This window comes from Hyperoodon ampullatus (assembly GCF_949752795.1).
Source record: "Hyperoodon ampullatus genome assembly, chromosome: 3".
NCBI classification, from domain to species: Eukaryota; Metazoa; Chordata; class Mammalia; order Artiodactyla; family Ziphiidae; genus Hyperoodon; species Hyperoodon ampullatus.
Window position 1 is genome coordinate 167,933,619 of NC_136916.1, and position 56,278 is coordinate 167,989,896.

Consider the following 56,278-nt stretch of genomic DNA (forward strand, 5'->3'; position numbering starts at 1 on the left):
AAGCCTATAAACATAATATAGCAGCAACTATCTATGATTGATATTCCCATTGACTATAATTTATTTAGTTGCCCTAGTAATACTACCCATTTATTTTATTGTCTATTTCGGCCAGTTTTAAAGCATTTCCTTTACTTTGGATATCTGGTAAAATTCATCCCATTTTTTACCAAGTTTGATTTTCTATTAGATCCATTATATACTATAATTATGGCCTCCATAAATAAATTGATAAATGTACTGATCTGTCTCTTCAAATTGGTAGCAAATTGAAATCGTAAGTCTTCTAAAATAATGTCAAGTTTGTCACCAAATTAATGTGCAGGGTCTTCAAGACGGATTTAATTTGTGCCACTTGATAACAACCTTTTCTGGATTTGTAACTGTCTCTTTCCACTGGTTCGCTGCTTCAATGTTATTACTGTCTTCACTTATCCAAATCTGTAAAGGAACAGTACACTCATTTAACTTAACACAATAATGGTAACTGAGTTCAAACCATTAATTACTCTTACTAATGAAAGACAGCTGGACGTTTGGTTTACACATTTTCAACTAAACATCTTTCCATTTTTCCAAAAGTTTGATTTCTCTTTGAAACTTGATGTTAAAACACTTAACCTATTTAGTTATTGAAGACTATTTTATATGACCCAATTCAATTTGAAAATTCAATGTGAGATATTACAAAATCACTTCCTCCAAAACAGTTATTAGTATCCTTTCTTTCTCAATAAATCTAGGAGCTCAACTTAAAATTGATCCCAACCACTCAAAAACATTTTTGTAAAGATTAATTGAGACTAATCATGATTTAAACTGATTGGTAAGGAATGTGCATTTTAAGTATCTTTTACATTAAATAAAACTGTAATTTTAATTGAAATCTAATAGTCATTCTTCATAGCAAACAATTTCATTGAAACTATCACTTACGTAACTTTAGATAACAGATGTGAATGAACTTGGGAAAACTGTAAAGCATTTTGCAAATATAAGATATCACATTGTATGTTATGTATCACGGAGACAAGGTGAACAAGGAAACAAAACAACCTGAATCCTCAACTTAGCTACAGCACTAACAAATGCTGTTACTTTGGAGTTAACTTCTTTGAGACTCAGTTTCTAATTCTTTTAAATAAAGAAACTGGAGCAGGGCACTCCAAAAAGGTTTGGTTTTCAAACTTTTTTCTCTAAATTTCTTGGTCTGAAGAACTTTTCCTTCAAATAAAATCTTACAAAACACCCCAACATATGAAACAGATAACATAAGAGTGCTTTGGCGGATAGAGGAGTGGGAGACCTTGATTCCGCATGTGCATGCCCCACCATGGTGGCTCCTGAGGCTACCAGAGGAGCCAGAGGGAACAGATGGCCAACAGGAACCTTCCAGAATTATTATTCTTAACTAAAATCCCAACCAAGAAAGTGGAATCACCAAAAAAGTTATCCTGAAAATCTCCTGTCAGGTAAATCTATTCCATTCATACATGGTAGTTGAGGCTTGACAATATGCGAAAACCTTAAGTGAATTCATTTCATAGGCCTCACGACTTTGAAAAGTATGCTAGTTATACTAGGTCTTGAGTTCAAACTCTTTTCCAAATAAGAAGAGATGAAGAACAACAAAACTATAGTATTTTTGACAAATATTTTAGGTAAAATATATGAAGTGAGTGAGAGTATCAATCTTTGAAAATTCACATATAATTTGAAGATTTCAGGTAGACTGCTAATAACATCTTGTTGTCAAGTAGAAGCCTTTAGACTAATAATACAGATTTTGGAATTTAAATGTGAGTCAAACAATTGTAATTAAGATAAAAGATACTGGACAGTTACCAGTAACTCATTTAGAATAAAGAAAGAACTACAAAAGGAAACAAGTTCCTATAGGACTGGCAAGTAAGCAAGTGTTATGTTGTCTTATATAAATTACTATGAATTTTTCAGTAGATTAATCCAGATGACAATACTGACTAAATAATATCACAACCACTGTTAAAATCGATGTTTTCTAGGAATTCAAATCTAACACAATTCAGCTAATAGCATACAGAGTTAAACATTAAATTGAACATGACACAGAATAAAGTAAGTTGGATACCTTAAGTAAGCCTTAAGAAATTTGACTGAAATACTTAGTGTTCCCTCCTTCACAAGAAACGAGTCAGGAGTACTGAAAAACTGATCTTTCTTACTGATTTTAAAGTTGAAAAGCTCAGGAGAAAATTTATTTTAAGATAAGAAGCCTGACTGCTCAGAAGTTCCAACTATTTTTGTATTAAAGCAGAAAGTCTGACAAGATTTGATTTTTGTGGTGACACTGAATTTTAATTTATGATGAACAATTTTACTCTATTCAAACTCAAATTTATCCTGTATTCCCTTTGTTAACCAACTGTTTAAATGCATAGAAAAGTGCAAGGAAAGAACATGAGATAAAAACTCCCTACTAACCTGCCCCACAAAGTGTCTTCTTCCTACAGAGCTTCGACTGTAAAGCTTAATGAGAAAAATAATTTCTTTTTCATTTTGTATAAGTGGAAAAATCATAGTCTCTCCCCACTTTACTCTTCCATTGGAGGCCTTCAATAAGCGTGTCTTCTTCTTATAAATCAACTCCCCCGAGCTAAACATTGCCACCTTCACAAAAAAACCTAAAGAATAAGAAATTTTGATAAATAAAAAATTTTAAATGTCATATAAAGAAATATATCCATATATTATCATAAAAATATCAATAAGCTACTTTTAAAGATCTGATGAGCTACTGCCATAACAGAAAATATCTCTAGTAAATTTTATTATTATTCTCGTAAGTTATAAGTAACTACTCTAACCTTAAATGAATTTAATCTTCCTCTAACCTGGATGCCCTTAAAGACTGGAACTGCAGACATAAATAACAATCAGCAGCAAAGGAGTACACATTGAAAAGGATTATACAAAAGAGAGGTGCCAACTCTTTGGAGAGTTGGAGGAATTTATTTCACAAATTTATATAGGTAAAATTCTTTGCTTGAGACTCCAGAAGTTAAACATATGCCCACTAGAGAAAACCTATTCTTTAAATAAATTTGAGATGTAGAGCTTCCAGTAATGGTAGAATAGCTTTTACAGACTAACCTCTCATAGATGACAATTATAAACTCTGGGGAAAATATTAAAAACAACTGTTCAAGATGCTAAACATTGACCAAAGAAACTAGCAGAAAGAAACTAGAGGAGAGTCAACTCTTAAAAGATGAGAACTGCTGCACTAGGTAAAATTCAGGTTTATACAGTTTTTCACCTAAGCCCGCTCCCCAGTCTGACATACAGTGCTTACAACTCGAGCAAAAAGTGCAGTCTGACTAATTTGAGAAGTGATGGTATAGAGCTGGGGCTGCCAGACAGCAAGAGTTTCCAGAAAGGAGGGAGCCACAAAGTAAGAACTGAGGCTGACCATTACTTATAAAATGGAGATCACTGGTAATCCTGATTAGCAGTTTTGATTAAAGGAAGATACCTGTTAATGTAATAAATTGCACTGTTTTGTCCTTGTTTCCTAGAATTAACCCTATATAGTCTTGGTAATTTAACTTATTCTTTTAATGCCAACTTGGACTTTACTTGCTTTTGATTTTATGATTTTTCCATCTATCTACGTAAGTGACGGTAGTCTATAGCTATTTTTTGTGTATGTTGTCCTTTCTGTTTTGATAGCAAGAATATGCTAACCTCATAAAGTTACTTTTTCCATCTTTTTTTCATGCTGTGGAACAGCTTATATAGAATAGGAATTATATGTTCCTTAAAAGTTTGGTAGGATCTGCCAGTAAAATCATCTTGGCCTCTGCTTTTATTAGAGGCAGTTCTTTAACTACTTTTACATGGTTATTGTTCTATTGATTCCTCCCTCTTCTGGAGTGAATTTCAACAGTTTTTTTCCTTGGAAAATCATTTATTTTATATAGTTGTTCAAATGAATTGGCATAGTTATAATTGGTATTGTCTTACGTATTTATTTTTATAAATTTATTTATTTGTTTACTTTTGGCTGTGTTGGGTCTTCATTGCTGTGCGTGGGCTTTCTCTAGATGCGGCAAGCAGGGGCTACTCTTCGTTGCAGTGCGTGGGCTTCTCATTGTGGTGGCTTCTCTTGTTGCAGAGCATGTGCTCTAGGCGTGCAGGCTTCAGTAGTTGTGGCACATGAGCTCAGTAGTTGTGGCTTGCAGGCTCTAGAGAGCAGGCTCAGTAGTTGTGGCGCACGAGCTTAGCTGCTCCACGGCATGTGGGATCTTCCCGTACCAGGGCTCGAACCCGGGTCCCCTGCATTGGCAGGTGGATTCTTAACTACTGCACCACCAGGGAAGCCCTCTTATTTATTTTTGAATATCTTCTGAGATTCAAAATTGAAATTATATCCTCTTCCTTGTCTATGTTTTCTTTATTTTTTGCTTGATCCAGCCTACTATAGGTTTGTCTATTTTAATATTATTTTCAAAGAAAAATCTTTTGGTTTTATTGATTTTGTGGGGGTTTATTTGTTGTCCCCATATTTATCAACTTCAACTTTAGCTTTAATTTCTACTTCTACTTTCCTTTGTGTTTGCTGTTGTTTTTCTAGCTTCTTGGACTGTGCTCAATTGTATTTATTTTCAGTCTTTGTAGTTACAGTGGACATCCATTGCTTCTACCTACCTCCTGATATTTTCTCTTCTTCTAGTAGGAAAGAGGAACACTCTTAGTCCTACTCTTAGCCCTTTAGGTAGGACTGACCTCAAACCTCCCACTCCAGCGGCAGCCATGTGAACCAGCCCTAGACAACCAAAATATCAGAATCCCTGGCTGTGCTCAAAGGCACAGGTGAGAAAGTATTTTGAGGTTTGTGTCTGATATTTTCAGTATTTTAAAAAATTAAGTTTCTAGTTAGCAGAGTATCCAAAAAAGGGTACAGACCTAGAGAGAGGATAAATTATCTAGGCTGGTGAAATATAGCTGACAGTCTTCTGGACACTCAGCCTATATTAACTAATTAGCTAAATAAAGAATAGCATCAAATGCAAGAAGGTCACAATTGGGTAAGAATCAAGAGACCAGTGGATTAAGGCAGACACAGTGGCTAGTAATTTGAAATCCAATAAAGTAATTTTAAGTTAAAAGGTAAGAACGTAAGTTAACTAACAAAAGTAACTAAGAATTTAATCTTCACTGTAAGAAACACAGGAAAAAACTACCTTTTACAAATATTTTCTGAAGATTCCACTTTGAACCACTTTGACATACTTACTCCAAGTCAGGGGTGTTGATGAGCTTGGAAGGTATTGAGCCTCAAGAATTTGTAACTGAATTCTGCTATTTACCGCTTGAAAACAAGTCCCCAGTTCAAGTTCTGCATGGCAAACCTGCATATTAAAAGAGTGTCATTTGCTAATCAAGAAAAAAGTTTTGGCATATTTCAAAAAATTCAATAATAAAGAGCTAAGGTTAGAAATTTTGAAAGCACTGCTTTTTACTGACACACAAAGCTAAGTGTTATAAGAGGTTACGATAAATGTCATGGATTCTGTCAATATGAGGTACTTACTGACTTTCATAAATTCTGAAAATTTAAGTTACACATACATACTGATCCTTCAAAATCAGGGAGACCAAAAGACAATTCAAATTAAAAAAAGAAAAAAAAATTAGGGCTTCCCTGGTGGCGCAGTGGTTAAGAAAGAATCCACCTGCCAATGCAGGGGACACGGATTTGAGCCCTGGTCCAGGAAGACCCCACATGCCGCAGAGCAACTAAACCCATGCACCACAACTACTGAGCCTGCGCTCTAAAGCCCTCGTGCCACAACTACTGAAGCCCGTGTGCCTAGAGCGCATGCTGTGCAGCAAGAGAAGCCACCGCAATGAGAAGCCCACGCACCGCAATGAAGAGTAGTCCCCTCTCACCGCAACTAGAGAAAGCCCACGCGCAGCAACGAAGACCCAACACAGTCAAAAATAAATAAATTTATTAAAAAAATTAAATTCCTAAACAGCTTTACTAGAGAAAATGTCAAACACCAAAAGAGCATATTTTCAAAAGACTTAAATGTAGTCATTTGAATTTTTTCAGAATGTATGAAATCTGATAAAAATGTTATATATGAAACGCATCATTATTTCTTCATTTGTAGAAATCAGAGGTAGTGTTACCAAAATCAGAAGACAAAGGATTACTACAATGAACAGATTTGTGGATTAAGAGCTGAATTACTATGCTAAATGAAAGCAAGCCAAAGATGAAAGTTGGCAAGAAGGAAGCTAGCGAGTGATGAGGCAGTAAATAATAAGGAAAAGGTCAAAGAAAACCTGAGGCAAACAATATAATGAAGGAGATTTAGCAAGGGGGAAAAGCTAAAATGTGCTCTTCAGTATTGCTAAGAACAGAAGAAAGTAATTTGTCTTACACAAGCCAACCTATTTACATGGATTCCAGCGTCCTTGGAGTGAAAAATAAAAGAGAGAAACATAAAGTCGGCCAAATACAAAAACACTATTGTTCACATGATGAAAAGAGTAAGTATGGGATTAAAGAAAGAACATAATGTTAACAGATCTCACTAGGGCGCAGCACAGACTGACACAAAAGTCTTTGCTAGTATTGATTCCAACAAAGCTATAAAACAGCTGACTGATACTTCATCAAGCGGTTTGTATTTGATAATCACGCAGTATTCCCCAGTAATTGACGCATGGATCATAAAAAAGAACCTTTTTTTGTACATACCATTGACTGAATCTTGGATATTTTCTTAATACAATATTCTGTAATGGTCAAAATGGCCAAAATTGGTCATGCCATAAGAAATCAAAAGATACAAAGTGAAAAGTGAATCACTTAAAAGTATAAAATCATCTGTTGAGGTTACACTCCCTCTTGAAAAATCGAAAATGATGATAAAAATTGTCTATTTTAGCAATAAATGCTGAATTCTAATAAATAAGTGAATGTACTGCTTTTGCTTTTAATCAGAATAAGGATGGATTAATAAATGTTTTTACATGAACTAATTTTGGTATCCATATATAACACCTTTGCTGATTAAAAAAACAAATGTTGCAGTCCTTGGCATTTAAAAAAATACATTAAAAAATACATTTATTTATTGTTTACAAAACACAAAGGAAACCATGGATAACATTTTTTCATTAATTATTTTCATTATGGTTTTGTACCCACGATATAATAACACTTATGAAAACATCTAAAGGTGGCAAAACTTCTCTTAGTGTTACACACTTGTAAGAGTTCACTCTCATAAAACAGAGCAGCATTTGGCAGTGGATTTACCATTTCTTACTTGCCAAGGTTATTTCATAAATTCAATTTATATTCCAAGATGTTATATTCCAATAGTTAATGAAAAACTATTCAAAGTGGTTTTCAATCTCATAATAACCAAAAAAATTAAAATTCTAATCAATTAGTAGGTATACATGAAGAGCATTTTTAATGAGCACGAAACTGTGGAAGATAAAACATACGACCTCTGTTCCTGAATAATGTATCATTTTTGAAAGAAAAGAGAACTTTTTGAGCTTCCTGGATGAAATGTTAAGCATAATTAAAGAAATCCCTTATCTGGTGATTTTTGAGAATATCTTCTTAGGGGGACAATACATAGCTGATAAAAGATATTTTCACATATTAAGGTATGGGGAAGTCATTCTGGCTTATACATGAGTTAACTTGAATTTTATGCTAACTAAAACAGCCTGTTTGTGGCCTATCAAGCATACATTGTATATCTGCTTTAATTACTAAAGAAAAGAGCACGCTGACCAGAAGTAAAGAATGTCCATGTTAAAAATAAAGATTAAATGCCTCCCTTCCTGGGATGTCACTGCTGGTCCCCCATCCAGGATAAGACTCCCTTCCTAGGTGCCAAGGCCATACTGACTTGCTGTGCACATGCTGATTTTTTTTTTTTTTTTGGAAACCTTGAAGGAATGTATCCCTGACTTGTTTGATGTTCTTTTTCTGACAAGATATAAAACTGTGCTGAAAACCATGCTTCTCCAGAGCAGTTCCTCAGTTATCCGAGAGGCTGTTTTCCAGGCTATAGTCCTCAGTTTGGCTCAAATAAAACTCTTTTCGATTCCTATTATAAACTGTTAGTTGATCATTTTCTTCGACATGGTAAAGAGAGCTGGCTGTGGAATTAGAATGCCTCGGTTCAAATCCTGATTCCCCAACAACAGGCTGTATCAACTCAGGCAAGTGCTTCAAGTTCTTGGTCTCCACAATAGGGATGACAAGAGCAGCAAGCTCATAAGTTCGGTGTGAGCATTAAATCACTGAGGACCAAGTCAGTCATATGCTAAGTTTCTTCAAATGTCAGCTATTTCTTCAGGGAAACCTTATGTCTTCTACATTATTCAACACAGAAATCTGAGTTGTCAGCTAGTTGTTAAGGTCAAAAACTCTGTACTCAGGAAATTATTAGCTCTATATGAAAATTCTGCTGTTCATGATAAAACAGTTGTCAGTGTGAAGGATGGGTATGTAAGTCTGGCTCTTTCAATGTCACAATTAGAATATCAATTTTCCTCCTCAACACAGGAAACAAAGCATATTATTCTTGCTTTTAGCCAATAATAAGAAACATTCAGTAATATAAATTCACTGGTCCAATATAGCCTGGAAGCCCTTCTTTCAAGCCATCAATCTTTGTATCCCTAGCACGTGGCATACAACAGATAGACAAATGTTTATAAAACATCTGATATGCAAAATATAATTTTGTAGAAACTGTGCCATAATCATTCATTCAGATTCTCCAAGGCAGATTAAGATTATAATGTCTCAATTCCCCAGAAAATACATTTGCTGAGTTATCTTCTACTATACTCTACTAATTTTTTAAGATTTAATCTATTAAAAAAACCAAAAAACCCATGAGGCAGATTACTGCCCTAGAAAATCTCAAGGCTATTGGAGGAGTCAGATATGCAATCATAATAAAATGCTGTGTTATAATAATATTAAAAAAAGATTTAATCTATGAATTATCCATTTATATAGTAATATGTGCCTTTTGTAAAATATGGTTGCAGATTACTGTCTATAAGCTAGTAGTAGATGTAAATGATAAACAAAGATGTAAGTGATAAACTGTCACAGAAAACAAATTCACTATACTTTAACAGAAAATAACAATCTAATTTAGCATGCTTTCATTCATCATTTATTCTTTCATATCAACCTACATACAAATATTCAATGCCAAGAATATGACGGGCCCTTGCTACGGGCACAATAAAATATGAAGAAAAAAGATGGAGGCTCAAGCCTTGCTTTTTTTTTTAAAACAAGTAACTTAAATAATTCTAAGTTATAATAAATGCTATAAAGAAAACACATTTGGTATGGAGACAGAAAATAATAGACAAGAAATAACACGATTTTTCAATTCTTCTTGATTAATCTTTTGTTCTTTATTTTTTTAATCCCTAATTTCCCCTCACTTCAGTGGTTCTCAAGCCAGGCTACACATTAGAATCACCTGAGTAGCTTCTGAAAATTACAGATGCCTCTGGCTCACTCCTCCCCAAATTCTGATTTAATGGTTTAAGTGTGGGCTATTTTTTTTTAAAGCTCCCCAGGTGATTCTAATGCGTAGCCAGGTTAAGAACCACTTCAAACACCTTAAATATCTTTGAAAGCAGGTAAAATATAAATCCTATGTAAATTTAAAATCACATATAAGTTCAACCTTATAAAGCGTTATGACTGATTTCTATATATATTATCCTGACACAGAAACTACATAATTAAATCATTAGGAATTTCTAAACAACTTAAACAGTGCTCAGCTGGCTAGTTGAAAGAAGCAACTACTGGGTCTCAAAAATCAATTAGCACTATAGATAATGAAGCTTTTTACAAAAAAACACCAGCTGGGGCTTCCCTGGTGGCGCAGTGGTTGAGAGTCCGCCTGCCGATGCAGGGGACACAGGTTCGTGCCCCATTCCGCGAAGATCCCACATGCCGCGGAGCAGCTGCACCCGTGAGCCATGGCTGATGAGCCTGCGCATCCGGAGCCTGTGCTCCGCAACAGGAGAGGCCACACACAGTGAGAGGCCCGCGTACAGCAAAAAAAACAAACAAAAAAAACACCAGCTGTAAGATCCTCCATTCTACCCAATTTATGGACATGGTGCTTACTCATGATTAAAACTTTCCTAATCTATTTCAAGGCAATCTCTTATTGAGTTTGGAGTTTATTGATTCTGTCTTGCTTTTCCTAAGTTATCAGCTACTAAAAAAAAAAAAAAAACCTAAAAAATTATTCATACTTAGGGTTATTACATTGAAGTATGAAACATTAATTAAATATGTACTAGGAGAAAGTAACCCTAAGGCTATTTTCCAATGGAGAAAGAAAACGGGCTCTGTTAACATTTTATCAACTTTTTAAAAAATTATTAAATAATGACATAATTACAACTTTTTTACATTACATTTATGTTACTATTGCTTCTTGAGAGCCTTCCTGATCCTTTAATATATTCTAGTTTTCAAATTATACTCCAACAAACAAAAATTCATCCACTAAATAATTCTAAAAGTGTGAAATACTTTACATATTATATCACTTACAGAAATTTTTGAAGGTGCTGATATATCCAAAGAGTAATCCATTTCCTGTGTGCTAAGAGTTCTGAGTGATAGTGAGCATTCTCCAATAGTTTTCTTCCTAGGAGTTTGGGTTTGAATCTTAAATACAAGTCTTACAGTTTGTAGACTGTGGAGTTTAATAGCAAATACAAACGTTTCCATAAATTCAATAGTCTAAAATAAAAATCAAGAAAATATAAAATATGTTAATAGAATGACTGAAAAAAGGGTCATAAACCAATACAAAATAAACAAAAATAACATTTATAATCTAGGAAAGGCAAATTTAATTTTTTTACAATGACAAAAAATATTTTTTAATGAAAATGAAAATGAGAATGGCCATGACTTGCTTTTCCAAAATTTATTCTGGATACTGCCCTTCTTAATTTCACAAATCCTTTTAATTACTTAGTCAGGAATTTAGTCAATATCAACACCAAGTTCACCAGAATACAGCTTTTTCCCTTTTCAAAAATTAGGCTGCTCTCCATCTTTGGTTCTGGAGTATCATTCCTGCTATTCACCACACTTCTTCAACAGTTAATGAGAGTACTTCAAGAATCTCATGCAAGCTCTCACAGTACACAAAATCTAACTTGTTCACATTAACAAGAGACTTGAATTATTTCTTTAAAGGAGCTATTCTTTGTCTAATGTTCTTCCCATCTAATTTGGGGTTCATTTTATCTTTTAGTGATGTTTGTTCCACTCTTTCCTATCTGAAAATCGATCTCCTTGATAAGAGAAGACAAAGGGAAATGTGAGTTCCAAGTTCTACCTTCTCTCATAATCTTCCACTCCAGGCAGCAAGTCAGTGTTTTCCATGCCCAGACTATTTTCAAATGTTCTTTTTATTACTTTTAATATTCTTAAAACCTTGGCTTACTGTGACCTAACATCTTTTTGACACTAGACTGTTTTTTGCTTATAAACTTCCTAACATCAATATTTTAGATACTGTGCCCAAATGTTCACTTTTACAGTAATCACTTATGTCTGTGTAGTCAGAATTGTGTTTCTGAGAGCCTCCCAACCACCTGAGCTTTCTTTTTCTTTCAATCTCAAGCCATAGATCACATCAATAACACAGTATGCATAAAATGCTTAATTTTTAAACTCAGATGCAGTGAGCTTACAAATGAAGTAAGTGTGCTGGTTTACTTTACACTTTGCCATAACAGGGGACTCCTAAACAACTTGATAAATAATAAATTTTAAAAGACTCCAAGCAAGTTTTAATATGAGAATATTTTCCCCTAACTTTTCCTAAGTCAGCTTAGTTTTATTTGAAAATCAAAAAGTGAAAGTGTTTAATTCAGTAAGTATTCATCTGTGAGTATCAGGATTAAGACCAGAGTTAAGATTTATTTCCATCTAGACTTTCTACAATGCATATTTTTGTAAAGTGAGATCCTAATATTTACACATAAATTTTGATTACTGCTTTTTCACTTATTAAGAACATTTTTCCATGTCCTTAAAAACTCTTCCTAAACATTATTTTTCATGGCTGCCCAGTATTCTATCACATGGTGTTATGGTTTGAATTGTGTCTCCCCCCAAAAAAGATGTATTGAAGTCCTAACCCCCACTAACTCAGAATGTGGCCTTATTTGGAAATAGGGTCATTGAAGATGCAATTTGTGAAGTTAAGATAAGGTTATACTGGAGTAGGCAGACCCCTAATCCAATATAACTGGCGTCCTTACAAGAAGATAGCCATGTAAAGACACAGAGACACATGGAGATGAAAGACACGTGGCCATGTGAAGATGAAAGCCAATGATTAGAGTGAAGCCAAGGAATGACAGGGATTGCTGGCCATCACCAGAAGCTAGGACAGAGGCATGGAAGAGATGGAACAGATTCTCCTTCAGAGAAGGAACCAACACTGCTGACACCTTGATTTCAGACTTCCTCTGAAACAGTGAGAGAGAAATATTTGTTGTTCTAAGCTACCCAGTTTGTGTTGCTTTGTTAACAGCACCCATAGGAAACAAATACACAAATACATGGTATACCAAGAGTTTTCTCAACCATTCCCCTATGGGAAACATTTAGATAGTTTCCAACTTTTCCTCTATGAACAAAACTGCCAAGAATACTTTATATATATTTTGTTTGCATCTTAGATTATTGCCATGAAGTAGATTCCAAGTAGAAACACTATGTTAAAAAGTATAAATTTTTTTTTTTTTTGCAGTATGTGGGCCTCTCCCGTTGTGGAGCACAGGCTCCGGATGCGCAGGCTCAGCGGCCATGGCTCACGGGCCTAGCCGCTCCGCGGCATGTGGGATCTTCCCGGACTGGGGCACGAACCCACGTCCCCTGCATCGGCAGGCGGACTCTCAACCACTGCGCCACCAGGGAAGCCCAAAAAGTATAAATATTTTAAGGTTCTTTTTTTAAAAAAATCATTTATTGAAGTATAGTTGATTCACAATGTTGTATTAGTTTCTGATGTACAGCAAAGTGATTCAGTTATACATATATATATTCTTTTTCATATTCTTTTCCATTATGGTTTATTACAGGATATTGAATATAGTTCCCTGTGCTATACAACAGTACGAACTTGTTGTTTATCTATTTTATATATAGTGTTTGTATCTGCTAATCGCAAACTCCTAGTTTATCCCTCCCACAACCCCTTTCCCCTTTGGTAACCATAAGTTTGTTTTCTGTGAGTCCATTTCTGTTTTGTAAATAATTTCATTTGTATCATATTTTAGATTCCACATATAAGTGATATCATATGATATTTGTCTTTCTCCTTCTGACTTACTTCACTTAATATAATCTTGTTTTAAGGTTTTAATGTATATTGTCAAAATAATTTCCAGAAAGTGTTATGGTCTAGAGTGCTTGTAAAATTTTCCTAATTTTAATAAGCAAAAGAAGAAAGAAAAGAGAAAGCAATATGTAATTTAAATTTGTATATCTATGAATACTAGTGAGAGTAAATTTTTTTCATGTTTATTAGTCATTTGAATTACCTTATTTTTAAATGATATGCTCTTGTAGAAGTTTCATTTGTATGGAAAAACACTAACCATTCAACCCATATCAGAAGACAAAAATGAAGATATATTAAAAGTGAAATCTAGAATCTATAAAACAAATTCAGGATCATAAGTCTTCCAGTTACGATCATTGAAAGTATTTAAAGGAAATTAATCACAATCATGCAATTATTTCTCAAAGCAAAAGTGGAGTGGGGGGAGAGAGGATGAAAATATAGACACATTTATTTATACAGGAAAAGTAAATACAAGAAAATTAAATAGTTTCATTAGATATTACTCATCTTCTATATATTTTAGTGATTAAGGTTTTCTTTTTATATACAATGGAATATTACTCAGTCATAAAAAGAAATGAAATTGAGTTATTTGTAGTGAGGTGGATGGACCTAAAGTCTGTCATACAGAGTGAAGTAAGTCAGAAAGAGAAAAACAGATACCGTATGCTAACACATATATATGGAATCTGAGAAAAAAAATGGTCATGAAGAACCTAGGGGCAAGACAGGAATAAACACACAGACCTACTAGAGAATGGACTTGAGGATAAGGGGAGGGGGAAGGGTAAGCTGTGACAAAGTGAGAGAGTGGCATGGACATATATACACTACCAAATGTAAAATAGATAGCTAGTGGGAAGCAGCCGCATAGCACAGGGAGATCAGCTCGGTGCTTTGTGACCACCTAGAGGGGTGGGATAGGGAGGGTGGGAGGGAGGGAGATGCAAGAGGGAGGAGATATGGGAACATATGTATATGTATAACTGATTCACTTTGTTATAAAGCAGAAACTAACACACCATTGTAAAGCAATTATACTCCAATAAAGATGTTAAAAAAATAAATAAAAAATAAATGCATCTTAATATTGGGCAATGAAATATCAAGTATTTCTGAGGCTCAAAACGGTCTTTAAAAAAGCAAGGGGTACATCGATGCTTCTGCGCCTTCTGTGAATATACGTGTGTTGTGTGTGTGTCTTTAGACATTCACAGAGGGGGAATACTGTAGAGTTTCTGAAACTTTGTCTTTGGGTGGGGGGGAACACAATAAAAGCAATGATGCTCAAGGAATTAAAAAAAAAAAAAAAAAAGCAAGGGGTACATAATTTGTAGTTTCCCAAAAATAAAACACTTTCTTATTCCAATTCTTTACATGGGTTAAAGTGACAAATAGGAGAAAAACATAAAAAGATAGTCAAACACAAACACTTACATTACAGCCTTCCTTGACTGAAGATTTGAAATGTACTGGTTTGGGCAATGTTAGTATTCCTTTTATAGAAATAGTAGGATTATCTCCATAACTGGAGGGCCAACTTAAATCTCTGCACTAGAAAGATAAAATAAAAATACAGTTTGAGTTTTACAAAGGACTCTGACAATACAAATATTTGATACATTTCTTGAGTTAATGACTTAAATAAAAACTATAGGGCTTCCCTGGTGGCACAGTGGTTGAGAATACGCCTGCCAATACAGGGGACATGGGTTCAAGCCCTGGTCAGGAAGATCCCACATGCCGCGGAGCAACTAAGCCCGTGAGCCACAACTACTGAGCCCGCGTGCTGCAACTACTGAAGTCAGCATACCTAGAGCCCGTGCTCCGCAACAAGAGAAGCCACCACAACGAGAAGCCCACACACCACAATGAAGAGTGGCCCCCGCTCGCTGCAACTAGAGAAAGCTTGTGTGTAGCAACGAAGACCCAACACAGCCAAAAATAATAAATAAATTTACAAAAAAACTATAAAAGTAAACTTTAGTCTACTGAGATCTTCTGTTTCATCGACATTAAAATAATCTGACAGTGTTTTAGACATCATATCAATTTCCTTCTTGAGGTTAAAAGCAAACAAATTTCCATCATACCTATATTTTTCTTTAGATTCTTTATTAAATACTATTTTCTGTAAAATACTATAGAACCTTAAATTCCAAAGAAGGTACTGACCCATTCCCTAGAAGAGAGCAACAGTAGATGCATATAATTTATAGTCTAAATATTCAATTATGTAAGAAAAGTTTGTATTAACTGTATTAACTTACCTGTAAAACTGTGATCCAGATCTGCTCTACTGAAGAATTATAAAACATTTTCACATTTAATCTCCCCAAATCTCTTTCATCTCCTGATAAAGTAATTGTATCTGCATTGTAAAAGAACAAAGATGGTTGAATTACTACGCAACCCTTCCAATCCAACTGAGCTTTGATACAACCCAATTTTAAGAGCACAACTGAAAACTGCTATAATTACTTTTTAAAGTTGTCAATTTATTAAGACAAAAATCATACTTCAATGCTTTTATTGAAGTGCTGGGGGAAGATATACTATAAAAAGTACCTGGCTTAAAAACTTAACCCAATTATAACCTGAAGAATTTAAGTTAAAACTAAGAAAAACTTTCCCAAATAACACTGATATGGCCTTAATATAGTATGCTTCTGGAAATTCCCTCACTAACATACTTTAAAACAAATGAAAGATATTTAATTTTAAAGATGCCTTTATGCCTGAACACTAAAAAATAGACCATCTGATCTGATGATCTGCATATTCATATGCAGATAACACTGACAACATACATATAATCATCTAGACTTTTTTTAACCTTATCATAACTACATTCAAAATACTACTGGGTAGAAATAATTCCCTTAAGAATATAAAAGTAACTGGGCTTCCCTGGTGGTGCAGTGGTTGACAGTCCGCCTGCTGATGCAGGGGACACGGGTTTGTGCCCCGGTCCGGGAAGATCCCACATGCCGCAGAGCGGCTGGGCCCAGGAGCCATGGCCACTGAGCCTGTGCATCCGGAGCCTGTGCTCCGCAACAGGAGAAGCCACAACAGTGAGAGGCCCGCGTACAGCAAAAAAAAAAAAAAAAAAAAAGAATATAAAAGTAGAATACTTTATTCCTTACCCAGGCTTCTGTTACTCCCCTGAGAATCTTTCCTTGAAGAAGAACTACTGGGCATACTGGACAATGAATCATGTCTCTACAAATAAAATTCTTTTTTAGTCAGATGTTGCATATCAGACTTTAAGGATTCTGAAACTGATGCCCCAATACCCACCCTAGTATCAAACTGAGTGCTAATCATACTGACAGTGTTACTGGTCAGAATTTTTCACTTTTAGATAGTAAAGGGGGAAAAAGTTTTCTGTGTGTGTGTTACCAGGAAAATAGTAAATATCTTACTAGGTAATATATGGGAAAGCCTTTGCTGTTTTTGGTTTGGTTTTGTAATAAGGAGGAAGAGATTACTGTTTATATGTCATACTTGCAAATACTAATGAAAATCAGAATATATTTGGAAGTGCCCTGTTACCTAAAAACCTATAAAACAGCAGTTATCAAAGCATAGTCCCCTGGGCCGGCAGTATCAGCATCACCTGGGAACTTGCTAGAAATACAAACTCAGGCCCTGATGCAGAGCTACTGAATCAAAAGCTCTGGGGGTGAGGCCTGGCAATCTGTATTTTAACAAGCTCTTCAAACAATTCTGATGCACAGTAAAAAAAACTGGTGCTATAAAGAATTAATTCTGCAAAAAATTAACTCAACTGAGGATTATTAAGAATACATTTCCATTTAAATGTATGCATATACATTAACATGGAAAAATGTCCACAGGTACATATAACAATATTTTCATAGCACTTTTATTCTCAGTTATAGGAACATAGGTGATTTGTCTTTTTACCTTGCTTAATTCTGGTTTCTACTTTTTAAGTAATAATCACAGTTTACTTTATTTAAAAAAAAATTTTTAAACATCAAAAAACTCAATTCTATTTCCAAAAAAGGAGAACACTGTGTTAATATTAATGAATAATTAAAGTCCTACATCTCAATAGGAATACTAATTTTTACTAACTATGTAGTTATGTTCAATAAGGAAAGTCAAATAAATAAGCACTTTTAAGTATAACATTTTAAATTCCAACTGCCTCAAGACTGCCTCATTACACACCATGAGAAAAGTAAGATTCATAAAAGAACAAGAGAAAAACTATTGCCTTTTAGTATTCAACTGAGACCTTCCTGAAATAACGCACATGGGAAATGCCAAGCGTTTATTCTTTAGCTATTAGGACAGATACATCTACAAAAGATACATAACATGTTGTTCCTAATGTAATTCACATATTTCTGAATTTTTAGCTTGAAAATAAATTACTGCATATAATTAAATTCAAATAAATAATTTACCTGAATGAACTGCTGAGATGAACTTGTAAGATCAAACATAGACTTGCTTAGTCCAGGGGCACTGAATGGAAGTCTACTGGTCCTTAAGTCACAAACTACAAAGGGACATGAGAAAACTATTTATTTTTATAGTAAAGAAGAAGAGGGACTTCCCTGGAGGCGCAGTGGTTAAGAATCCGCCTGTCAACGCAGGGGACACGGGTTCGAGCCCTGGTCCAGGAGGATCCCACATGCCGCGGAGCAACTAAGCCCATGCACCATAACTACTGAGCCTGCACTCTAGAGCCCACAAGCCACAACTACTGAGCCTGTATGCCACAACTACTGAAGCCCACGTGCCTAGAGCCCACGCTCCACAACAAAAAGAAGACACCATAACGAGAAGCCTGAGCACCGCAATGAAGAGGAGTCCCCACTCGCCGCAACCAGAGAAAGCCCGTGCACAGCAACGAAGACCCAACACAGCCAAAAATAAACAATAAATGAATAAATTAAAAGAAAATCACACACACATTAAAAAAAAAGGAGAAACACTAAATTCTACTTAATTACCATGAACTAAATCTCTATAGGAAATATAGCATGAATATTATATGCAAATCTACTTAAGAGACAAAGCCTTCTAATCAAGTTTAAAAATTGCTTTTGAATTATCTTACTTTTGTTTGAAACAGAAACCAACACAAATCAAACAACACATTTTCACATCCACATCAAATATCAAGCAGGAAAAGTTCATTCTTTTTGCTTACATTATCCAATTCTTCATCTCAGAAGAATAATCTAAGAGGATGTTAAGTCCTCTGTACTAAATGCAATTCAACTATTTAATGAGCACTTATTATGATATTGAATTTCATGTACTGTTTATATTTCTAGTCTGTATGTGTAGTTTCCTTCCTAAACTATAAGATCATTGAAGAATGGAATTCTGTATAATAATTGTATAGTCTAGCACAGTGCTGAAATACATATTTAAATAAGTATTTCTACTTTATTTCTAGTACCTCACCCTGAATTCAGTGGTTGAGATAGCTATATATTTTTCCTGAATATCAGTGAAAATTTTGTGAATCAAATATGTACAGATAGTCTATAATTGATAGTTTCAAATATTAAACTAACGAAGATTGGTAATCATTTAGGCATTTTTTATTTTCTTTGTTTACATTTCTAATCTCATCATTAGTTTCTAAATTCATCATTGTCACTGAATAGAGCAGAAAATAAATACAGCTAGTAAATACTTGTTGTAGAATATGAATGGATAGATGTTATACAAAATATGTGCAAAATCTAAAAATAAAATTTCTTTCAAAAAAGGACAAACAAAATGGAACTTGGAACTACCAATATATATAACTCATTAATCTTTCATTTTTACATTAGATATAAACCACAGAGAAGTTACGATGTTTATCATATCACTTCTGAAGCCTGCTTTTCTCTTTATTTTTAAATTGTTTTTCATAAGATGAATCATTTCTTCCAGAATTTAGATTTAATTTGATTTCTACATTTGTTAAAGAGAAAAGACAAAGAGGAAAATTTTTTTCATACCTGATCCATATCGTTTCGTTGTTTCTGAACGAGGAGGAAAGCGCCGACTCAAATCAGGTGACACGTGCTGATACATATAGAATGGGTTATATACATCATAGCTGTGTCCATGCTGAGATGAACTGGAAAGTTCTACCTTTCTAGCTCCAAAAGATGCTCTGGCAGATCCTGAAAGCAAGTGTTTCTAAAGTTTTACAACACCCTTTTCTTGGAGTTATTAGCCAACAACTGGTGTACCCAAGGCAAAGGGAAAAAAATGTCTCAAGTAATACTAAATCATATGCATTTGATATCTAAAAAAACGAGCAGATGTTTATTCAGGTCTAACTGTGTGGAGTATTCTCCCAGGAATCAGTCATGAACCTTGCTCTCAAGACAGTCTGATAAATGTCTGGCATTCCTCTTTGCCCTACAGACAATTCTACATTTTGTGACCGGAGTTTCCTTTATTTTTCTACTGCAGAAAGAACATCTTTTAAGTAAAAAGATAATCATTTTTTTTGGAGATGCACTCTTTTCACAAAGAACATTTATAAAAACTGACCACATGCTGAGATACACAGAGCAAGTCTCAATAAATTTGAAAGGACTGAAATCAGAGTATGTTCTATAACCACAATGCAATAAAGTTAGAAATCAAATAACAAAAAGAAGAATAAAAAATATTTATGTGGGGGCTTCCCTGGTGGCACAGTGGTTGAGAGTCCACCTGCCGATGCAGGGGACACGGGTTCGTGCCCCGGTCCAGGAAGGTCCCACATGCCGCAGAGCGGCTGGGCCCGTGAGCCATGGCCGCTGAGCCTGCGCGTCTGGAGCCTGTGCTCCACAACGGGAGAGGCCACAACAGTGAGAGGCCCACGTACTGCAAAAAAAAAATATATATATATATATATAAATATATATATATATATGTAAACATAAAGAAACACCAAAAAATAATCTTTAAGAAGAAAAACAAGACTGAAAGATTTGCTCTACTCAGTATTAAGAATAGAATATTTGAACAATAAGATCAATGGAACAGAGTAGAAGGCTCAGAAAGAGAAACCCATCTTATGGACACTTGATTTATAATCAATGTGGCACTGCATAACAGTGGGAAAGAATGGTCTTTTCATTAAAAAGTGATGAGTTCCCTGGGGGCCTAGTGGTTAGGATTATTGGCTTTCACTGCCATGGCACGGGTTCAATCCCTTGTGGGGGAAGTTCCCACAAGCCACACAGTGCAGCCAAAAAAAAAAAAGTAATAAAAGGTGATAAGACAATTGGATACTGATATAGAAAAAAAGAACCCTTCATCCCAACAAAACATATTCACAAAATATAAATTACATGTGGACTGTAGATCTAAATTAAATGTTAAAGGCAAACCAATAAAACTTCTATATTTAATTAAATTTATAAGAAAGTTCTCACGGCCTTAGACCAAGGAAGCACTTCTTAAATGGAACATAGTATTAACCATAAAAACAATTTTAATAAGCCTAACTACATTACAATTGAAAATTCCCATTGGTCAAAAGACTATCTAAAGAGAGTGAAAAGGTAACCCACAGAGTGGGAAAAGATATGTGTAACATATATAACTGACAAAGGGCTCATATCCATAATATATGAGGAACTCCCACAAATCAGTAAGAAAAAGACAGGCAAGCCCAAATATAAACTGGCTACGACTGAGCAGGTACTTCAGAAGAGAGGCTATCCAAATAGCCAATAAACATGACCTGGTGTTCAATCTCATTAATCATGAGGGAAATGCAAGTTAAAACTCCAATGAGACACCACTCATTCATAATGTTGAATGAAAGAACTCATAACAAAAGAATATATACTGAACATGTAATTTCATTTATATAAAGAACCCATAACAGGGCTTCCCTGGTGGCGCAGTGGTTGAGAGTCCGCCTGCCGATGCAGGGGACACGGGTTCGTGCCCCGGTCCGGGAAGATCTTGCCGCAAAGCGGCTGGGCCCGTGAGCCATGGCCGCTGAGCCTGCACGTTCGGAGCCTGTGCTCCGCAACGGGAGAGGCCACAACAGTGAGAGGCCCGCGTATCGAGAGAAGAAAAAAAAAAAAAAAAGAACCCATAACAAAAGAATATTTATTGAATATATAATCTCATTTATAGGTCAGAAAACAGAAAAAAACTAAACCACAACATTTAGGGATATGTGCTTGGTAAAAAGTAAAAATAGCAAGAAAGTGATGATTATTACAACTGGGATTCTGATTACTCTAGAGTGACTGAAAAGGGGGAAGATGGAAGCTTTTGTTTTACTAGTAACACTCTCTTTATTTAGGTGGTGACCATACACACATTTTGCTTTGTAGTAAATCACTAGGCTGTAAATTTCTGTTTTGTTCCTTTTTTCTATGTGTATTATATCTCACAATTTTTAAAGGGTAAAACAATAGATCAAATTCCTTTCAAAGTTAAGACTCACATTAGAAATAACAGACATAAAGTTTTTTAAATGTTTAAATCATCACCATCTTTTAATTCTTTTTATTCCATTTAAAATAGAAACCACAGTATAAACTAATATTTTCTGAAAAAGCTAAACAATAAAACAGGTGGCTTCACACTGAGTTCAGAAAAGAAAAAGAAAATATGTGGTTATGAAGTGAGATCCTATCCTCACACTCTGGTTCAAATAACTATGTGTACAATCCAAGCCCTGTACAAAGGCAGAGGGATGCCAAGAGGGAGGTATGATGCCAGAGAGCCTTATAAGGAGCCTGTACACCTTATAAGCTAACTCTTAAATTTTTCAGCACATAAACACTGCTATAAAAGTCTGTTTATGGTAATAAGAGTAGCACTGTCAAGAGCAGTAGCACCAAAGATGACTCTCTACCTTTATAGGCTAGCCCTAAAAATGAATATTCTTATTCCATTTTTCCTTTATAAGTCAGTCAGTAAAGAATTCCAATTTTCCCCTTAAAAAGATATCATTTTTAAAGTTCAAGAGGCATTTCTCTCAATCTACAGAATCATAGTGCTATAAAACTAAACGTAAAGTAGCACAATTGCTTATACCTCTCAAAAGCCCAATTAAAAATTTCAATATTTATTCAAAATGCATTCTCTTAATGGATAGGTAGATAGATATGGGATGAAGCGAACAGAGTAAAATGTTAATAGTACAATCTGTTATCAAAGCAGTAAGCTGCAGCTATAATCAGATCCATCAGCAAGTAAGCAATGCAACTTAACAAATTTAAAATATCTGAAACATAATTTTAGTCATTATTGATAGTGGTCTGCCCTACCTTCTCAAAATCTCCATATCAGCCCATCACTCACAAATTCATGTAAACATGCAAGATACACATGTTTGACTTCCATAATTAGGCACCAAGAATACTTTCCTGACTCTAATTAAATAATTTTCTCTCCAATATGCTAAAAATCAGATGGCTTTACCAGATCTTTATTGAGCCTATAATTTAAGTGTAAACCCATTTCTCACTCATTCAACTCAAAACATAATCTGTTTTCTAGTGATACAATGAAAAAAAAAAGACAAAAGAAAAACTATAACATATTGCCAAGTAGGTATTTATCTTCTGATAATGAAAATAATACATAAAATACCCTACATGTCTAAAAATAGAGAATTTATTAACTAAATTATAGTACATCCATATGATTTAGTACTATGGAGCCATTAAAAAGCTTCACAATATATGATATGAATAAAACAGATTACAAGACCATTTATATGGTTTAACCCCGATGTTGTTAACAAGTGCGAGAGAAAGAGAAAGATCAATCGATCAGGGCATCCTGTGAGCCAGAACTTTAAAAAACTGTTTTGGAGAGACACTGCTGATATGTGCAAAACAGGGTGGTAGACCAGGCTCAGGGTTCATCCTTCCTTGCTTCTTAAAAAAAAAATTATCACTCCTACCAGACCCAACTCTCCTGTAGATAACTACAATAAACTCTAAACCAAAACCAAACCAAAACAAACAAAATACCCTGAAGGTACTAGAGAGTGAACAAAAGTAGTGAGGATTCTGAACAGCACTTGACTTTGGGACAAAGGGGAATGGCCACCTGTTTTTAATGACTTTTAGCCTGTGGGCAGGCCAAAATTGGCACTGTGCAGGGTGGATAGAATTCCAGTAGAAATCCCAGTCTTTCTGGCCTGAAGAACAGAGCGCAGAGTTCAGAGCAACCACAGCTGCTAGAAAGTAAGGTGGGAATCTTGGAAAGGAGAAAACCTCAAATTCTATGACTAAAAGTCTGCTCAAATATCTGGCTGATCCCTGCACCACACATGTGTGGGACAGACTCCAACTAAGGATAAAAAAACTAAGCTCAGATAGCAGCTGCCACCAAAGACACAGAATCTGCAGCACAGTACAACCAAGTTAATTGCCTGCTGAAGTTAGGGAGGGAGGGAGGAGGGGAGGGAAGGGAGGAGGGAGGGAGGAAAGGAAGGAAGGAGGTAGGGAAGGGAAGGAGGGAGTGAAGGAAGGAAAAAAAAAAAAAACCCATCGGAGTAATGTAACAGGTTCCAGAGTCTCCACAACATAACATCCAACATCCAGAACACAATCCAAAATTACTCCACACAAAGAAACAGGAAAATGTGACTCATTCTCAAAAAAAGACAATCCAGAGAATCCAAACCTAGATGACCCAGATGTTAGAATAGTAGACAAAGATGTTAAAACTCAAAGACCTAAAAGAAAATAGGTTCACAATAATGGGGGTGGTGGGGGGGAAGAAATCACAGAAAAGAAATAGAAACTATAAACAAAGAACCAAATGTAAATATTACAACTAAAAATACATCTAAAATTAAAAACTCACTGGATGGACTTAATAGCTGAATGGAAATAATGGAGGAAAGAGACAGTGAACTTGAAAATAGGTCATTATTATCCAGCCTTAAGAACAGAAAGGAGAGGCATGCAGATGGCATCACCTGGAACTTGAGCAGCTGCATGAGGGTATCAGAGACAATGGCCAAGAACAAACTAAGAGGGCAGAAGTCCAGGAATGTATTCCACATAGCCAGCCAAAAAAGCTTAAAAGGTTGAAACTAAAGCAAAACCAGTTACCACTAATCTTAAGAAGATAAACATTGTGAGTGATGAAAAAGTTAACAGGACTTCCCTGGTGGCGCCGTGGTTAAGAATCCACCTGCCAATGCAGGGGACATGGGTTCGAGCCCTGGTCTGGGAAGATGCCACATGCCACGAAGCAACTAAGCCTGTGAGCCACAACTACTGAGCCTGTGCTCTAGAGCCCACAAGCCACAACTACTGAGCCCGCATGCCACAACTATTGAAGCCCGTGCACCTAGAGCCCGTGCTCCGCAACAAGAGAAGCCACCACAGTGAGAGGCCCGCACACCACAGTGAAGAGTAGCCCCCGCTCGCCACAACTAGAGAAAGCCCACGCATGGCAATGAAGACCCAACGTAGCAAAAATTTAAAAGTATAAAATGAATAAATAAATAAATCTTTAAAAAAAAAAAAGAAAAAGTTAACAGAGTGAATAAAGCTTCTGTAGATATACAAAAGAACTTGCAGCTTCTCAAAAGGCCTTTCCCTTGAACCTCTGCAGAAACAGCTGACTCCTCAGCAGTACCATGAAAATGAACCAGTTAATGTTGATGAACCTACAAGATTAATGGCTCAGTTGTAATACACTGATGATGCATCAAATTTCCCAAAAAGACCAATAAATTAAATGTCTTATACAAAAAAATAAAAATAAGAAGAATAGAGAGGAGCAAAAAAGGTGGAAAAAAAAAGAAGCCTCACAGACACATAAGACAATATCAAAAGGTCCAACATATGTGTAATTGGTATCCCAGAAGGAGAAGAAAGGATGGGGCAGGAAAAATATTTAGAGAAATACTGTAGATCTTGATAGGACTTTGGATTACATTGGTATATCCCTTTGTCAAAGCTCAACAAATACATGCTTAACGTTTGGGCAGTTCATTGTGTTTAAAGTTTATGTCAAAAGAAGAAAACTGTAAACAATTGAAATTTAGTAAATGATATATATGCTTAAGTATTTAGAGGGAAGTGTACTGATGTCTGCAATTTACTGTGAAATGCATTCTCCCCTTACCCCCAAAAGGATTAAAAATGGTTAGAGAAATGGATAGATAGGTATGTGATAAAGTATAATAGTAAAATGTCAATGATAGAATCTATGTGGTGGATATACAGGCATTCACCATTAAGTTCTTTCAACTATCCTGTATGTTTGAAATTTTTCGGGGAATAAACCATTGTGAATGACAGTGTTTCAATGAACTAAAACGAACTATTTCTAAAATACAAGAGTTACATGTTGTTCCCTTTTATCTTCCTTAGTCCATTGGCCTCTACAACATCAGCCAAAATTCAGCCAATGAATACCTCATTCAAGTGGCTGTTTAGGCTGGGAAGTGTATTTAGACTGAGAAGTATAATAATAAAGAAAGAAGGGAAGGAAGAAAGAATAATTCATTGCTTCCTTATTTCTCTTTACAATAAATTTTAGAAAATAATACGACTATTTCCTGTATTTACTGATCTAAAACAGAATAACTCCTCTATTTTTTTCTTTCTAGATGTGTGAAGAATAACTGACATATTACAATTATATTATTCCTTTAAAAAGGCCAAATCTACACACAAATGTATTGACTGTGATCAGATTTCATAATGGACTTCAAAAACACTGTACAGTTAAGTTCCTCTACAGAAAGAGAACATATAAAAAATGAAATGTAAAATTTGTACATAAAAGATATTTTGTATCTTTACACATGTAAAAGAGCAAAATAACAGCAATAACAGCATTTAAATGCTGCATGTTGATTTTTAAATCCTGCCATTTTACTGTTTACCTTCAAGTTCTTCCAAATGTGAAGGCATTCCTTGCATCCTGGGCTGAATATAAGATAACTTAATCCTGGGCACCACAAATGGTACTTCTTTGCCATCAGATGGTAATTTGGAAAGTAAATAATCCTCAGTACAGCCAACCTGAGGCTTTACAGAAACGGAAGTCAATGGAGGTATACAGATAGCAGTATTTTGACTATTTGATACTGCTTCTTTGAAGTCTCTTTCCACAGATACTGCGTAGAAAAGAAAAGAGAAAAAAAATCACAAATATGTATGTAGATTTATATATAATAATCTAAACCTAACATGCTTTGGTACTTATTTAATCATTTTAAAAGAAACTGCTGATACATAAACTACTCTTGGGTCCTATCAAGCACTCTGGAATCTACATTAATTTTATCTAGCCAATATCTGAGAAGTTAACATACTATTGCCAAAGTATATTAACTTATCATAATGGTAAAAGCAGTTTTTAAAGAGTCTCATTTCCACAAAAGAGCTCATAGATGGAAAACAAGTTTATATTGTAGTTAATTCCACAATGCTTTCAAATAAGTAATAATCTAGTCATTTAAATAAAAATACTGTCAACAAAACAATTCTTGTTGTCAATACTAGCAGTTAATTTCAGTCTTAAATACCAAAAGTTACTTTGAAAAGAAGCTAAAGGTCTCGAAGTCTACAAAAATCTTTACCAAACCACAAAATAAAATGTACTTTGACCCTAGAATAATATCGACTTTCCCTGTACTAGCTTCTATGACCTATTTTGTCCATTATCTTGAAAGATACGTGATTCCTAAGCTGTGTGACTTAGGATGGGGAGGTAAGGGACACCTAGAGCTAATCTTCATGTACAGTTAGTACCATCTATAGACTGAATGGAAGTACAATTACTATTGTGTTGGAATTTATGAAATGTTTTATTGCAAAAAAGAAGCCTTCATACTCAAAAACATACTAAGAAGCTATGCTTTAGACAAAGAAATATAAGAAAGAGCCAGAGAAAAATAAAGTTCCAGTCATAACCTTGAAGAGCTGAGGAAACCATGCAATAGAAAGCAAAATCTCCAGGAGTCCTTGATAAATGTGGGTCTTGATAAAGTTACAGGTCTCTTCTCTATTGGTCGTTCATTCATTCATGAAAGGCACTTTTTAATGCATTGTTCGTAAATTGGAAATTCTCTGTATTTAAGTTAAAACATTTGCCAGAGTATGTTATCCCCCAAATACTTCTCTCCCTACTTCTGCCCATACTATTTCATCCACCTGTAATACTCATGTCTAATTCTCACCTTCTCTTACTCCCTTCTTCCCACTCAGCTTGCTAAAATCCTCTTCAGACTTCCATACCATGGATCATCTTCTTTGTGGTGATGTCCTAGAGTGTCTCCTGAGTTGAATTCATCTCTCTCTCCCCTATGCTCCAAGGTACTTTCATACTGAGCTAGTGTGCCTTATATTTATGTTTCTGCCTCCCCCGTGAAGTTAGGAAACATGTCTCATTTACATTTATATCACAAAATGTCACAAATAAAGAAAACATTAAATAAATGTTGAAATCAAAACAAAGCAAAACTCACAGTTGTGCTTGTCTGTTCCACCATAGAAACATCCTCTGCAGCAACTCTTTATAAATTCTGTTGCCATTACGTTCAATCTCCAATATCCAGCAAAAGATACAAATTTCCAATTTTAATATTAATCTGTTGGTAGAATAGAAAACAAGTTAACATGATAATGCTTAATATCATTAGATATTATTAAATAAATCACATTATCTGTCTTTCTAAGACATAATGAGGGCTTCAAAGCAAAAATGTCTAGAGCAAAATAGATTTTTGTTCCTTTATGCAATTTTATATAACCTAGACTCCTTATAAGCTATTAAAATGACATGCTTAAAAACTACTAAATGAACAATCTTAACGTTAAATCTGAAAAAAATTCCACTCTTCATTTTCTCTTTCGACTGATCTATCTAAATCAATGTCCAAATAAAATTTGCAAGAAAATGTGACACTCATAGAATGTGTGAGAAAATGTTCACTTCCTCCAAATTGATTCTTTTGGTAATCCAAAGGCCCTATAATGAATGAGGGCCAATAAACAAACAACTTCATATTTTATGAGTTAGTTTAATACTGAGAATTACACTAACAGAAAAATCTAAAACTCTCTTTCTCTGTCTCTCTCTGTCTCTCTCTCTAAACTCTGTCTCTCTCTCTCTCTCTCTCTCTCTCTCTCTCTCTCTCGCACACACACGCGCGCGCACACACACACATACCAGCTAACTAAACCACAAATAAGATATAGTGGAAATGAAGAGTCTGTTTTAAATTTACCAGGAACATAAAATTGCATAAGAAGCCAATTGCCTACCTTGGCTTCAATGACTTTGTTCCAAATGCACTCTTTTCATTTATGCCTACTACCTGTACATTTCTCATGGGAAATTTCAAATGCATACAAAAGAAGATACAATAGTATAACAAAACCCCTACCACCTAAACAATGATCAACTCAAGGCAAATCTTTTTTTTTTTTTTTTTTGTTGATTTTTTTTTTTATTAGTTTCTGCTTTATAACAAAGTGAATCAGTCATACATATACATCTGTTCCCACATCCCCTCCCTCATGCATCTCCCTCCCTCCCACCCTCCCCATCCCACCCCTCCAGGCGGTCACAAAGCACCGAGCTGATCTCCCTGTGCTCTGCGGCTGCTTCCCACTATCTATCTACCTTACGTTTGGTAGTGTATATATGTCCATGCCTCTCTTTCCCTTTGTCACAGCTTACCCTTCCCCTTCCCCATATCCTCAAGTCCATTCTCAAGTAGGTCTGTGTCTTTATTCCCGTTTTACCCCTAGGTTCTTCATGACTTTTTTTTTTTTTTTAAATTCCATATATACGTGTTAGCATACGGTATTTGTCTTTCTCTTTCTGACTTACTTCACTCTGTATGACAGACTCTAGGTCTATCCACCTCATTACAAATAGCTCAGTTTCGTTTCTTTTTATGGCTGAGTAATATTCCATTGTATATATGTGCCACATCTTCTTTATCCATTCATCCGATGATGGACACTTAGGTTGTTTCCAGCTCCGGGCTATTGTGAATAGAGCTGCAATGAACATTTTGGTACATGTCTCTTTTTGAATTATGGTTTTCTCAGGGTATATGCCTAGTAGTGGGATTGCTGGGTCATATGGTAGTTCTATTTTTAGTTTTTTAAGGAACCTCCATACTGTTCTCCATAGTGGCTGTACCAATTCACATTCCCACCAGCAGTGCAAGAGTGTTCCCTTTTCTCCACACCCTCTCCAGCATTTATTGTTTCTAGATTTCTTGATGATGGCCATTCTGACTGGTGTGAGATGATATCTCATTGTAGTTTTGATTTGCATTTCTCTAATGATTAATGATGTTGAGCATTCTTTCATGTGTTTGTTGGCAGTCCGTATATCTTCTTTGGAGAAATGCCTATTTAAGTCTTCTGCCCATTTTTGGATTGGGTTGTTTGTTTTTTTGCTATTGAGCTGCATGAGCTGTTTATAAATTTTGGAGATTAATCCTTTGTCAGTTGCTTCATTTGCAAATATTTTCTCCCATTCTGAGGGTTGTCTTTTGGTCTTGTTTATGGTTTCCTTTGCTGTGCAAAAGCTTTGAAGTTTCATTAGGTCCCATTTGTTTATCTTTGTTTTTATTTCCATTTCTCTAGGAGGTGGGTCCAAAAGGATCTTGCTGTGATTTATGTCATAGAGTGTTCTACCTATGTTTTCCTCTAAGAGTTTGATAGTTTCTGGCCTTACATTTAGGTCTTTAATCCATTTTGAGCTTATTTTTGTGTATGGTGTTAGGGAATGATCTAATCTCATACTTTTACATGTCCCTGTCCAGTTTTCCCAGCACCACTTATTGAAGAGGCTGTCCTTTCTCCACTGTACATTCCTGCCTCCTTTATCAAAGATAAGTTGGCCATATGTGCGTGGGTTTATCTCTGGGCTTTCTATCCTGATCCACTGATCTATCTTTCTGTTTTTATGCCAGTACCACACTGTCTTAATTACTGTAGCTTTGTAGTATAGTCTGAAGTCAGGCAGCCTGATTCCTCCAGCTCCGTTTTTCGTTCTCAAGATTGCTTTGGCTATTCGGGGTCTTTTGTTTTTCCAAACAAATTTTGAAATTTTTTGTTCTACTTCTGTGAAAAATGCCAGTGGTAGTTTGATAGGGATTGCATTGAATCTGTAGATTGCTTTGGGTAGTAGAGTCATTTTCACAATATTGATTCTTCCAATCCAGGAGCATGGTATATCTCTCCATCTATTTATATCATCTTTAATTTCTTTCATCAGTGTCTTATAATTTTCTGCATACAGGTCTTTTGTCTCCTTAGGTAGGTTTATTCCTAGATATTTTATTCTTTTTGTTGCAATGGTAAATGGGAGTGTTTTCTTGATTTCATTTTCAGATTTTTCATCATTAGTGTACAGGAATGCCAGAGATTTCTGTGCATTAATTTTGTATCCTGCTACTTTACCAAATTCATTCATTAGCTCTAGTAGTTTTTCGGTAGCATCTTTAGGATTCTCTATGTATAGTATCATGTCATCTGCAAACAGTGACAGCTTTACTTCTTCTTTTCCAATTTGGATTCCTTTTATTTCCTTTTCTTCTCTGATTGCTGTGGCTAAAACTTCCAAAACTAGGTTGAATAAGAGTGGTGAGAGTGGGCAGCCTTGTCTTGTTCCTGATCTTAGTGGAAATGGTTTCAGTTTTTCACCACTGAGGACAATGTTGGCTGTGGGTTTGTCATATATGGCCTTTATTATGTTGAGGAAAGTTCCCTCTATGCCTACTTTCTGCAGGGTTTTTATCATAAATGGGTGTTGAATTTTGTCGAAAGCTTTCTCTGCATCTATTGAGATGATCATATGGTTTTTCTCCTTCAACTTGTTAATATGGTGTATCACATTGATTGATTTGCGTATATTGAAGAATCCTTGCATTCCTGGAATAAACCCCACTTGATCATGGTGTATGATCCTTTTAATGTGCTGTTGGATTCTGTTTGCTAGTATTTTGTTGAGGATTTTTGCATCTATGTTCATCAGCGATATTGGCCTGTAGTTTTCTTTCTTTGTGACATCCTTGCCTGGTTTTGGTATCAAGGTGATGGTGGCCTCGTAAAATGAGTTTGGGAGTGTTCCTTCCTCTGAAATTGTTTGGAAGAGCTTGAGAAGGATGGGTGTTAGCTCTTCTCTAAATGTTTGATAGAATTCGCCTGTGAAGCCATCTGGTCCTGGGCTTTTGTTTGATGGAAGATTTTTAATCACAGTTTCAATTTCAGTGCTTGTGATTGGTCTATTCATATTTTCTATTTCTTCCTGAGTCAGTCTTGGTAGGTTGTGCATTTCTAAGAATTTGTCCATTTCTTCCAGGTTGTCCATTTTATTGGAATAGAGTTGCTTATAGTAATCTCTCATGATCTTTTGTATTTCTGCAGTGTCAGTTGTTACTTCTCCTTTTTCATTTCTAATTCTACTGATTTGAGTCTTCTCCCTTCTTTTCTTGATGAGTCTGGCTAATGGTTTGTCAATTTTGTTTATCTTCTCAAAGAACCAGCTTTTAGTTTGGTTGATCTTTGCTATCGTTTCCTTCATTTCTTTTTCATTTATTTCTGATCTGATCTTTATGATTTCTTTCCTTCTGCTAACTTCGGGGGTTTTTTGTTCTTCTTTCTCTAATTGCTTTAGGTGCAGGGTCAGGTTGTTTACTCGAAATGTTTCCTGTTTCTTAAGGTGGGATTGTATTGCTATAAACTTCCCCCTTAGAACTGCTTTTGCTGCGTCCCATAGGTTTTGGGTCGTCGTGTCTCCATTGTCATTTGTTTCTAAGTATTTCTTAATTTCCTCTTTGATTTCTTCAGTGATCACTTCATTATTGAGTAGTGTATTGTTTAGCCTCCATGTGTTTGTATTTTTTACAGATCTTTTCCTGTAATTGATGTCTAGTCTCATAGCATTGTGGTCGGAAAAGATACTTGATACAATTTCAATTTTCTTAAATTTACCAAGGCTTGATTTGTGACCCAAGATATGATCTATCCTGGAGAATGTTCCATGAGCACTTGAGAAAAATGTGTATTCTGTTGTTTTTGGGTGGAATGTCCTATAAATATCAATTAAGTCCATCTTGTTTAATGTATCATTTAAAGCTTGTGTTTCCTTATTTATTTTCATTTTGGATGATCTGTCCATTGGTGAAAGTGGGGTGTTAAAGTCCCCTACTATGATTGTGTTACTGTCGATTTCCCCTTTTATGGCTGTTAGTATTTGCCTTATGTATTGAGGTGCTCCTATGTTGGGTGCATAAATATTTACAATTGTTATATCTTCTTCTTGGATCGATCCCTTTATCGTTATGTAGTGTCCTTCTTTGTCTCTTCTAATAGTCTTTATTTTAGAGTCTATTTTGTCTGATATAAGAATTGCTACTCCAGCTTTCTTTTGATTTCCATTTGCATGGAATATCTTTTTCCATCCCCTTACTTTCAATCTGTATGTGTCTCTAGGTCTGAAGTGGGTCTCTTGTAGACAGCATATATATGGGTCTTGTTTTTGTATCCATTCAGCCACTCTGTGTCTTTTGGTGGGAGCATTTAGTCCATTTACATTTAAGGTAATTATTGATATGTATGTTCCTATTCCCATTTCCTTAATGGCTTTGGGTTCGTTATTGTAGGTATAGTCCTTCTGTTGTGTTTCTTGCCTAGAGAAGTTCCTTTAGCATTTGTTGTAAAGCTGGTTTGGTGGTGCTGAACTCTCTCAGCTTTTGCTTGTCTGTAAACGTTTTAATTTCTCCATCAAATCTGAATGAGATCCTTGCTGGGTAGAGTAATCTTGGCTGCAGGTTTCTCTCCTTCATCACTTTAATTATGTCCTGCCACTCCCTTCTGGCTTGTAGAGTTTCTGCTGAGAGATCAGCTGTTAACCTGATGGGGATTCCCTTGTGTGTTATTTGTTGTTTTTCCCTTGCTGCTTTTAATATGATTTCTTTGTGTTTAATTTTTGACAGTTTGATTAATATGTGTCTTGGCGTATTTCTTCTTGGATTTATTCTGTATGGGACTCTCTGTGCCTCCTGGACTTGATTAACTATTTCCTTTCCCATATTAGGGAAGTTTTCAACTATAATCTCTTCAAATATTTTCTCAGTCCCTTTCTTTTTCTCTTCTTCTTCTGGAACCCCTATAATTCGAATGTTGGTGCGTTTAATGTTGTCCCAGAGGTCTCTGAGACTGTCCTCTGTTCTTTTCATTCTTTTTTCTTTATTTTGCTCTGCATCAGTTATTTCCACTATTTTATCTTCCACCTCACTTATCCGTTCTTCTGCCTCAGTTATTCTGCTATTGATCCCATCTAGAGTATTTTTCATTTCATTTATTGTGTTTTTAATCGATGCTTGATTCATCTTTAGTTCTTCTAGGTCCTTGTTAACTCTTTCTTGCATATTGTCTATTCTATTTCCAAGATTTTGGATCTGGGAAATAGAATCTTGGATCAGCTTTACTATCATTATTCTGAATTCTTTTTCAGGTAGACTGCCTATTACCTCTTCATTTGTTAGGTCTGGTACGTTTTTATCTTGCTCCTTCACCTGCTGTGTGTTTTTCTGCTTTCTCATTTTGCTTATGTTACTGTGTTTGGGGTCTCCTTTTTGCAGGCTGCAGATTCGTAGTTCCCGTTGTTTTTGGTGTCTGTCCCCCGTGGCTAAGGTTGTTTCAGTAGGTTGTGTAGGCTTCCTGGTGGGGGGGACTAATGCCTGTGTTCTGGTGGTTGAAGCTCGATCTTGTCTTTCTGGTGGACAGGTCCACGTCTGGTGGTGTGTTTTGGGGTGCCTGTGGCCTTATTATGTTTTTAGGTATCCTCTCTGCTAATGGGTGGGGTTGTGTTCCTGCCTTGCTAGTTGCTTGGCATAGGGTGACCAGCACTGTAGCTTGCTGGTCGTTGACTGAAGCTGGGTGCTGGTGTTGAGATGGAGATCCCTGGGAGATTTTCGCTGCTTGATATTATGTGGAGCTGGGAGGTCTCTTGTGGACCCGTGTCCTGAAGTTGGCTCTCCCACTTCAGAGGCACAGCACTAACTCCTGGCTGCAGCACCAAGAGCCTTTCATCCACCCGGCTCAGAATAACAGTGAGAAAAAGTAGAAAGAAATAATTAGTAGAAGAAAGAAAGAGAGATTGAAAGAAAGGAAGAAGGGAAGTAAGGAAGGAAGGAAGGAAGAAAGAAAGAAAGGAGGGAGGGAGGAAGGATGGAAAGAAAGGAAAGAAAGGAGGGAGGGAGGGAGGAATGAAAGCAAAAGGAAGAGTGAATGGAAGAAGAGAGGGAGGGAGGGAGGAAGGAAAGAAAGAAAGAAAGACAGGAGGGAGGGAGGGAGGGAGGAAGGAAAGAAAAAGAAAGTGGAAAGAAGAAGGGTGGGAGGGAGGGAGGGATGGAGGAAAGAAAAAGAAAGAAGGAAAGGAGGAGCGGAGGGAGGGAGGGAGGAAGGGAAGGGAGGAAAAAAAGAAAGATCAGGTAAAGTAAAATAGAATAAAGTATGAAATATAGTAGCGTTATTAAAATTAAAAAGTAATTATTGAAAAAAAACACGGACCGAAAGAACCCTGGGACATATGGTGGAAGCAAAGCTATACAGAGAGAATCTTACACAGAAGATTACACATACACATTCACAAAAAGAGAGCAGGGGGAAAAATCAAAAATCTTGCTCTCCAAGTCCACCTCCTCGATTTGGGATAATTCGTTGTAAAAAGAGGAAAAGGGCGAAAAGTCTGAAATCTTGCTAAGTCCACCTCCTTAATTTGAGATAATTCGTTGTAAAAAGAGGGAAAAAAAAGGGGGGAAAGTCTTAAATCTTGTCCTCAAGGTCCACTTCCTCAATTTGGGATGATTCGCTGTCCATTCATGCACTCCACAGACGCAGGGCACATCAAATGGACCGTGGAGCTTTAATCCGCTGCCTCGGAGGCTGCACAGAGAGATTTCCCTGTCTCTGCTCTCACAGCTCCCGGGTCTCAGCCTTGGACCTGGCCCCGCCTCTGCGCGTAGGTCGCCGGAGGGCGTCCGTTCTTCGCTCAGACAGGACGGGTTTAAAGGAGCCGCTGATTCGGGGGCTCTGGCTCACTCAGGCAGAGGGGAGGGAGGGGAATGCCCTCTCCTCGCGCACCAGGCAACAAAAGGGAAAAAAGTCTCTTGCCTCTCCGGTAGCTCCAGACCCTTTCCCCGGACTCCCTCCGGGCTAGCACTAACCCCTTCAGGGTCTCTTCCTGCCGCCAGCCCCAGACCTCTCCCTGCGCTCCGACTGAAAGCCCATACCCGAGCCTCAGCTCCCAGCCCCGCCCGCCCTGGCGGCCGAGCAGACAAGTCTCTCGGGCTGGTGTGTGCCTGAGGGCACCGATCCTCTGTGCCAAAATCTCTCTGCTTTGCCCTCCACACCCCTGTTGCTGTGCTCTCCTCCGCTACTCCGAAGCTTTCCCCCTCCGCCACCTGCAGTCTCCGCCCTCGAAGGGGCTTGTAGTGTGTAGAAACCTTCCCTCCTTCACGGCTCCCTCCCACTGGTGCAGGTCCCGTCCATATCCTATTGTCTCTGTTTATTCTTTTTTTCTTTTGACCTACCCAGGTATGTGGGGAGTTTCTTGCCTTTTGGGGGGTCTGAGGTCTTCTGTCAGCGTTCAGTAGGTGTTCTGTTGGAGTTGTTCCACGTGTAGATGAATTTCTGATGTATCTGTGGGGAGGAAGGTGATCTCCGCGTCTTACTCTTCCGCCATCTTCCTCCGGCTCCCAAGGCAAATCTTAATTCGTCTTTCTCTCTCTACTAACCCTGTCCTTCAGATTATCTTGAAAAATATTCCAATCATATAATCTCGCTCATAAATATTTAAGTAATTATCTCTGAAAAATGTGGCTGAAGGACTCAAGAGTTAACTCCAAGGGGTTCTACTGGCTAAACAATTTGAGCACCAAAATAAACAGTAACTGTAATGGGTTGTAACATGTCAAGTATTTCTAAAAGGTACTCTCTTTAACATAACCATAATAACATCATCACATCTAAAAAGTTTAAGATAATCAACTACCCAATGTTCAAATTTCCCCTATGGTGAAATATTTTTTTATAGTTGTTTTCTTCAAATCAAGATCAACATTTTGACTGTTTCCAGTCTTTTGCTGTTAGAAATAGTGACACAGTAACTTTGTACACACATATTTTCAGATATTTCCCAGTATATATCTGTAAGACAGATTCTTAGAGATAGGACTACTAGGTCAAAAGGTAAATATATGTGTAATTTTGTTTAATACTGCTAAATTTCTCTCTAAAGTTGTACCATTCTGCATTCCCAGTAGCAATGTATGAGAGTACCTGTATCTATCACCAAGAGAATATTTGTCAAATGCTGGACTTTTGCCAGTATGATAGGAAAGGAATTATATCTTGTGCTGTTTTAATTTGCACCTCTTATTATAAATCAGGTTGGGCACCTTTTCATATAAAGGCTAATATGTATTTGTCTCTATGAACTCACTGTTCATTATATCGCTTACCCATCTTTCCATAAAGTTATTGGTACTTTTCTTCCTCAGTTTTAGAGGATTTTCATAAATTTGAGAGATTAATGCAATGTCCATAATGGAAGCGGCAAACATTATTCCAGTTTGTCATCCTCTTTTCACTTTGATTTACTAGTGAAATTGATTTACTCTGATGATGGTGTTTTTTGCTATGCAAAAAAGGAGGGTGAGTGTGTATTGTATATACAAATATGCATATATACACATATACATACATATATAAGTGTGTGAATACTGTACTTCCTGGTACAGTATGAGAAGTGAATCCAATCCTAGCTTTCCTCAATTGACTATCCCAGTATCACAAACACCACTTATTAAAAATTCCTATTTTTTTCATTGATTTTAGGATGCTGCTTTTATTATAGACTAAATTTCTATATGCCACTGGGTTTTTGTTTTTGGTTTTTAATTAATTCATTCATTTATTTTATTTTTGGCTGTGTTGGGTCTTCGTTGCTGTGCTCGGGCTTTCTCTAGTTGCGGCGATTGGGGGCTACTCTTCGTTGTGGTGCGCATACTTCTCATTGCAGTGGCTTCTCTTGTTGTGGGGCACGGGCTCTAGGCGCGTGGGCTACAGTAGTTGTGGTGCACGGGCTCAGTAGCTGTGGCACACAGGATTAGTTGCTCCACGGCATGTGGGATCTTCTGGGACCAGGGATCAAACCCCTGTACCCTGCATTGGCAGGTGGATTCTTAATCACTGCATCACCAGGGAAGTCCCACCATTCGGTTTTGGTTTTATATCTTCTATTCAGTTGATCTGTATTCCTGAACCAATACCACATTTTAAAAGTTATCATGGCTTATAATATGTTTCATTATCTAGCAGGGCTAGCCTCCCATCCTTACTGTTCTTCAATTTCAAAGTTCTGCTAGCTATGCTTGCTTATCTGTTCCTACAAATAAACTTTATAATCTGTCCAGACATAGGAGGAAAAAAATCTGATGACATTTTTATTGGGATCATGTTACATTTATAAATTATTTTAGAAAAACCTGACATCTTTAGGATGTTGAGTCTTCCTATTCAGAATATTTGTTCAAGTCAAGTTTATGTTTGTATCTTTGGGAGTTTTTTTTTACAATTCTCCTCATAAATTTTGAACTTTTCTTGTTTAGTGTATGCCTATGAAATTTGTTTGGCTAAATGGCACCTTTTCTTCCATTATACCTTGTAACTGATTTCTGGGTTTTTTTAAATTTATACATTTTTCAAAGGCCCTTTTCAGTCTGTTTAGAGGATGCATTCCCAGACCACCCAGATCATACTAATTACTCTCATCTTTAAACATCTAGTGAATTTTAAAAAAGTTTTACATTTTTCATGACATTTCATGACACCTGTTCTATCTCCCCTACTAGAATAAAAACTTTTCAGAAACAATGTTATACTCACTTTCTGCTTAAAACTCAGAACCTTGTATGATGCTGGGAATTTAGCAGGAACTCAGCAAATACATAGTTGATAGATAAGGAAACAAAGTATAATAACTAGCTTATATAAAAACTCCTAACATACTCATCAAACAACATTTCTGACCCCAGTAAGCTTGCAAATACTTAACATTAATCATGAGAGGAATGTGAGAGGACTGGTTAAAAATGTTTATTACTTCTGGGGGTAATTTTCAAAGCTGACGGTCTTGAGTCATCTAAAATGAATTGGAGAAGATGGGAGAGGGATGCAGAAAAGGAAACAAGTTTATATAAACAAGAATAAGGGAGCTAGAGTTTGTACAGATTACTGGAGAGTAGAGATGTGTACACAGAGAGAAGCATAGACATCAGTAGAGGGTCCCACTTAAGTATTCAGCAGAGTGTTGATCAGAGAATGCATGCAAGAAAACTACACAAGACTGGGGGAAGACCACCAGAAAAGGTTAAAAGACCATAACAACACTCACCAAGGTCAGTAATAATGCCTGTCCCTACCAACAAAACTGGAAAAACCTCACACAGGATACTGAGGAGAGGACTCAGAGAGTCTTGCCTCAGTGGTGGGGAATAAATGGCCCTAAACTAAAGACTAGTCTGACCTAACAAATCTTAAAATCAAGACTCAAAAGGATCAAACTATTTCTAAGAAACTTAACTATGTCCCAAAGCAAAAAATAATTACAGAAATCTACAAATATATAGCACGCAAGGTAAAATTTACATTGTCTCGTAGCAGCCAATAAAAAATTACCAGACATTCAAAGAAGGGGAAAAAAATTATGAGGAGAAAAATCAATCTACTGAAAACAACACAGCAATGAAATGAACAGTTAAGGACATCAAAATAGTTATAAGTGATTCTATATGTTCAAAAAGTTAAATAGAAACATGGAAGATACAAAAAAAGATGCAAACCCAACTTCTAAAGATGAAAACTATAATGTCTGAGATGGAAAATAAACTGGATGGGATTAATAGCAGATTAGATATTGCAAAAGAAACAATAAAGTACAGTAATAAGAGACCCAAAATGAAATACAGAGAGAAAAAAAGAATAAAAACAAAATGAAAAGAGCATCTGTGACCCATAGGACAATTTCAAGCAGCCTAATATACATGTAATTGAAATTCATGAAGATGGGGGGAGGCAGAAAAAATATTTGAAGAAATAATACTAAAATTTTCCAAATATGATATCTATAAAACTCAGGTCTAAGAAACAACAAACACTAAGCTCAGGAAGTATGAAGTAAACTATGCGAAGGCACATCATATTAACATGGCTCAAAACCGGTGATGAAGAGGAAATCTTAAAAGCAGCTGGAAAAAAAAGACATGTTATATACATAGGAACAGTGATAACAATAGCAGCATAGTTATCATTAGGAACAATACAAGTAAGGAAACAGTGGAGCAAAAATCTTTAAAGTATTGAAAGGAAAAAACAAAAAACTATCAACATCTAATTTGATACCTGAAGAAAATCTTTCAAAAAAGCAAGTGACAAAAAGAGTTTTTTGGACATAAAAAATTGAGTGAATGCACCACCAGCAGATCCATACTACAAGAAGTGTTCAAGGACATCCTTCAGGTAGAAGAATAATACCAGATGAAATATAAACCCACACACAAAGAATTGAGAGTACCACAGATAAATATGTAAGATTTATTATAAAAGATTACTGATGCTTAGACAAAAATAATAACATGGTGATGTGGGGTTTATACCATATGTAAAAGTAAAATGCATGACATCAACAGCACAAAGGCCAGCAGGGAAGAAGAGAGTATTCTATTGTAAGGTCCTTGTAGAAGATGTGATGTGGTATATATAACACCATTTGAAGGTAGACTGTGGGAAGTTAAAAATATGTACTATAAACTCTATAGTAACCACTAAAGTAAGAAAACAGAGGTGCAATTAATAAGCCAACAAAGGAGATCAAATGGAATCATACCCCTAAAATACTCAATTGATATAAAAGCATAAAAAGAAGAAAGGGTAAACAAAGAACAGATGGGATGAACAGAAAAAAAGCAAGATGATTGATTTAAACCTAACCATATCGATAACCATACTAAGTGTGAATGCTCTACGTATGCCAATTAAAAGTTAGAGATTGTTAGATTGGATAAAAAAAAGCATGACCCAAGTATATGTGACTTAAACATACTTTAAATATTAAGACACAAATAAGTTAAAAGTAAAAGGATGAATACTCTTCATGAATATAGACACAAAAATCCTCAACAAAATACTAGCAAACTGAATCCAGCAAATTATAAAAAGAATTATATATCATAAACAAGTGAGATTTATCCCCAGGATTACAACATTGGTTTAACATCTGACAATCAATTCACATAATACATTATATTGTAGAATAAGGGACAAAAACTACATGATCATCTCAGTGGATACCAAAAAAAGATTTGAAAATCCAACACTCATTCACAATTTTAAAAAGCTGAGCAAACTAGGAATAGAAGAGAATATTCTCAACATAATAAAGAGCATCTATGAAAAATCTACTGCTAACATCATAGTAATTGCTAAAAGACTGAATGCTTTCCCTCTCAACCCAGGCAAAAGATAAGGATCCACTCTCACCACTTCTGTTCAACACTGTAATAGATATTCTAGCCAGGGCAACTAGGTTAGAAAGATATAAAAGGCATCCATATTGGAAATGGTGTAAAACTCTATTTACAGACCAACGATGGTCTTGTAAATAAAAAGAGTCAAAGGAATACACTAAAAACCTACTAGAAGTAATACACAAGTTGAGTACAGTAGCAGGATATAAGATTAATACACAAAATCAGTTATGTTTATATACAGTAACAATGAACAGTCTAAAAATGAAATTGAGAAATCCATTCCATTCATAATAACAGGCAAAAAAGGAAAAAGAAAAAAAAAACAACCCTAACATACCTAGGAATACTTTAACAGAAGAAATGTAAGACTTGTACACTGAAAACTACAACATATTACTAAAAGATATTAAAGAAGACATCAATAGGGACCTTCCCGGTGGTCCAGTGGTAAAGAATCCACCTTCCAATGCAGGGGATGCAGGTTCGATCCCCAGTCAAATGCAAGGGATGTGGGTTCAATCCCACATGCCACAGGGCAACTAAGCCCACACGCCACAACTACTGAACTCACACACCTCAACTAGAGAGCCCGCGTGCTGCAAACTACAGAGCCCACGCACTCTGAACCCACGCGCCACAACTACAGAGCCCACGTGCCCTGGAGCCCAAACGCCACAACTAGAGAGAGAAAACCCACACACAACAACTAGAGAGAAGCTCGCGCACTGCAACAAGGAGCTCACGCACCGCAACGAAAAAGATCCCGCATGCCTCAGTGAAGATCCCACGTGCTGCAACTAAGATCCAACACAGCCAAAAAAAAATAAAGAAAATTTAAAAAAATAAAATAAAGTCTTCAAAAAAAAAAAAAGGAAACATCAATAAATGAAAAGACTTCCATGATCATGGATTGTAAGACATAATATTGTTAAGATGTCAATACTCCCCAAACTGGTCTACAGATTCAACACAATCCATATAAAAATTCCTTCCAGCTCCTTTACAGAAACTGAAAAGGTAATCCTAAAACTCATGGAAATGCAAAAGACACAATAGCCAAAACAATCTTGAAAAAGAAGAACAAAGTTGCAAGTCATACTTCCTGACCTGAAAGTTTACTACAAAGCTACAATAATCAATACTGGTATCAGCATAAGGACAGACATATAGGTCAATGCAATAAAACTGAGAACCCAGAAATAAATCCTTACATGTATGGTCAGTTGATTTTTACAAAGGTGCCAAAAAACTTTAAAGGGAAAAGAATAGTCTTTTCAAACAAGGGGTGCTGGGACAACTGATATCCACATGCAAAAAAAAAAAAAAAAAAAAGAATTTGGACAACTATCTTACACTGTACACAAAAACTAAGTAAAAATTGATCCAAATCTATATGTAAGAGCTAAAACTACAAAATTGCTAGAAGAAAACATAGGAGTAATTCTTCTTGAACTTGGCAATGATTTCTTAGATAAGACACCAAAAGCACAAGCAATGAAAGAAAAATTTGAGGGCTTCCCTGGTGGTGCAGTGGTTGAGAATCCGCCTGCCAATGCAGGGGACACAGGTTTGAGCCCTGGTCCAGGAAGATCCCACATGCTGCAGAGCAACTAACTAAGCCCACGAGCCACAACTACTGAGCCCGCATGCTTCAACTACTGAAGCCCGTGCGCCTAGAGCCCATGCTCCGCAACAAGAGAAGCCACCGCAAGGAGAAGCCCGAGCACCACAATGAAGAGGAGCCTCCGCTAGCTACAACTACAGAAAGCCCGTGCACAGCAATGAAGACCCAACACAGCCAAAAATAAATAAATTTATTTTTAAAAAAGGAAAAATTTGATATATTAGACTTAATCAAAAGTAAAAATGTTGTGCTTCAGAAGACACCATCAGGCTTCCCTCGTAGCACAGTGGTTAAGAATCCGCCTGCCAATGCAAGGGACATGGGTTTGAGCCCTGGTCTGGGAAGATCCCACATGCCGCGGAGCAACTAAGCCCGCGCACTGCAATAAACAGTAGGCCCCGCTTGCCAAAACTAGAGAGAGCCCGCATGCAGCAACCAAGACCCAATGCAGCCAAAAACTAAACTAAAAAAAATTTTTTTAATTAAAAAAAAAAGTGAAAAGACAACTTAGAGTATGGGAGAAAATATGTGCAAATCATACATCCAATAAGGGGCTTATATCCAGAATATAAAAAAAACTATTACAACTCAATAATAAAAAGAAAAATAACACAATTTAAAAAGGATTTGAACAGACACTTCTCCAAGTGGCAAAAAAAGTACATAAAAAGTACAAAAAAACATATTCAAAACCATTATTCATTAAGGAAATGTAAATTAAAACTACAATGAGATAATACTACACACTTATTAGAAATGATGAAATTGCAAAGGCTGACCATTCCAAGTGTTTACAAGCATGTAGAACAAGTAGAACTCTCATATTCAACTGGTGAGAATATAAAATAGTTTGGTAGTTTAAGTTAAACATACACCTACCCTATGATCCAGACATTTCATTCCTAGGTATTTACTCAAGAAAAAAGAAATCTTATGTCCATACAAAGATTGGTGCATTAGTGGTCATAGCAACTCTATTTGCAAAAGCCAAAAACCAGAAACTATCAAATGTTCATCAACAGGTGAATAAACAAATTGTGGTATACCTGAATAACCAATCTGTGATTAGTGTCTTTCCACCTGTACTGGTAGATTTTCCAGTACTAAAAAATTCTCATTCATTATCTCTTTAAATATTGCTTTTGCCTATTCTCTATTTCTTTTCTTTCAGGAACTCCACTTACTAGACTTTCTCACTATAACTTCTCATTCTGATCATTCTAATTTTCATGTATCTTCATCTCTTTTATATTTTCCATTTCTGTATCTTTGAGCTGCATTATGAATGATTTATTCTGATCTATATTCCAGTTAGTTCATTCTCTCTTGGGCTTTGCCTAATTGCCTTATCTGTGGTTAAACTTAACAAATGAGTTTTGAGTTTTTATTACTGCATTTTTCATTAATAGAAATTACATTCAATTCCTCTTTTCAACCAGCTTTGTACCTCTGTCACTTTTCAGACTCCTGCTCCCTGCATATATTTTAAACGTGCCTTTTACTTACTTAAATAGAGCCTATCATGGTTATTTTAATAATAACTAGTAATTACAATACATAAGCCTTTGCAAGTTTTCTTCTACATGTCTATTGTTTCTGCTGATTCTTGTTCAGGTTGTCTTATTTCCATGTGCACTTGGTTATCTTTGACAAATTATCCATTGACCTCAAAACTTTACTGGTAGGACTTTTCTTAAGCCAAAGATGAAAGTATACTCCTACAGAGAATATTTGCATTTGTTTACTATATCATTTTAAATTCATGCCTTGACATGTAACCCAATTTAAAAATGAGCAAAGGATGCGAACAGACATTCCCCGCCCCCCCAAAAATAGACAATTGGCCAATAAAGACACGAAAAGGTGCTCAACAGCATCAGTTATTAGGGAAATACAAATCAAAACCTCAATGAGATACCACTCCACACACAAAAGACAGACAAAAATAAATGCTGATGAGGATGGAGAAACTAGAACCCATTGCTGGTAGGAATGAAAACTGGTGTATCTGCTTTGGAAAACAGTCTGGCAGTTCCTCAAAACAAACAAAGAATTACCATATGACCCAGCAATTCCATTTGTAGGTAAATGGAGAATGAAAATATATTTCCTATGAAAATGGAAAATACATTTCCATACAAAAACTTGTATGCAAATGTTCATAGCAGCATTATTCATAATAGCCAAAAAGTGGATATAACCATCAAACTAAGGAATGGGAAAGCAAAACATGGTATTAACCATACAATGGAATATTATTCAGCCATTAAAAAGAATGAAGTACTGATTCATGGTAAACATGAATAATCCTTGAAAAGATTATGCCAAGTGAAATAAGACACAAAAGACATATTGTATGATTTCATTCATATGAAATGCCCAAAATAAGCAAATCATACAGACAAACGTAGATTAGAGTTTGCCAGGGGTTGAGGGAAAAAGGGGAAATGGGGAATGACTGTTAATGGGTATAAGGTTTTTTTCTGGGGGTAATAAAAATGTTCTGGAATTAGATAGTGATGACGGTTGTACAACTTTGTGAACATATGAAAACCCAATGAATTATACACTCTCAAGGGTGAATTTTATGGCATATGAATTATATCTAAAAAAAAAAAAGATTTTTTAAAATTCACATCTTGAAATTTTTTTAGACCACCAAGGTGATGTGTACTTCCCTCATGATCTGGTAGTTACAACTGCCCAAGGACAGGTTTTTTCCCCTTCTGCTTTACTTGGCCTCAAGACAATTTTCCTTGCAGGTCCTTGAAGGAGGTTGAGTTTTCATCCTTTCCATGATATCGAAGACCTTTGGGATTCCAGAATTATGGGCAGAAAGTCTCTTGTTAGCTAATCTTGAATGAGCCCTGGGCTGACTTGTAATTAAACCTCCGGTCCTACAAATCTACCAAATTCTTACTCAAATCCAATCAAGTTCCCTCAGTTTAGCAAATACCCTCAAAGCAAATAAGACTTAAGGGCTCCTATAGTCTCTCAGATTTTTAGCTTTCTCTTAGATTTTGACATATTAAATCCTAAGTACCTTAAAAATTTTTTTAAGTACAGCTATTCTTTTTTTAAATACAGCTATATTCAGTGTGAAGGTTTTTCCAAATGTCTTAACTATATTCCAAAAGTGCGAATCCAATATTTACTTTTCAAGTTGAAGTTAACTCTAGGGAGTTAGGACAGGATTTGCAAAAACTAAAGACAGCCTAATATAATCCACAATAAAGTAGCTTTAGAAGTACTTGTGACCTCAGATGAATACAGTAGATATTTAAGACTTAAGATAACATACTCCTGTATACTAAGATGAAAAGTTTACTTTAGAAAAAAATTAAACTTTGAGTTTTAAAAGAAGCATGGGTGGGTGACCCGTCTCTTAGGTATGGAGGCTCTTTTACAACTAAAGTAAGATTGCAGCAAGAATACACAAAGAGATCAAAGAAAGAACAGCCCAAAAACATATGAACATATGTATGGAAACTTGACATATGATACTTATAGATTACTGAGAGGAAAAACAGAATATTCAATAAACTATGCTGAGAAAAACTGACAACCTACATGGAAAAAAAAATGAAACTGGATCCCCACTTCACACCACACAAAAATCAATTTCTCGTGGACTAAGGACACAAATATGAAAGGCAAAATTTTAAAGCTTTTAGAAGAAAATATCAGACAATATCTTTATGACCTCAGGGAAGGGAAAGATTTGTTAAACAAGATGTCAAAAGAACAAACCATAAGGAAAAGTCCGACATATTCAACTACATTAAACTACAGAATGGGTCTATCAAAAACCACTATAGGGCTTCCCTGGTGGCGTAGTGGTTGAGAGTCCGCCTGCCGATGCAGGGGACACGGGTTCATGCCCCGGTCCGGGAAGATCCCACATGCCGCGGAGCGGCTGGGCCTGTGAGCCATGGCCGCTGAGCCTGCGCGTCCCGAGCCTGTGCTCCGCAATGGGAGAGGCCACAACAGTGAGAGGCCCGTGTACGGCAAAAAAAAAAAAAAAAAAACCACTATAAAGAAAGTGAAAGACAAGCTACTTACTGGGAAAAAGATATCTGTCACATGCATAATTGACAAGGGATTAGTACCCAGAAAAAAAAAAATATATATATATATATATATTCTAGAAATCAATTTCAAAAAGACAAAAAAATTAAGAACGGGCAAAAAAACATAAACAGCCATCCCACTGAATAGGAACTATAAAAGGTTCAACATCATCAGTAATTAAAGAAATGTAAATTAAACCCTACCATTTCTCATCTACCAGATTGTTGAAAAGAAAAAATTCAGATAATTACAAATGTACAAATGTCTCAAACGTTGTTGAGAAAGGGAACAAAGTGAACACTTAATACACTGATTGTGAGAGTATAAACTGGTACAACCACTTTACAAAGCAATTCAGCGTTATCTAGCAAAACTGAAGATCCACAACTCTATTCCTAGGCAAAAAACATAGGAAATTCTTGAAAATGGACACAGAGAAACACAGATTGGACATTAATAACAAAACAGCTTTCAATGGCAAAAAGTAAAATTAAATTTTAAAAAAGAAGACTGAAAACACCCTAAATATCCATTAACAGGAGGATGGATAAACAGCTGTAAATTCACATAACAGAATAGCAAAAAAAGCAAATGAACCATAACACAGCAACACAGATGAATCTCATAATTTGTGCACCCAAAACGTCATGGAATAAACAAAACTAAACACTACGTTACTTATGAATACCTATGTATGTAGTAAAACTCTACAGAAAATCAAGGAACATGGAAAGAGAAAGACACAATCAGGGAGAAAGATACAATTAGGGCTTCAAAAATATTATGTATTATTTCTAACGCATGATATAGGTACCGGGCATTTGTTTTATTTGTATTCTCTAAATCTGTAGATGTGTCAAAAGTACTATACTGCACATATGAAATAATTTTTCACTTAAAAATTAAGCAAACACAGTAACAACCTAAATGGGAAAAGAATTTGAATAAGAATAGATACATGTATAACTGAATTACTCTGAAACTATCACAATATTGTTAATCAACTATACTCCAATATAAAATAAAAAGTTAAAAAAAAAATTAAAAATAAAAATTAAGCAAATACATGTTGTGGTAGAAAATATGAAAAATACATAAAACTATATGAAGAAAATTAAAATTATCAATAACCCCATCATCCTGAGATAACTATAATATTTAAAAGAAATAAATATACTTAAATGGTATGTCTTCTTCTACTCCGTATTTTGTTTTAGTTTGGTTTTGGTTTTTGCCTCGGCCGTGCAGCGTCTTAGTTCCCAGACCAGGGATCGAACCCATGCCCCTTGTAGTGGAAGCATGGAGTCCTAACCACTGGACCGCCAGGGAATTCACATTTTACTCTCTCTTTTTATTTACTTTTTTTTTACAGCTTTATTGAGGTACTGACTTACAGTGAATTGCACATATTTAAAATGTACAATTACATGAGTCAGACATATGTATACAGTGGTGAAAGCATCTTCACAATCAAGAAAACTAATATACCAATGAATACATCCACCATCCCTAAAAGTTTCGTCATACCCCCTTTGAATCCATCCCCCTTTTCTTTCCCTTGCCACTCCCCCCCTCAGGTAACCACTTATCTGTCTTCTGTTACTTTAGTTTGCAGTTTCTAGAATTTTTTCAGGTATAGTCTGGGCATAATTTATTCATATGTTTCACTTTAATACATACTGCCACCAATTTACACTTTTACCAGCAGAGTACAAGAGTTCCAGTTGTTCCACATCCTTATCAACACTTGATTACCTTTTCTATTTTTAGCCATTCTTTTCATATCCTAAGGAACATACACATAAAACTACTGCCCGAACAACAACAACAAAAATTAAACCCTCAATGAAGACTGGAGTGAAACTCATAAAGAAATTTTCATCTAAGAGCATTTTCCTTTAAATGTATAATAATAATTGAAGCAAAGGCCCTAACTGATGTATGCCTCATGAATTTTGATTTAGCCAAAATGTCTGATACCTACGTAAGATTTTTAGAAGAGCCATTGAAATACACACTAGAAAAATCACAAGACAAAAGTAAGCTGAAAGTATCTAAGTACTGGAACTCAGGTGAAATACAGTCCAACAGTTTGTTAAAGTGTGAATTTGACACTGATAAAAACATCTGAACCCAACAGACCAAAATACCACTAAAATAGTGTTCATAATTTGAATTGGGGAGATTAAACACTTACAGTTCTAGTCAATATGCACAGCAACTTGCTGTCAGCTTCCCATGCTGGGTGATGCACTTTAACATAAAAGTATTCTATTGGCCTTATATTCTTTCCAATCTGACTATAAACTCCCCTATCACTCTACCACCCTATCACTCCTCCTTCAAATCTCTGTGTCTCAAAATAAGGATTCTATGCTGACTATCTTTATTTATTCATCCTCTATTTACTCCTCAAAGTCCTTCAAATTTGGCTTCCATCCTTATCATTTTACTTAAATTATGTTTGTTGAGTTCAATGACATACTCCTAACTACCAAAACCAATAGGCAATTTATCAGCCCCAATCTTCCTGATTCCTCTGACTCATCTGACCCTAAAATAGATTTCTATCCTTATGAAAACTCTTCCGTCTCCTGGCTTCTAGGACACCACTGTCTGTTAGTTTGCTTCCTTCTTTCCTGAATGTTCCGCCTTGGTCTCCTTGGCTGTCTCTACCCATCAATTAAGTCCTGGTGTTTTCCATCTTGGTCTTCCTCTCTTCTTACTCCACTTACTGGAATGTTTTCTTCCACTCTCACAAGATTAACTATCACAAATCCATGGGTGGTTCCAACATTCACAACTCTGATCCTGACTTCAGAAAATCCCGCTACCAACATATCAAACTGCCAACTAGGCAGCTCAGCCAGGGGCCGTACAAGAATCACAAACTCATTTTTTCTCAACCTGAATTAGCCCCTCAATTTTATTGTGAATACACAATTGTAACTCAAGTGGAGCCAATAAAATACAAGAGGAACTTAAAATTTTTTCTTCTTCAAGGGTTAAAAAAAAAAAGCAAATTTTTATGAAGGTTTTTTCCTCCAGTTACGAAGACACTCAAAGTCATTAGCAAAAACTATAAAATACAAAATATGATAAAAAACCAAATCTCCTCGAATCCCAGCTTTCAAAGTCAAGCAATATAAATCTCTCCTTCCAGAAAGAGCAATTCTTAGCCGTGATAAAGTTCCATATCGAAATATTAAATTGGTAAGTAGGCGGTGGTGTTGCTATTAACTCTTAATATTTCCAGGCTATTTATAACAGTATCAATCAGGGAAAACACCTCTAATAACTGCCTACCTGGAGTGAGAATCAGTATATTTTAAATACGAAAGCAATCCTTTTACATGCTGTATTTTAAGCACTCTAAAGGAATCAATGTTTTTGGCTTGGCATCTATCTTGCCTATACCTGCACGTCCACCTGTGTGCGACATACCCACGATTCATGCACAGTACTTCCTTGATTTAAAGAAAAGCATAGTAAAGAAAGAAGAAGGAAAAAAAATTGGAGGAGATAGATACAAACCAAATCTAAAAACCTAGCTGGGTAGATAATTCATGTTTTGCAAAAACCAAAACAAAGTGATGTTTACCAGCCCTTCGCCGCTTCAAAAAGTTTCAGAAACTTCACAGATAAAAACCATCCGCTAACCGGTTCTCGTCAGACTCTCCAGGCAAAGGAAATGCGTTCGCTTTCCTCTTAACCCAGAGGCCAGAACCCACCTGGGGCCGGCGGTCGCAAGCGCACGCTCAAGGCGGGGAGCACGGCGCGCAGCCGGCCCCGCCGGGGCTGGGGTCTCCCCTCCGTCCGGCCCGCGGGTCCCAACGAGCGGACCGGTAAACCCAGCGGACCTACAGCCCACCGTGCTCCCACAGAGCGAGTCCCTGCCCTCCCGGCCTCGGAGATAGCGGCTGTCGAGGGGTCCCAAACTTCCCTCAGGCCTCCGGAGAGCAGGCGTCGCTGAGGAGACTCGGCCTCGCGAGGCTGGGGCCGACGAGGCTACTGTGCCGTCCACGAGTCCCATCGGGAGGGCAGGCAAGCGGCCGCTCGAGGCCCGCGCCACGCTGCTCGCCCGGGGAAGCACCCGCGACCCCACACCTGAGCCCCCCCACCCCCGGCTCTCTCCCCCGCCGTGTCCCCGGGGTCTCCACGCGCCGCTCTCGGGGAGCCCCCGCCTCACAGCACGCTGAGGCGCCCAATTACCTGCTCGAGGCAGTGAGCGTTCTGGCGTTGTCGCCCGCGGGAAGCGCGATCCGGTCACCTCGCGCGGCCACGCCCCGAGGCCCCGCCCCCTCTCCAGGTTTTCCACACCCGCCCCCCAGGTCCGCTCCGCCAGATCTGCCCCGCCCTCCCCAGGTCCGCCCCGCCCGTCGGGAGGTGCAAGCCGAGGGGCGGGACGGGGTGGGGCCGCCCGTCAGTATACCTGAGCGCCAGGCGCCTGCGCCCTCGGCTCATCGCCTGCTCGCCTCTGCCAGCCGCAATTCTCGGATGCTCACTCTGGAAGGGAATAAAATGAAGCCAGGCAGAGTTTGGAGTGTGTTGAGGGATCAGACGGGAGATAAAAGATAGAGAGGGGTATAGTGGGAAAGCAGCTGACCTGATGAACCCCCTTGAATAGGGAAGGAAGGAGCAGTTTCTCTTGCCAGAAGATATTTCTGCATGCAGAGAAACTTCCTGGAAGCAGAGAAACTTCCTGGAAGCAGAGAAACTTTTCTTAGTTGTGTTACTGGTCTTTAGTGTTTACATCCTAATTATAAAGTCTTTGAGAATCAGCTCGCAACTCTTCACTTTTGTGACTCTACATTTCCTACTGCTTTGCTAGCAGCAGGTACGTTGGAAGGAATCCCAAAGGTATCCACTACCTGCCCCACCCCCATTCTATGCTGGAAATCCCTCTGGCACCCTGGCAAGGAGTTGACTGGCCCTTTTTTGCCTTCCTTGCTGGAAATCTCAACACTGTACTTGGAAAGCTGTTGAGTGAATTCCTAGGTTATCTGTTGATGAATGGCTAAGCTTTTGAGAGGCTGCTGGATTGTAAATTGAAGGTGATAATTTTCTTCCTGGAGAGTAGTCTTTCCCAAAATGGGTTCTGTTAATCTCCAGGCCCTAGATGCTGGAGTGGGGGTTGGGATGGTGGGGGTGGAGAGGAGGCCTAGATCCCGAGAACAAATTAATCTGGGGAAAGAGGCACAATATAGTTACTCCTTGAGTTGACAAGGCATTCAAGGCCTAAGAACTGTGTTTTACTTTGTATCATCCTGTATTTCTCAAATTTACTGGACCTGAGGAGTGACAGAATATGCCACCCCAAAATATGCCACTTTGGCATAAAGATTATTTTGAGCTAAAGGCACTTGAGAATCAGATGGGAAGAAGGACCTCTGATCTTCCTTTTTCTTCCCAAAAGCAGGAGATGGAAGTCCCAAGTGAACGATGTCCTCCAGCTACCCTGAGGAAAGAAACAGTCTTATCACCAGAGATGCGAGTCAGGGATGAGGGAAATCTATACAAACAGACCTTGTTAAACTCACCCTTATCTTCATAGCCACTTCTCCACTATTAACTGCCCTAGCCCAAGCCCCTTTGTTTTGTCCCATTTTCATTATTTACTACTTTGTCCAACTTAGTATGTGTTCGGCTCTAACTGCTTCTTTGGTCTTCATTGTCTTGTGGGTGCCCCCATGTACATGCAAAAAATCTTTATGCATTGCTGCTGTTAATCTGTCTATGTCAATTGAATTCTCAGTTCCAGGCAGAACCCCTAAGAAGGTAAAGTTTTTGCCTCTCCTCGAGACCATACAACTCTCTTCTTGAGAAATGCCAGTTACCATCCTGGGTCCTTAATGTTTCAACTAACACACTTGGATAAACACTGCTTTAAGTCCTAGTATATTCACCTTCAGTAATTTTTCACTCTATTACAAATGTTTGCAAAGTTCTGTACTGTTTACACAAAGCTTTCACATGAGTCATCTCATTTAAGTCTCGCAACTGTGATGTAGTTGTTATTATCCTCATTTTACAGTTGAAAATATCGAGGGTCAAACAAACAGTGGTTACCCAAGCATAGAATCAAGATTGACTCTGGACTTAAGACTCCAAGGCTTTAAAAATATATATTATATAAAGTATGTAGATAATGTACTTTATTTAAGGGTCAAATGACTCTGTGAGATATATATATATATATATATATATATATATATGTTACCGAGTCCAAGCTCACTCTGCTCGCCACACGACAGGCCAATAAATCAGAGACGAGGTGTTGAGACAAGGAATACAACTTTATTCAAAAGCCCGCAGACAGAGAAGGTGGCAGTCTAAAGTCTCAAAATAACCATCTTACTGGGGTTTGGATGCCAGTTTCTTTTATAGCACAGAGAGGGTAAGGAGATGAGGAAGTAAAGTAAAAAGGCCATAAGTTTTGCAAATATCCCCTGGAATGGCCAGCCTGGGGGAGGGGATGTGTTAATTTCTTCTTTCGTGTAGCCATCCACAGGTGGACAGGGTCCGGATGTTTCCCTCAGGCAGAGGGGCAGGTTTCCCCTAGGCAGGCCATTATGTATAGACAGTATCCTTTTAGTGAACAAAAGCAGCGGAATGCAAAGGTTAAAGTAAGAGAAACAGATCCAACATGTAGTCCGATTTGGCTCTTCCCTGTTACACACACACACACACACACACACACACACACACACACACACACACACACACATATATACTTTCTCTCTCTCTCATTTGACCCTTAAGTACAGCACATCCTTGGTTAGAAACCTCTAGATTCCTGTATTATTTCTCCAGGGCAAGGACCTTTACCTATCTTTTACTCCCTGCAGCACCTGACATCATAGTGCAGGGCACAAAAGTGTCACTCGGATGTGCTGCATGAACAGAGTGAATGAACGCTCAATAGTCCTTATTGAACTGGACTGGGTGCTTGGTTCCCTGACCGAACAGCCTTAACAACCTCCTCACTGATGCAGAAGTCCCCAAACAAGAGCTTCTCAAATTGTTTCTAATTTTCTTCCATCTAAAAAGGCTTCTTTGACTTCCCTGGTGGAGCAGTGGTTAAGAATCCGCCTGCCAATGCAGGGGACAGGGGTTCAAGCCCTGGTCCGGGAAGATCCCGCATGCCGCGGAGCCAATAAGCCCGTTCGCCACAACTACTGAGCCTGCGCTCTAGAGCCCGTGAGCCACAACTACTGAAGCGCGTGCACGTTGAGCCCGTTCTCCGCAACAAAGAGAAGCCACCGCGATGAGAAGCCCGCGGCACCGGCACCGCAATGAAGAGTAACCCCCGCTCGCCGCAACTAGAGAAAGCACGCGCGCAGCAACGAAGACACAACGCAGCCAAAAATAAATAAATAAATTTATATATAAAAAAAAGAATCCAGACAAAAAGGAGCCCATAAATAAATAAATAAATATTTAAAAATAAAAAGGCTTCTTAGAAGAATCTACTCTGCTGACAGATATAGTTCTTTGAAAACAATGAAACCACTTCCTTTGTTTTCTTCGAAATGTCCCTCCTTCCTGTTCCACTTTCAGAGGCAAGGCTACATTGATACGAATGGAGGATATTGTACACCTTTCCTTGTGCCCTTGTGTTCCCTCTTCCCATAGAATGATGGATGTTGCAACATTCTGAGTGGGTTTTTGTTTGTTTTTTAATGTTAAACATTAGTGTTTTTAATGTTTAATGTCATTATTTGAGGCAGATCTAAGGAGAAAAAGAAATTTGGGTTGATGTGGGTAACACTGCTGCTTAGATTTTGCTGTGTGTATTATTTCATTTGATGGAGACAAATCACTTAACCCCTGTCCTAATCCCTTTTCATTCTTCCTTCATTTAGTACAGTTTGTAAATGCTTTGTGACTTATCCAGCCCTACCTCTCCAGCCTCCCGTGCAACTATCCACCACCACACATTTTTGACCTTCTGAATTAATTACAATTCCCAAAGGTGCCAAATTTGCACTACTGTTCTTTACCTCCATTTTATGCGTATCAACTGGCAAGTCCATGTTCATTCAGCTGCAGTATCACCTCTTCTGGAAGATGAAACTCCACAACACCCAGCCGAAAGTGAATGAGGTGCCCTTCCTCAGCATTCCTGCCATAATCCACCCATATCTTCATCATGGCACCTACTCAATAACTGCGATTATTGGCTTTTTTTCCCTCTTTCTACTAAACTCATTCCATGTGAGTTACCAATAAACAGGAATTATGACTTCCACCTGTTCTCTGAGCACATACCATAGCCCCTGACACGTAGCAGCACTCAAATATTTGTTGAATGAATGAAAACCAAATCTTTAAAAGAATACGAATTTGGGCTTCCCTGGTGGCGCAGTGGTTGAGAGTCTGCCTGCCGATGCAGGGGACACGGGTTCGTGCCCCGGTCCGGGAGGATCCCACATGCCGCGGAGCGGCTGGGCGCGTGAGCCATGGCTGCTGAGCCTGCGCATCCGGAGCCTGTGCTCCGCAACGGGAGAAGCCACAACAGTGAGAGGCCCACATACCGCAAAAACAAAAAAAAAGCTTGGAGTCTCTCTCCCTCTTCCCATCCCTTGACTACCTTGGACCATTGCTAAAGCTAAGAATGCAACCAGATGGAAGACGTCCTGGTTTCTGATTGACTCCACCCACCACCCACTAATCTTGATTGGATTGTGTTGTGAGTGAAAAACAAACTTTTTTGTGTAAACTACTAATACTGGGGCATTTTTCCCCAACAGCTAGCTTTACTTACCTTGATTAGCATTGCCGTAAATGATGGCATAGAGATTACACAAAACGCTACAAAACATCTTCTTCTGCTCTAGGCATTGCATGAGAAACATGAAACAGGAAAATTGATCAGAGAAAGTATTAAGGTCATAGAGACTTTAAGTTTGTCCCAAATGGATAACGAAAAATCTTTATGGATACGCAGCTCTTTTCTCTCTCTCTGATGGCCACCCGATCCAAAAGCGTACAGCTTGACATGAAAACAAGCATGGCGTCACCATCACATCATCATCATCTTTATCAGTCCCTGTCAGTCACTTTCACGTGCTATGAAGGGTTTCCCTGTGAGCCTCAGGAAGTTCAGTGTTACTCAGAGTATGTACTAAGGAGTGACGGAAGATAGGAATACAAAGATAGGCTCTGAAAGCTCTTGAATATCTTACCAAGGAGCCTGTGTATTAATCTACAGGACACATAGCTGAATAAACTAGGGACTATTTGTGGCAGGATGAGTTTTTTTCTTTTTTTTCTCCTTTACTTCCCAGTTTCTCCCATAATTCTGTGAGATCTTTTTCCTATATCAATAATATCTAGTGGTTCTGCTCCCCTGATTGAAGCCCTCTGGTTCACCATGCATGTGCTTGGCTGCCCAACAGGAGGATTATGTGAATTGGACCTTTCTTTCCTTCCATTATTAAAGGCAAAGTGCTGGGGTTATATGTAGGAACTACGGAAATCTGGGCAAAAAATTACTCCGCGGTAGAGGTCTCCCCAAAAAGGTGGTTACTTGCCCACTGGTTACATAGTGTGAATTTATCATAGTATGGAAACTGACTT

At 37.1% G+C, this 56,278-nt stretch overlaps 1 protein-coding gene and 1 pseudogene across 3 annotated transcripts; one reads left to right on the forward strand and one right to left on the reverse strand.

The window, feature by feature from the left end:
• Positions 1 to 286: 286 nt before the first annotated feature.
• TC2N (tandem C2 domains, nuclear) lies at positions 287 to 27,994 on the reverse strand (the record flags this gene model as incomplete). Of its 2 annotated transcripts, XM_079701289.1 has the most annotated exons (11): positions 287 to 441; positions 2,464 to 2,663; positions 5,279 to 5,393; positions 10,631 to 10,822; positions 14,889 to 15,005; positions 15,722 to 15,822; positions 16,598 to 16,673; positions 17,891 to 17,985; positions 19,451 to 19,618; positions 26,320 to 26,553; positions 27,907 to 27,994. In XM_079701289.1, 11 exons carry the CDS (start codon positions 27,971 to 27,973, stop codon positions 331 to 333), a joined length of 1,476 nt encoding a protein of 491 aa, XP_079557415.1. In that variant the 3' UTR covers positions 287 to 330. The 2 variants fall into 2 exon arrangements, with proteins under 2 accessions (XP_079557415.1, XP_079557414.1); XM_079701288.1 differs by lacking the exon at positions 10,631 to 10,822 and having other exon boundaries at positions 27,907 to 27,973.
• Positions 24,431 to 25,118, forward strand: LOC307050983 (ribosomal biogenesis factor-like; annotated as a pseudogene). Its single transcript has 2 exons — positions 24,431 to 24,554; positions 25,056 to 25,118. The product of its transcript is annotated as a ribosomal biogenesis factor-like (transcript).
• Positions 27,995 to 56,278: the final 28,284 nt, after the last annotated feature.